Raw genomic sequence first — 69,036 nt, forward strand, 5'->3', positions numbered from 1 at the left:
TGCTCACAGAACATTTGTGCAGTGCCAGTCTCACATACATTGCTAATTACTACTAATAATCATTGTACATTGCATCAGAAACTCAGCAGAAGTGCACTTGGCAGTACCTCAGCCTTCTCTTTCCTTGTATGTTTTTCCTGGCAAAACTCATCTGAGCATTTGTTTTCATTCAACTGAACATTGGTGACACAGAAGGACCAAGAGACATCATGACACCCTATGTGCAGCAGAACACATTCCATGGGTCAAATCCTCCTCTAGTGTCAATCAGCATTAAGTATCAATGGAGATGCAATGTTTTCACAGGTACAGGAGCCAGGTAAATCATCTTTGTCCCACACTTCTCACTTAGGGGACATGACCAAAGCACGTGGCCTAGTGCTGCCTCTCCTGCTTCTTCTTTGGCACCAGCATTGTATGCTTGGTTACCATGCCATTCTGTACCTTCAACTCCTTTCTGTCATGTTCCCATCACCTCTGTGAGGACACTCTCCCTGCATGCCAGGTTAAATAAGCATGTTCAGCCAAACCCTGGTGCAGCCAGGGAGAAGTGACAAATGCTTTCGTGGTGGCAGAACTGACCCCATTGTCAGAAATCAGAAGAATCATCTCCTGGTTACAGTAGCATTCAGATACATTGATCCAACTTCAAGCCCCAAATAAAGACACTGGGAGTGATATATTGGCTATTCTGCTTCGGTGACTGAGCACTCGAGAGCAAGAATGCAGCTCCCAGAGGCACGACACAAGGGCTTGAAGAGGTTGGCTGTATTTTCTTCCACTTAAAACTGGGAGAGGTGAATAGCTGGTGAAAGTGGGGAGGAGATTGATGGCTTTGGAAACTGCAAGACCTTCTCCCCATGTGGGACAGCTTTGGTACAGACAGTCAGCTTCAAGCCTGACCTTGCCCCCCCTGACCTGTCACTAACCTCAACCCTGACCTTGGAAGGACCACCCTTCTCCTGGCAGAAGAACAGTTCAGGGAATAGGGTAAAAATTTGAGTGGTGATTGGGTCAAGATTATTTTATTTTACAGAAAACAGGCTGCAAGATCTGTAGAAGGTTGATGTCCTTCTCATACTTTGGCATTCATGGTGCAGCGAGCACATGGTGCTCACGTAGCACTAGCTCTAAACATGGTCTGAGACTGATTACCTCATTACACCTCTGCCTAGAACACCTTCTTGCCTCCTCTGCTAATCCCCCATCTTCATTGCACTTTGGATGCCACGATTGCATCCCTGTATTGAGTCTCTCCTTCAAAAGTAATCCAGACACAAAACAGGCTCTTTCCAGACCCCACTATTTCAGCAGCACAAGCCCCCAAATCATCTTGCAGCTCTCTGCTTCTCCCCTGTAAGGAAATCAGCCCCTTCCCTCAGAGGTGCCTCCCCTCTGCTTTCCCTTTCCTAGACCCAGCCCTCCTTCACCCTCCTGTTTCTGTAAAACACTCAGCACATGCTGCAGCTGAGGGGGAGGGACCAAGGGACTGGTGGAAGCCACTCAGATTTCACATTTATTTAATAGCCGTGGCTGTGCTTGTTTGATTTATCTTCACACATACGTTTGACAGATATGGGCTCATAAAAACTCCACAGAGTAAAAACACCAAAAGGGCCTGCAGCCATACTGTGTTAGCACACAGCCTGGCTCCAGCTCCAGAGCTAAGCAGAGCTCAACCTCGCTGCAGCTGGCAATGCCTCTCAGATGGGAAGCCATTGAGTTTGCAAAGCCCAAAACGAGGGGTTCCCAAGTGCAGCTGGATCTGAGTCCCCCAGGTGCTGGTGGTGTCTGGGTGAACAATAAAAACCCTCCCCCTTTCCTCTTATCTTGAAACATTCTGCTGCACTTCATTTAAACAAATTTGCATTTAGATGGCTAATCTCATCCTTCCCCTGAAGCCTGTGGGATACCAACCTCTCCCACATTGCACCAAAGAGTAAGCTGGCTTCACCCTTACCTTGCAAGGTCCTTATGTGCTTGGACATGGCACTTGGGGATGTGGTTTCATGGCCATGGTGGTGTCAGGGTGATGGTAGGATTCCATGATCTTAGAGGCCTTTTCCAACCAAAACAATTCTATGATTCTATTATTCCCTTTAAAACTGAGGTCTTATTTGAAGAGTTGGAGTCATACTGTCATGGATCTGATACATACATTTTAAATGGAGTAGACCTGTGCTTTTGTACACTTTTGCACAAAGCAGTTACTGTGTAAGTTTGGGACACAGGTTCCACAAAAGCACAACCAGCTTTTATATACAGGGGTTTACAGTAGTTTTGTGTGTTTTTTTAAGGGGAGCACACCTGAAAAACCTCATTCCTAGCATCAAGAGAGGCAAAGTGAAAGAGCTGTAAATGAAGTCACAAGCATGCTAATGTTGTTCAAAGGTAGAAGCCCAGCTGCATTCAGGTGGTGTTTTATTATGCATATAAATAACAACCTCCTCACCTCTCAGAGCTGGCAGCATGGTCTGGAAGAAGGAGCTCAGTGCCAAGAGCAAAAGACCCTGCATTCCAACCTGCTGCTGCAGTGGCTGCTTCATTTCTTTATACGTCACTTGCACATATAAAATAACATTCTTAATGCTTGCTATCGCACAGGACCTTGCTCTCACACAAAAGTGAAAGTGCAGGCTTGTGTATCTGGCCCACAATTAGCTTGGCTGGTTAAAACCACTGGGGAAGATTAGTGGGAGAAACTGCAACTGCTTCTCTGTGGGCAGATAAGATACTTGTGGTTCCCCCTTTCATTAGGGACGACTACCCTCAGCTACAGAAATGCCATCTTCTCTGATCCAGTAAATAACTAAGGAGGATGCAATGGAGGTCTGGAAGCCTCACATTTTCCTGACTTTGGATAACCTAGTTTTGTTTATGGCTATCTCTATTGCTGATCTCCCAGATGTGACACAGGGCCAGTGATCCTCTTGGTGCTATGCTTGCCCAGTTTTCAGTCACATTGAGCAGCATCACCCCCCTCACAATCCATAGACAGTGCTCAGCACCTGGCAGGGAGTTATTTTCCAAGGTGTCCTTGCCCATGGCAGGGGAATTGTAACTAGATGATCTTTAAGGTCCTTTCCAACCCAAACCCTTCTATGATTCTATGACTTGCAGGGAGTGGCTCCCTCTCTCATTACAGACAGTTTTTCCTAGCTATGAAATGTCATCTTTTCTGTTGTAAGGAAATCACTAATAAGCTTGCAGGCACCTTGCCTTCAGGACACACTCACCAGCTCTCCTGTTTCCTGAGGATACTGGACAAGGATCGCAGATATTGCTTGTTGTGGCCTAACTTCTTCTCTGGTGCTGGCAGATGAAAAACTTCAATTCACTTTCAAGTAGCTCCAAGGAGTGAGAAGACACACTTCCAGACTGAGAGCCAACTTAACCCCACTCTTTCTTTCTGGAGTCTGCTCCACCTGAACCTGTTGTACACATTAGCATGCACAAGTCCACACAGTGTCTGAGCTTGGATACTCAGGCCTTGAGCTGTGATGAATTGACAGTGAAGGCCCATGGTCTGACATGACTCCTTTCAGAAACAGACCAGCATTTGCCAGGGGCAGGGCATGACAAGCTCCCTTAGAGAGCTGCAGGCAGCATGGAAAGGCAAGTCTCTGAAGCACACAAAATGAAATAACCACAAGATGAGATCTGGGTATCATAATAAGAGGGACTAGGCCTCCTGTGTATAAACACAGAAAAGGCCACCCTCACACTGGCACCAATATACAGCATTTCTATCCCTCCTTTTTCACTGTGGACAGCTAGAGCCACAAGGAAGGTACTGACAAGCAGTCAAGGAATTCAGCTGCTGGTTGGCTGTGCAGGACTTGGGAGCTGGAGGGTGAAAGTGATGCATGGAAATTAAGTTAATTTTAAACCGCAGGCAAGAGAAGAGACTTGCTAGCAGTTACTTAAGAGAAGCTGCTGACTGTTTAAATACCATTAAGAAGATTAATGTCGGCCCGCAGAACCACTGAAAAATTAGGGCTGAAAGGGACCTTGAAAGGTCAGACCAGTCCATCCTGGTAACTCAAGGCAGGATCACCTAAACCTTGGACATCTCTGACAGATGTTGCTTAACTTGATCTTACAGCTTTCCACTCCCCAGGCAGTCTATTCTTTATTATCCCTGTCATTAGAAAGTTCTTCCTAACATCTAAATTGAGTCTTTCCTGCTGTGACTTAAGCCTTCTTTTTTCTTTCTTTCCCCCCCCCCCTTCACCACATACAAGGAGCAAAGATTATGGCCTTTTATGTGCTTAAAGACTTTGGTTCTCTCCTCCTTCGGGTTAGAGATTTTCAGTTCTTTCAGGCTTGCCCTGTAGGTAATGGTTTCTTAACTTCCGCTAGTTCTCTCTGCTGGGCTGGATCCAATTACCCCACATCTCCTCTCAACTTCTTTTCCATCACCTCAACGCCATGACATAGCTGACTCACATTCAGCTTTTGATCCTTTTTCTGAAGAATTGCTACTTAAGCTGTCACTCCCTCCTCTGTACTCATGGAGTTCATATTGCTGCTCAAGTGTACAGCCTTCCATTTATCTTTATTCAGCTGCCTCCTGTTTCTTCCTGACCATTTCCCCAATTTGTCCACATTTTTAAATGGAATCCTTCTCAGTGGCACATCTACATTTTTATTCCGTGTATAAAGGATAAATATATGGACAGCTGAGAGACCAGGAGCTGTTTAGCCTGGAAAACACTGGGAGGGGATCTTATTGATGTGTATAAATATCTAAAGAGTGAAGGTGATGAAAATGGGGCTGAGGTCTTTTCAGTGGTGGCCAGCAACAGGACAAGGGCCAGTGGGTACAGAGTAGAACACAGGAGATTTCACTTGAGCTCAAAGAGAAACTTCTTTACTTTGATGGTGATGGAGCACTGCAATAGGCTGCCCAGAGAGGTTGTAGAGTCTCCTTTTCTGAAGGCTTTCAGGACCTGTCTGGACATGCTCCTGCATGACCTAATTGAGCCTATGCTAGCAGCAGGGCTGGACTCAATCTCCAGAGGTCCTTTCCAAGCCCTACTGTTCTATGATAAGAAAATAATGATAAGTAAAAGTTAAGCAGAACTAAATCAGCTGTAGAGTGGAACCTCACACAAACCAAATTTTCGCTTGAAGAAGAAGTTGTGGGCAGTGGTGCCCTGGGTGAGATTATTCAAGTAGGTTTGTACCTACATGCTACAGAAACATGTTCTCCCGGGCTGGCTTCAAGCATCAAACATCAATGAACTCTGCCAGCCACACAACATTTCTGCAGCTGGGCCTCTTGGGTTTCTCACATCCACCTAAAGCCTCCCTTCAGGTTTGCTGTGCCTCTGCCCTGTCTGACTCATGCACCCTCACCCCAGCCACCCCTAGCCTCTCCAGCACAGCTCTCTGGGGCTCTTGCTAGGTCCAGGACTCTAAAGAGTCACAGAATCCTGGTTGGAAAAGACCTTAAGATCATTGAGTCCAAACCTAACCTAACATCTTCCCCTGCACAACTCTTAGGCCTCATCCAAACATGTTTTAAACACCTCCATGACTCCACTGCCTCCCTGTGCAGCCTATTTCAGTGCCTGATGACACTTTCAGTGCACAAATGCTTTCTAATATCCCATATAATCCTTCTCTAGTGCAATTTGAGGCCATGCCCTCTTGTCCTATGACTCGTTACATGGGAGAAGAGGCGAAAAAAGAGGGTTGTAATGGTATCTTTTATTTCCTAGATGCGGCTAAGGAAGGGAGCAGGCACCACCAGGCAGGCCGGGGTTACCGCGCACTTCCACCTGCTCCCCGCAGCAACCACCCGCCCACCTCCGCGGGGCCCCTCAGCCGCATTCCCAGCCCCATAGCCGCTTTGGCGCCAGCCCCGGCGGCAGCGCGGCCCGTGGCTGCCCCCTGCCGGAGCGGCGCGGTGGCGCCTGGCTGCCGCGGGGCTCCGGGCCCAGAGCCCGTGGGAGCCGTTGGAAGCGGCGGGAGCCGTTAGCGCGGGCGGGCGGGACCTCCACCTCAGGCCAGCTGGGCCCTGCCGGCAGCGCTGCTCGCAGACACCGTGCGTGGCGTCGGGCGCCGAGCCGAGCCGAGCTGCGCTGCCGTGCTCAGCGGGTTTACTCCGCACAGGCCCGGTGCTGAAATACGAGGTGTCCCAGCCTAGGCCTGCCTGTCTCTTGCCTGCCTCGAAGATCAGCAGACACAGAGCTACTCAAGCTGAAAGCAAGCTCACCTAGCTGTACCATAGAATGGGAGGGACATCTGGAGAGAGCTATTCCAGATCTCTCTTCTCTGCACACAGTGCCCCAGGCCAGGTTCCTACCATTACCAGCAGTAATAGTTACACTTTCCCCATTTTCCAGTCACAATTCAGTGATAGGACCAAAGGCTGCAGTAGTGCTCAAAAGGTAGCAGGGCTGTGTGAGGGTATCCCTCCCCAGAGCCTGCAGAGGAGCACTTGCTGCAGCATGGGAGAACACCGCAAGGTCTCCGTGTACAAAAGCAAGTTTCACCCAACACACACCACTGGTAACTGGGATCACTTGACTCTGAGCAGGGAAGGCTTTCATACAATCAACCAGGTTGGAAAAGGACTTCAGGCTAAGTCCAACCACCAACTCAACTCTACCAAGTCAGTCACAAATCCATATCCCCAAGCACCATATCTGCACAGCTTTTAAACATGTGCAGGGATGATGACTCAACCACCTTCCTGGGTAGCCTGTTCCAATGCCTGACAACACTTTCGGTCAAAAACTTTCCCTGATGGCCAGCTTAAACCTCCCCTGGTGCAGCTTGAGGCCATTCCCTCTTGTTCTAGCACTAGTTTCTTGGGAGAAGATACCAATGCCCACCTCACCACAGCCTCCCTTCAGGTAGTTGTAGAGAGCTATAAGGTCTGCCCCCTCAGTATCCTTCAGATTGAACAGCCCAGTTCCTTCAGCCACTCCTCATAAGACTTGTTGTCTAGCACCTTCACCAGCTTATCTGCTCTTCTCTGGACCTGCTCCAGCACCACTTTGGTCTGTATCAGGAGAGGTATGAGCAACAGTCAAGAAAACAGATAAAATCCTGGTATGTGCTTGTAGAGGGAAGTCTTTCCTTCAAACCATCACACTTCAGGGGCTCTGAATAGAGCATGTTTTTCAGTCACCTCCACATCCCTAGCAAGTGCTGCTCTTGGTGCCTTTAAGGCTGGATCTCCCACTCTTCACCCTGGCTCCAAGCTGCCTGTACAGTGCCTGTTCTGCCCCACAGCCTGTGGCTCCCAAGACTTGCCTTCCAATCCCTCCAAAGGCTTCTCCTTGGCCAGGGGAAGGAGATGGCCAGGCATCTTTGGCTACATTTAAGCAGATACACATTTCTAGTAAGCCTGACCCACAAGCTGTCAACAGTTGAAGAAGACTAGATGTCAGTCCTGTGCAGTATCATTTCCCAATCTGCTCATGGTCACAAAGCAGGAAAAAGGGAAGCTGCTATAAGCAGCCCCCTGTGTCACCACAGCAGATCTACAAGAGACAAAACCTAGAACTGCCTTTGCTTGCCAAGTAAACTGAAGTCTAACTTGGTGCCATACAGATACCTTCTCTCCATAGCACTGCACCCAGGCTCTGGGAAGCATTTTGGGCCTGCATGTTAATCAAAACAGGCTGATCTCAGCTTATTTCTAGCTCTGTCTAAACGACCTCACTCAGCAAGTGTCCAAAAGCACCTCATGCCCCTGGCATCATGCTGCACCCATCTTGCCAGCAAGCACAGCTGTGGCTTGGCTACCATTTCCTGTAGCCTGCAAGGAGCCCACCTGCCTGATATGGACGTGCCTCCCAGCAGCGCCAGCAATCAGCACACACAGAAGACCTGGGCAGGCAGGCTGCACCCCTCCTAATTGACTGAAGGAAGAGGAACAACTTGAACTGGCTCCAAAAGGAAGCACAAGCTCCAGCTTCCCCACATTCATGTACTTGCCCAAACCTGCAAGTAGGCATGAACCTGCAGACAGGCAGTTTAGAGGAAGCAAAGTTAGGCTAGCACAAGTCAACTGGGAGGTATTGACCCTTCTGGCAGTTTGGATGCAGACCTTGGGCTCAGCTTAAACATGTCTTTCTTCCCTTCTCCTCTATCTAGCGGAGATGGCCCTTCCCAATCATTATTTTGCTCAGCATGACTCATTCCAACCAGAAGTCTGATATATCTTTCAACACCTGTCTATCCAGGCCCTACAAATCACACCAAGGAGAACTCCAGAGCACCTAGAAGGCTTCTGTACAGGAAATCTCAGGGGAAGAGCAGCCATACTATCAAATATCCCAATTTTGCATTTCACAGAGTCACAGAAAGGTAGGGGTTAGAAGGGACCTCATGAGATTATCTAGTCCAACCTTCTACCAAAGCAGGGGGACCTAGAGCAGGCCACACAGGAACACATCCGCAGGGGTTTTGAACGTCGCCAGAGAAGAAAATTCCACCACCTCTCTGGGCAGCCTGGTCCAGTGCCTTAGCACCCTCACAGCAAAGAAGTTTCTCCTTATGCTGAGGTGGAACTTCCTGTGCTCCAGTTTGTATCCATTGTCCCATGTCCTGTGACTGGGCACCAGTGAGAAGTGACTGGCCTCTTCTTGACACCTGCTCTTAAAGTATTTGTAAACACTGATCAGATTCCCTCTCAGCCTTCTCTTCTCCAGGCTAAACAGCCCCAGGTCCCCTCAGCCTTTCTTCATACAAGAAGAATACAAGTCCCTTAATTGTCCTCACTGCCCTCCACTGGACTCTCTTCAATATTTCCAGGTCTCTCTTGAACTGGACAGAATACCAGAACATTATTTTTCTAGCATGCCATACATGAATAGTCCAGTTTAACTTAGGACAAAGATTAAGGCCAATAGAAAGAGCAAGAACCTCTCAAAACCAACCATCTGCCTCTCAGGTGGTGATGGCATTGATACACTCTAGATATTTCACTGGCATGTACCAGAGAGCTCTGGTGGCAGAGTGTGGGTGGTGTAGAGACAAAAAAAAGCCCAAACCAACTCAAGACCCAGCAGACTGAGCAGGCTGCTCCACAGCCATTCTGCACTGTTACATCCATCAGATCAGGGAGTTGTGCTTTCTAGTTGAGTTAGCAGGAAGGACTAAGTGTTTGCAAACCCCATGGCGACATGATCTCATAACTGAGAGCTCCAGTCTCCAAGCCTCTCAGGAACAGAGGTTTTAAGTTAAAAGTTTCCCTGTACATGTTACACAGGGTGAAGCCTGCTCAGCAATGAGTGCAAGCAGTGCCACATAACGATGACAACTGCAGGTGCAAAGGAGGAAATGCTAGGGCATGAATAGTGCTTCAACATTTATTTTTCCCAAAGACACTTAAGAAGAATTAAACCCATTCTAAAAACCACAAAGCTTTATAACACTTCACAATACATAAATACTAACAGTGCTTCCTGCTTAGACTAAGCAGCAGGGAGGTCTTCTGTTCAGGACTTTATGACACTAGGTACATAAAGCTGGTTTACTTACTTCAGATACAGAACAAGTGACGTGAGAAACGTATGGCAGGCATTGCAGTTTGGTTCAAGGCCAGGAAATTCTCCTGAGAGGAATGCTCTGCTGTTGACTGGAAGCTGTGTTCAGTAGATACTGCTCACACTGTGTACAGATGTCCACGGTCGGCCAGTCTGCCATGGTCCTTGTGTAAAAGCACAGAGGCTGTGCTAGGCAACGGGGTTCCAAAATGACTGGTAGACTGGAGGGGAAGAAGGGAGAAGAAAAGCAGGAAAGTTGACATAGGTTTATGTTAGAAAGCATGGTGCTCCACTCTCCCTCCCACTACTCAATCCAACACTGCTAACTGATCTAGCTAAAAGCATGAATTCCAAAGCAGTCAGCTCCTCCTAGGAAGGCTACTAAGCATCAGCATCATTGACTGACATGTCTGTTGATGGTGTCTCAAAGGGCTAAATGATGTCTGTGACTGACCCAAGATTGTGGCCACATCCTATGTTGTAGGGGATTTTTGCCATTCTGAAGCATGGCAGCAATGCAGGCACTCAAACCTCTTCTGGAGCACCTGCATTGTAAGACAGACCAAACCACTGCCACACACCATTAACTTGAGCAGCCAACACCACCCCTGATGTCTGGCAACTGAAGAACAGGCTTTTGAATCAAAAACTGCTGTGACTTCATTTTGCCTAGATTAGCAGTTTCAGAGCAAAAAGATACCTGTCTTCCCAGTAGAATATATTAACTGATTTGGAAAGAAGAGGACAGATAGCATATGGTTCCAGTCCTTGCTACTGCACATATACCCACAGGGCCTGTTTATTTCACCCAAGCTGGTTTTGAAATACTTCCTATTCTGGGCACAAAAACCCAGGTGCCTGTATGTGTGTGGAAGGACTGAGAAACTGTTTGTGGCCATTACTCTTCAGTCAGTTATACCTCAGACCATTAGCATATTTTTGTTCTAAGTATAAAGTGGCTACTTCTGGCTTGTAGCAACTGATCCCCAGCTGTTGGGGACAGAAGATAATGGAGACTGAAAATCTGCATAGAAATGAAGCTGTTGCAGGGACCCTTCTATGTCTGGGCTAATACAGACCCTTCTGAATCCATTTGGGAAACCTGATAGCTAAAAAGCAAAATGGATTTCAGAGCACCTACACTTCCCCCTTTATGGTCATCTAAAATCCAGAACACTTGCAGAAAACTGTACACTTGTTAGACCAGTGGCTTAACTGGTCATTCAGCATAACACTCAGCTGACCAGCATGAGGCAAACTGCTGTTGGCATGTTTGTAGTTCTGCATGTACAAGTAACCTTTCAAGGTAAAAACAGAACACCCATGCCCCAACTTACCCTAAGCACTCCCAGTGCTCTATTTTGTGTAGCAGCTCTGAGCTCTTCTGCTCTTGAATAGCTGGATCCTCCTCTTTGGAGAGTCTCAGAAGTTTTAGAAAGTGAAGTGGGAGATGTACACACATTCTGAAGGGCATGGACATCTAGAATCACAACACAAATCACCTGAGTTCTCAGGGAAAGACATCCTCCTCCTCAGCAGGAAAAACTGCATGGCATGCAGGTGATTTACTGGTGCACTTAGGAGATAGGCATTAATGCAGTGAACTTTTTGACCCTTGCATAAATAGTATACAGAGTACTCCCAAGCACTTTACACAGGATGAAAGTGTAACCAGAGCTAATGTCTGTGGCACCCTGGCTGGTTTTGCATCTTGTAATATTCTTCCTTCTGTTTTCCTACAAACAAGCTAGAGGGTAGATGTGAGATATCAGTGAGATGAAGGAAAGCTTCCTATGAGTAGGTGAGGTGCAGGAAAACCAGAAAAAGTAAAACACCCCTGTGTGCCGTTGTAAAAACTACACTTGCCTTTATGCAGCAATCACAGCAGACAACACTAAGAGGGAAAAAACAGTTCCTAGCATTATTATTTGAGTAAAGCTCAGCAGGTATCAATATTGCAGCTAAGTGACTTTTGCAAGTAAATCTTAATCTGTGGTTGTGACACAATCACTTAACAGTAAAATAAGCAAGTTTAAGACTCCTCTCCTCAGTTTGCCAGGCCTCCTATTTAGCCTAGTTTGAATCATCTGAAATGTGTTAGTATCCATAGCTTGAAGGCTTTAGCTGCAAATGCCCATTATCTTTCACCCAGCACTAGCACCAGACAGCTACTCAGTTCTCAGTGATTGTTTACTTGTAATCAGTCCGGTGCTTCACTAATAGTTCAAAAAGATTTAACTGAGACTTAATGAGCCTCAAGTTCCTCTTCTCCCCCACAAGCAGAAAACCTGACAAATAAAGTGGATACCAGTATGTCAACTCCTTTCCCAGTCACAGGGTCTAGAGTTCACTTAGTTCCCTTCCTCAACAGAAGACTCTAAAGAGGAAACTCTTAGACCCTTGCTCAAGCTCTTGACTGAAGCTAAATACAATGTTTAGAGCAAAATGCAGAAGTCAAATCTCACACTTGCACAGTACATATAGTTATTGCTAGCTTAATGCTAAAAGTTAAAATTGAGAGACCACTTCAGAGGCAAGTTTTTCCACATCCTCTGCAGCTGTAAACACAGCCTGGCTTCTGCAGTAAGACAAAACTGAAGGGCCCAGCAACCTGTTCCTATCCAGTACTACAACTGTTTGAACACTGAGTATTTTCAGGGCTGTTCTCTCACCCTTTTCTCCCTCCTTATTCAGTCCTTTTGTACCAGCTCACCTGCTGCAGAGGTAACAGCTGTAAGGCCACTTAAGAAACATCTGCTTATGGCAGCTGAAACAGATCTGTGGAAAGGAAAGTTACTTGTGAATGCAAGTGGGAAATATCTTTGTACCAACAGTATCCACTTCCTGCCAAAGAGCAAACACATAAACCAACCTTCTAAAGGCTTTAGATCCACATACAATAACAGAGGTCCAATAAAGGATAGCAGACACAGGAACTGAAAGCTAAAAAGGCAAAAAAAAACCCCAACCAAAAACAGTCTTGCTTGCAGGCCAGTGTTTTTATGGTGCAGAGGTTTGGGGCAGCTGCCAGACAACAGGAGTTTTTAAAAAGGCTCTTGAGCAGACAATAGCTGTATTGTGCAAGAGTGTAACAGTAGTTAGTTGAGGGAAGGAAGACGACAGACATTCTTTGAGGTAGACTGCAGCAATCCCAAAGAGATTAAGTCAGGGAAAATTTGAATCCAATCCTGAAGCAAAAAATGAGTCATAAGGAAGCTGATGAGTCGCTTGAACTTTATAAAAAAGAGGAGGCATTCATACAGAGCTGGCAGTCAGAAGTGATATTATCTTGAGAAAGCTAAAAAAACTTCAGCAACAAGAACACAAAGAGGGTAAGAGAGCCGTTTTAGAACAGGCAGGGAGCAGGCAAGTTGAAGCAAGTTTGGTAAGTAAAGTGAGAAGAAAACAAGGATTCAGTCCCAGAAGCATCAGACAGACTGTGGAAGTAGCATAGCTCTGCTAGCAGGACCCTTTGGCTCTGTCTACACTGCTAAATAAGCAAGGGCAAGCAGCTGACCCCTAAGCCAAGTAGCACAGGCTTCCTCACATGTGTTGCAGAGGGCTTGTACTCACCACATCTGCTCTAGAGGGGCTGGTTGCAACAACTCATCTAAAAGGAGACTTGGTGAATAAGCCAGCTGTGATGCAGTGGACAGCCAACTCTGCTGCAGGTCACTGTTCCCTGTCCCACACATCTTCAAGTTTGCATCCACTCAGCAAAGTGGTTTGAGTCAACACAGCTCAGGTGTCAGTGCTTGAATTAAGAGCCTTTGGTTCACTATTTAACAGTACCAAATTCCAATTAGTTGTTTTGAGATTTCAGATCCAGTGAACAGTCACAGCAGTCAGATCTAATGTGGAAATGCTGGGTGACTTTCTAGGCAACTTATACAGGTTAAGCTTCATTTAAAACCATCACCAGACAAGTATTAGAAGATGTTTACAGCTTAGGGTCAAACTTGGATCAGCTGTAAGAACAAGGTGAGCTGAGGCAGTTCAGCACTGAGGACCGTGAAGCCAGCCAGCTTTTGCAACAGCACAAGGAGAGGAAAGGAGACGTACCTTTGCTCTTGGAAAGACACCATCACTACCTCTTTGGGGGAAGCCTTGCCCTTCCAGCACTATCATTGCATATCTGGTTCCAATCAGCTCAGCAATGGTTGGAGATGGCCACTTGGTAGGAAAGGGACACTCCTATCAAAAGGCAGAAGTTAAGCATCAGATAAAGCCGAAGGAAGAAGATATTGGGGGAGGTTATCCTCAAAATTGGGCCCCAGAAGGCTCATAAACATTTGTCTCCAAGACTCAGCTTTGTCTCTGATATTCAGAGTATCACTTAGACTCTGACAATACCAGCAGAGAAAATAGTAGTTGCTACAGTTTTCAAGTAGCTTGTGGACACCTCATCAGGCAAGCAGCTTTCTCAGTCACCAGGTAGTTAATGTCATCTCCAGAGCCAGCCTCTAGGGAACTCCACCTTTCAGTACAGACTACAGCACAGATGGCATCCTGGCCCTTCATAGGTACATCAAAAAACCCCTTTCCACATCAAAGCACCCTCTTACCCTCTTTCCCAGCACCTACTGGCCTCATGCAAATGGAAACTATGGTCTGGTGGCCAGAGACAACAGTGCTTTTATCCCCAGGTAGCAAGTCCAATCCACCTGCATCCCCCCCACCCACACTGCTGAACAAAGAGGTCACAGAGTTATTGTCTGTTTAGAGACTTGCCAGGAGTGGGCAGGGAGGGATGCAGAAGGAAAGGAAGAGGCAAGGTCACAACACATTGTCAAGACAGAGGAGGGGATGGCCATGATTCAGAAGGTTGCACAGAAGCACACAAAACCCAGCATTGCTCCCACAACAGTCCGTCAGAGCCTGAGGACTTCAGTACCACATACACTCAGAATTCTGTCAGTGATGCTGTGCTGTCTACATTTTGTCAACCACTTGTTCCCTTTACTGCACCTTAAAGGTTGTTTGTAAACCCATCAGGTCTAGAAAGGACAAGGGGAGATGAAGAAAGAAGGACAGCCCCACTGCCAACTACAGTCTGCTCAAGGAAACCTTGACAGACACTTCCAAGTAATGAGTGGTATTTTTCTCTTCTTGTATGGGGAGCCATCTTATTTCATATCATTCAAACTGGGAAGCCTCTACAAGGACCCTAGAGCATACAGTCTTCACTTCAGCTGTTTCCAAGGAGAGAATAATGTCCCAACTTAAGAACAGTGTATGGCCTAAGATAAAAACCACAGACCATGCTTACAGCTTGCACAAGGATCAATGTGTAAGCACTGGTCATTACCAGCTGTATCAGATCAGGCTCACCAGTTGACATGCTGGACTTACAAGTTCCTTGCTTTGAAGGTCTCTCTCTAAAGATTTGGACCTTCCTCTGCGAGGAGGCAGCTGCTGTTGCCCAGCATTAGGTTTAATGGGAGGAGATGTGCAATTTGCAGCAAGGCCTGGATAGAAAAATAGAGTGTTAGGGTGCAGAAAACCAACTGTCACATTCTAAGTATTCACTCCAAAAGCTGCATGCCTTGAGTACCACACTCATTTCTGAAGGTAGCAAGACTTAGATCTATCTCACTCAATCCCCATCAGCTCAGATCACAAAAAGCAGAGGTTACAGTAATTATGCTTGTTAGTAAGCAGTGATGAAGCTTCATTAGCACCACTTAGTTTAATAAAAACAAGTGGTGCACTTTCCAGACACTCATTTAACTTTTACTGTCAATTCCAGGGAGGCCTTTGGGGACGTGCTATCATTGTTTTGAAGCTGCAGGATCTATAAAGGCTTCAGTCAACTGCAGAGGAATGGTTTCCTAAGGGAAACTTCCCAAACTCATCATTTATGTGTTGCAGCTTCTTCTGTAAAGTTTCTTCAGGTGGGAAAGTGTACAGTGATCCCCACACCCAAGGCTTTAAGAAACTCAGCAAGCTACTGACTGTACTTTGTCACCTGATTTAGATGTGCAGCTAGAAGTGCACTGCCTGGTGCGTTTGCAGGATGCTACTGATGACCCATCTGAGGCAAGCCAGGTGCTGGAATGCAGTTTGGGAGCAGTTTCCTGTAGGCCAAAGGACAGAATATTCTTAAGCCATATACCTGATAAACCAATCCCACTTCCTCACAAGTGCTACTGCTAAACAAAACCCAGGACTGACCATAAATGTTCAAGGCTCAGGCAGAAGTGGAGCAGAAAGAGAAATCAATGTGGTACACTTAGCAACTTTACTTTCAATTGATAATAGCAAGTCAATTCCCCTTGCAATCAGAAAGTTCGAGCTAAGCTACAGAAATTTCAAGCTGTCACTCAGGTTCAGTGTAGCTACTAGTTCCCAAGTTTCATCTGTTCAGGAGCCAAAGTCACAAATTCCTTCTAACACAGCTCTTGAGTACACTGGAATCAGAATGCATTGAGTTGGAAGGGACCCTGAAGATCATCTTGTCTAAGCCCCCTGCAGTGACATCTTTGACTAGACCAGGTTGATCAGAACCCCATCAAGTCTGACCTTGAATGTCTGCAGGGTTGGGGCCTTCACCACATCTCTGGGCAATCGCTCCAGCTCACATGTAGCAACACTGCAGTAACAGTTCAAGAGACTGTGCCACACTAACTCAACTCAGCCCCAATGCTGTTATTTCAACAGCATTGTTTCTAGCTTCTCTAGAAAAGCAGAAACCCAATTCAGTTGCATTAGTCTCCCTGTGAAGGTACCTTCTAGTTTAGTGGCAATACATCAACCACAGGGTTCTCAGATGCTGAAGAGCAGACTTGTGCAAATATTGCAAAGATTTTTTGGCTTTTATTAATTCATATCCTTTTTTCCTCAATTAGGCAACTGCATTTCAGACAGAAGTGTTTACAGAAAACAGAGTCCTGTTTGCATGCCAGTGCATCTGTGCTTGACACGTTGTGCTAAGGCTGAAGTTCTGCTGCTCAGAATTTCTGAGTATCACAGTATAACTAAGGTTGGAAGAGACCTTGAGGATCATCGAGTCCAACCTGTCAACACATACCTCATATCACAGTATCTAAACCATGGCACCAAGTGCCACGTCCAATCTCCTCTTGAATGCCTCCAGGGACAGTGACTCCACCACCTCCCTGGGCAGCACATTCCAGTGACGAACGACTCGCTCGGTGAAGAACTTCCTCCTCACCTCGAGTCTAAACCTCCCCTGGCACAGCTTGAGTCTGTGTCCCCTTGTTCTGGTGCTGGTTGCCTGGGAGAAGAGACCAACCCCTTCCTGGCTACAACCACCTTTCAGGTAGTTGTAGAGGGCAATGAGGGCACCCCTGAGCCTCCTCTTCTCCCAACCCCAGCTCCCTCAGCCTCTCCTCACAGGGCTGTGCTCAAGGCCTCTCCCCAGCCTTGTTGCCCTTCTCTGGACATGTTCAAGAGTCTTGACATCCTTCTTAAACTGAGGGGCCCAGAACTGGACACAGGACTCAAGGTGCAGCCTAACCAAAGCAGAGTCCAGGGGCACAATGACTTCCCTGCTCCTGCTGGCCACACTATTCCTAATGCAGGCCAGGATGCCATTGGCCTTCTTGGCCACCTGGGCACACTGCTGGCTCATGTTGAGGCAGCTGTCAATCAGTACCCCCAGGTCCCTCTCTGTTTGGGAGCTGTCCAGCCACTCTGACCCAATGAATATGCTCAGCCTGAATCCCAGAACTAAGCTATCAAGCTTTTAATCATCACACCAGGAGCTATAGAACTCAATTTTGTTTAGGTGGGTTGGATTGGTTGATGGGTTGGACGTGATGATCTTGAAGGTCTCTTCCAACCTGGTTTGGTTTATTCTAAATAAAGGGTTTATTCAACCCCTGTGTGTCATGGTTTATTGGAGAATGGTGCTCCCCAAAATTGCTCCACAGGCATAAAAGTGGGAATTCACCAGTCAAGTTGCTTCCTGCAAATAAATCATCATTTTCTTCCACAAGCTCCTATGCCACATGAAATGCAAGTACACCAATACATCTAGCATCAAATGCCTCACTGTGGGTTGAGTGGGAACAGTTCAGGCCCCTATTGACCAAACTCCTATGCATATTAAAACTGTCTCCCTAGTATCAGGTGATGGAACAAGAAGAAATGACCTGAAATTGTGCCTTGGGAGGTTTAGGTTGGTTATTAGGAAAAATTTCTTTACAGAAAAAGGTGGTCAGGCACTGGAACAGGCTGCCCAGGGAGATGGAGTCACCATCCCTGGAGGTGTTAAAAAACCCCAAAACGTGTGGACATGGCACTTTGGGACATGGTTTAATGGCCATGGTGGTCTTAGAATTATAGAATTGTTTTGGTTGCAAAACACCTCTAAGACTGAGTCCAACTATCAACCTAGCACCATTCAATGATCTTAAAGGTCTCCTCCAACCAAAACAATTCTATGATTCTGCAGGATCTACTCTGAAGAAACCAGAGCAGATCTCGGTTCTACAGGCTGCAGTCATGCCACAAAGGGTGTCTAAATCTTGGACCAGATAATCCTTGAGGTCCTTTCCAACCTGGTACTCTATAATTCAACAATTCTATGAATATGCTCTGAGCTTCTGTAGAGGAAAGGAACTTCATTGAACCTAACAGCACCACATTTGTTCACTTCTGGGACACAAGACTGCCCACATTAGGATTGGAACCTGCCATTCCAGGATGTGCATGTGCAGATCAAATGCCTGAAGTACTTGTGCCTCTCCAGAGTCCTTTCATTTTAAAGGCCTCACCTGAACACCTGGTCCCAGCTGCAGTGCTGTAGCATCAACAGTTTTAAACACAGTGTTGGCATCGTGGAGAGTTAAACTATTGCTTGGAGATGTCGAGGCAGTATTTGGCATCACAAGTGTTTCTGCAGGGAACAAACACCCTCCTCCCCCATACAAACAAGATAAGATATTATGCTATGTAAAGGACAAATTTGATAACCACACACCAGTATTTGCTATTGTAACTGCCAGGACAAAATCTAGACATCATTCAGTTTGAGATGGCGATTAAAATCCTGTTCACTCACTTAGTGGGCAGCCAAGTGCAGACATCCACAACAATAAAAAAGGGCAAGTTGAACATCTTTTGAGCCTTAATAGGCAACAGACAGACATCCTACCTCTATCCCACAAAATCTGCATTCCCACCTCCCTTGCATTATGCATGCTATGGGAAAGATAAGTGGGCACTTGTTTCAAAGGCCATGTTAGTCAACACTGACTTCGCTTGCATACCTGGTAGGCCACTGGGCCTGCTCCCATCTTCTCTTCCTGCTGATGACCAAAGTTTTTGTGGTTGTTTTATTTCTGCTATGAGCTGTTCATGCCAACTGGACTTCCATGGTGTCTTCCCCAGCACCTGCAGGCAAAGAATAGCACCAGAAAGAGCCAGTGGGTAGAGACAGTCAACCAGCAGTGAGAGAACTACTCCTTCAGCAATGCCACTGTTTTACAAGTGCCTCTCACTCAAGAGGCCACTGGGCCCTGCATATGAGAGAACCTTTAGCTAATCTACAGTAGAATTACTTTAGCAGCAATCAAATTTGAAACCAAAAACTCCAGGAATACTTTCAGGACCAGAAAATTTTCCAAATGGAAGAAGCAGCAGCAGAAGCAGGAAGATTGGTCACCTCCATGTCTTGACAGGAGGGCCTGCCCAAAAGTTAAGCATTGTTAAAATATCCCCCTCCCAAATTCAAACCAGTAGATAAGACATCAGCTCTCTTCTTAGAAACTGTCCTGTTAATGCCAGAATAATCATGTTCTGCAGTTATTACACGCAGCACCAGGTCACCTACAGGCTTTAGAGGAGGCTTGGGAGGAGTTAGATCAGCATTGAGGATCCTGTGGTTTGGCTTGATAATGACCTGAAAGAAGAAATGACACTTAAGCAACAGTTCTTTCTCTATTCTGGTACACCCTCCCATTCTGTGAATGATTCAAGACAGGATCTGGGAATGGGGAGGTGGAGAAGGCATAACAAAACTGAGCTGAGAAGCGTAGAATGATGAGGTATACTTACAGGGGTAGATGTGTGGCAACCTAGAGGCAGTCTGAAGTGCTGCACAGCCCTTTGAGGCTTGCACAAGCATACATCCTTCTAGCCTCAGCAGCTCATGCACTGCACCAAGATACCACTGGAAAACGCTGTGCTCAAGCTTTAATGTCAGGAGGGATTCTGACAAGTGCCATGGTTATATCACTTTCATCAGTGAGGACAGTAATTGAATGGGATATCAAGACTGTAACAAGAACTGTAGCAGCAGGCAACTGTATGCACAAGCTAGAGTCCCAGAAACTGCCTTAGAGCCCTACAACAGCAAGCTAGAATTACAGGGCAGGTGGTCATGTCAGGCAGAGTGTCTCCCTCATCAAGCCCTAGGCTTGCTGCATAGGGGAGAGCTGACAATGCAGGTCTTCAGCTGCCTTGTCCACTCACTCTCACTTTAAGGCTGTGTCATTTCCTTTTTCTGTGTGTACACCTTCAGAACAGGTGAGAATGTAGGTAGAACAGCACTGCAGTTTCCCACACTAGCTGTGCTTTCATTCATTTGCAAATTAGACCACTGTTTGCTAGAGAAGCTATGAAGTAGCTTTTGCAGATGGGGAAATCCTCCTTTAGGAGTCCTCTCAGAGACCTAAGCATAGCACTCTATGCTTTCTTGCAACTGCTTGAACTACTACTCTTCAAACCTCTTTGTGCTTCTCCTTGGCCACTGGCAAAAAATACTAAGGAAAAAATTAAAATCAAGACCCAGTTCATCCTGCCACCTTGAGTTACAATTCTGTACTGCACAGTGCATTGAGATGGTACCCTGCAAGGAGCACAAGTAGTTATAATGGATTAGCTCCTTTTCACTAGTATTTGTTTACATATCAATCAAGATCTCATCTCCAGAGAGACGGCATAGCCTTATCTGAAGGCTGGAGCCACACTGAAAACAAGCAGGAGCTGGCATGTGATTTAGTTGAGGCTTTTAAATCCCCTGCACTCTAGCAGCACCAACAAGGAGAAGAGAACCTGATGTCTAGTGTGGTATGCAAAGTTTTTACTTTTTAAAATACCACTCTTCATTACAAGTAGAGCTGTGTCTCATCTTCTGCCAAGACGTCTGTTTGCAAAGCATGCCAATGCCACAAAGCCTTATGCCAATGTTTTAGATTTGCTCCTCGTTCCCAGCTCAAGCTGCAGCAAGTGAACAACATCAGATACAAAAATATCTGAGGTTGTCTCTAAAGGTATCTGGTCATTTTCACCCACCATCCACACTGTTGGAAACCCCTAACACCTGAGCCCTGGAAGAGGCTCAGCTATTTTCCACCCTGACTAAACTCCTGCAGTAGCTCCCATACACTGCCTAGAGGCCTCTGCCTGAGCCTGCACAAGGGACTCAGTCAAAATTGCTCTTGCACTTGCACACATCCCAAAATACCAGGGAAAGTAAGTAACCCAGTAAGAGATGGTGGGCACAGCTCAGCTCACAGAGCCTAGGAGGACACAAGCACCCAAGGCAGAAAGCATAAACAGGCAAGGGGCTGTTTCATGAAACCACTGTGTGCAAGACAGCATAACTGCTCCAAGTACGTATGAGAATCCAAGCCCTGGTAGGACAAAAAGTTTACCATCCAGTTTCATGAAAGCATGACTAACCCAACTTAAAAAGTTATTGAAAATGAAGTGTTTGTGTGGACAAATAGGGGTGATCTAATGCTCAGCCACAGCTGAGCGGGAGACACAAACACCCCTGGACTTGGAAGGACTTTTGGAAAAGGTTTTTGGAGAAGAGGTCTCAAGTGCTTCACAATGAGTTAGAGCAAGGGGCTTCAAAGTTGTCCACTGACTCTAGTCACTGACCTTCCGAAGGGTGTACCTCCTGTGCTGAATGTCATCCATCAGCAGCTCGTAGGGAGAGCGGATGCATTCTCTCAGAGGTGCACAGCGCCGCGGTCGCTCGGTGCTCTTGCGCAGCTTCACACCGCTCTGCAGCTCACGGATGATGCTGGCCTGGGGGGTGGCCTAGAGGAAAACAGCGAGGGCCAAGTTAACAGCTGGCTACAAGGCACAGAGCAGCACCCCTCCCTCCATGTTATAGGGCACACAGAGCAACTGAAGTAATTCAGGAACACAGAACCATGTCCTTAACAACCCTTTCAGCTCATTTCTAGATCAGGGTGTGGTACCAAAGCAGAAAATTGCTTCTCTTTCCAGAAGTTAATTTACAATGAGGGATCTCAGAGCAGGCCTGTCAGGCTCATTCCCAAATTGTGTCATTAACTTGATGAAGGTACTTCAGCCAACCACAGCTTCTGCTGCCAGGCAGCTAGACCCATTTTCTAGAATGCCTACTTGCTGCAAGTGCTCCAGGTGCCAGAGTTTTCTCACGTCATGGCATCCTAAGAAACACAGGGAATGAAATCCCAACTGTTACCATTAAAATCTTCTGAACTCTCAGAAACCAAGGGTTGAAGGGCCCACAGACAAGAGGAAGACAAGGGGAAAGGGATCTCCTACTTTAACCTTCATATCAGTATATATTAGCAGCTTCAGCCTCGAGGCACAAGCTGATAATTCTGACATCTGCTCATCCTGTTCCTACATTAATATCCTAAGATGCTCAGGCATGCAGTATAACCCAGCAACAGTTAAAGATAGGAGTAAAAATAATCAGCTCAATAGCATGTTTAGGAAACACTGTGATGGAAGTGTTAAGTCAACAGCTTATCTAGATCCCAACGGTGATGGCTGCATTATAAACACTGAAAGGGAAGCAAAACAGTTTAGAAAACTGCCTCAGAACAAAGTTTCTGACTGAGAGTTCTTTCCTTTTCCCACTTACAGTATGAAGCATCTTCTCTCAACTCCTTCAGATATCTTGCTGTAATATCAGAAGAGTATTATGAAATCTTTGATTGATGGTTGCCTTCAAGAAGGCGGCTTTTGTGTTGGATTGATCCTGGCTTTGGTGCAGTCATACTTCATCTCCAGAGAACTAGAACTGTCAAGGAGTGACCATGTACTAGCTGTATCTCCTAGGCTACATTGATTATTGTGTGGGAGAACACACAAAAGTCCCTGAGCAAACTCATCAGTATCAGAGACCTCAGAAATAGTTTATCTTGAACCATTTGCACTTTCTAGAGTTGTATTTCACATGACAACAGAACCTGACTGAAAGAGATGAAGAGAGATTTCTGTACTGTAATATTGCCACATTACTTTTGGGAAAAGAATTGCCTTCAGATGGCCATTTCAGAGCTACTTGTACATCCATTTGTCAGATGGAAGTTTCTCACACCTGTGCAAGACAACACAAATGGCTACACCACTCCAAACCAGTTCAACAAATGAATGGCAAGAAGACATCTGTGTTTCTAAAAAGGTCTCACTGCTTAGATTTCAAGGTGGAGATTATCATAGTACCAGGGTTGGAAGGGACCACAAGGATCATCTAGTTCCAACCCCCCTGCCATGGGCAGGGACACCCCACACTAGATCAGGCTGCCCAGAGCCTCATCCAGCCTGGGCTTAAACACCTCCAGGGACAGGGCCCCAACCACCTCCCTGGACAACCCATTCCAGGGTTTCACCACTCTCATGGGGAAGAACCTCCTCCTCACATCCAGCCTGAATCTCCCCACCTCCAGCTTCATTCCATTCCCCCTAATCCTATCACTACCTGAGATCTTGTGACATGTACATATCAGGTCTGTTGAAACTTCACAACCCTGCTTGCTATCAGGCTGTGGTTTACATTTTGGAAGGCCTGTTTTGTGGCAGTCAACATGAAAAAGTGTGGTCCACAGAGAGCCTTAGCTGCTTGGCACCATTCAAGGTATCAGCTCTAATCTGTGGGATCCCACTGAAGCTGGTATACTGGTTCAGTTCAAGTTTGTCAGAGCAACGCAGTCAACTGGTGCTTAGGGACTTGGAAAGGCAGAGGATTTGCAACAGACATCCTGCCTTTGGAATTCATGTCTCCTGAAGGAGCAGAGGCCAAATACACCGGCCTTCAGGCCACACAGCAAAGCTCATGTATTTATTCATGTATTCCCTGCAGAAAAGAGCTACAGCAGTTGATGAGTTTGTGGTTTGAGATAGCTTGCCAGTTTATTTTAATAGATCACAAAACTGAGAATATGCCCAAACACACATTTCACAAACATTTTCATACGAATAGTTTGAGCACGCTTCAAAGTTAAGAGCTATTTAGACAAAGGCAGCGAGGCCACAAGTCTCTCGGGGCTTGCCGTTTGTCTCCACAGACTCCAGACTGCAGCGCATTTGTTTATGCTGGGCAGAGCTCCAGCCCAAAGAGCTATTCGTTTCTGACAGAGCCCTGGCTGTATAAGGCCTTGAAAAGAACTAAGTTGCTTTCTCTGCCCCAAACACACAGGCCAAGATCTATGGAAGGACAGAATGGAAAGACAAGAAAGGCAGGGAGCAGAAGGTAGGAAATACTTCTTCAAGCCCAGCCTCTTTCATCCCTCTGTTTGAACTTGTCGCTGCACAACCACAAAGACAGAGGTACTGACCTTCAGTCCCTTCCATCCCTGAACCAGTACAGACCCACATTGTAACAGTAAACTAGTCCACTCCAGTACTACCACCAACACAACAGATTTCTGGGAGTTTTCAGTCCAGCTACAAGCAAGGAACTTGTACAATTTGTACTGGAACAAGGCGACTCATGCCAGTTCCTGCCAAGCGCTGGAGTTTGGGGCTGATCTGCAGGGAGAAACAGCCAGACTAACTGTAGCCTCAAACTGCCACAGTAACTACTTGGACTCTAACTCCAAAGACTGCCTCCAACGTCAGCTTTAAGTGGTTTAAGCTGAACCACAAAGACAATCTTTGTATATAATAAATATCCACATGAGGTTAGCACAAAATAGCTTCAAGCTTACTCCCCTGCTTATTTGATGGCAAGTCTTTAACTCTTTGAGCTCTTAATCTAGAACTCTTCATTTGTTTTCGAGCTCTACTTTTAATAGTAAGGCCAATGGAAAGCCTCAGAGAGCTAAGGTAGATTAAAAAAGCCCCAAACCAAATGAACCAACTGAAAAACAACCAAACACCCCACCCCCCCCCAAACCCAACCAACCACACAACCCACACCCAACAAAACCACACAACCCCTCACAAACCCAACCAAAACCACCCCAACCACCATCATGAAAGAATTAAATCCCTTACAACGTATTTTGTCCTCTTCTGAAGGGGATTTTTCACCCAATCTTCCATATCCATTCTTCTCAGAAGCTGAGAAGCAAGCACATGAGGTCATTACCTTGCACTGTACAGTGATTTGCTATCTATCCAGCATAACTTAGTAATAATCTGAAAAGCCTAGCAGCCCCCAAAGCCTGAACTTTCCAAGCTACAGTGAATTACTAAAATGGTGCAGAGACAGGAGCCTTTTGCACTGTGAAAACAGACCTCCAGCTGGGTACTCTATTTCTAGGGCAGTGGGAAAGTTACTCTAGAACTAGGTGAGTGTGTGAAGGCAGATGGAAGAGCAGCTAAGGGGTGATCCCAGATGTACCTCTTTGGATGTCTGGATAATGGTCACAAGCTTCCGAAGTTCCCTGTATTCGGTAAACAGGCTCCTACAGGTCATTTCATAATGGCTGCTAGCCTCAGAAGGCCTGGACAAGTGCTCCTCACAGGCCTGGGGGAAAAAAAAGTGAGATATTGAAATGCAAAAAACCCAACAAAGGTAGGCTGGAATAGAGCAAGATTCAGTTCTCAATCCAGGGTTAAAAAAATTAATAGAGAAAAATGTCTTCCTCACAGCCCCTTCGTGGCATTTTCCTATTGCAGATGTAAAGGAACAAAGCAGCAAGATATCCAAACATGTATGTGCAATGATGTCAGCAGCTATGTAATTTATGTATCTTGCACTCTGTAAGGTGTGCTTTGAAGTAAGGACCAGCAGGGGGTAGCCTCCAGTGCAAAGCACAAACCCCACAGCAGATGGAGTCACTTGCCTTGTTATCTTCTGCCCTGGTCAGACTGAGGGATGTGAGGTGTGTCATATTTGGAAATGATGGTTGAGAGGTGTAGTGGTTTGAGCTAGTCCCATAACAAGTGGAAAATATTTGGGTGCAGACATTCTAATCCTAGCTCTTGCAGAACCCCAATACTATGGACAACTGACCTTTTCAGCATCCACAGTCTTCTAGGTTATCAAATTTGGAGACTGTTTAAATTTTTAGAATGCTCTGTGCCTCTTCCTTGATCTTTTCCCTCTAGTGAAAAAAAAGTTCTGGCTACAGGACTCCATAGACACAGCAGTGTGAGAGCCATGCTCAGTCTTCCTTCTTAACTCTTTTCCAGAGGCACTTGCACACAAAGATGGCTTTGCCTTTTCCCTCTGATGGGGAAGCCACGTTCTCCCTCCAAGTCCCTCAGTGAGCTACCCATCTTTTTCCCAGAAATGGCCTTACCCCTCAATTAAAAGCATTGTTCCATCAATTCCCCTAAAGCTGTTACATTTACTAAGTGGGAAGAAAGAAACCTGGATAACATCCTGCAGGGTGGCTGCTGGTTTCATTGCTTTCTCATCCAGATTCAACATGAGGCACAGCAGTTTCTCCAAAGGATCACTAAGTTCTCGCTCTGAGTTGTTGTCAATTCCCCAGTCCAGGGCTTCATAGATCACCACTCCCAGGCGCTCCAACAGCTGAAGGCAGAGACCAAGGAAGCAGTGCACTGCAGAGTATTGTGGGGCTCCCACTTCCCAGCCACAACACATACCCTCTACCACCCCTTGGCACTGAGCACATCTCTCAGAATGAGAAAAGCCTAAAGACAGCAGGATGCCCATCAGGTAGCATCCCTAAATAAGCTGGTTTAAGATTTTAAAGTGAACTAATTTATCTAAGTTATCTGTTAGTAATAAAAAAAACATTGTGAGCTACTCCACAGTAGGCAGCAGCTGGGCACATTGTTTCTCAGTCCTCGAGTTCAGGCCTAGCATTTTGTTCCATTTTCCAAGTTTCAGGGGACAGAGTCACCCTCACAGAGCAAAGCAAATTTAAGCACCTCCACAGTTTCCAAAGACACCTGCATCTCCTGAGCTGATGTTATACTACAGCAGGATTATACCTGCACACATAACAAAGGTGGATATGCAGGCTCACCTTGTCCTCTGACTGCTGAATGCTGTTGCCTACATCTGAAAGTAAAAGAAAGGAGGGGGAGAAAGATAAATGCATATACATTGATAAATGTTTTTTAGAATCCCTGTCAAGGGAGAGTAACAGGAAAAATTCTTGGTAATAAGGAAGAAAACCTCTCTTACTAAGTTCTCTCCCTTGGGGTGAAATAGGCCTATATTTGGGGACTCCTTGAAAACAACATGGGATACTCCTCTAATTGGGAGCATTGCTTGCTAACAGATATCTAACCCCAAGGAAAGCACTAGATCTTTGTCTTCATTCTTTAGGACCCACTTCTGCCCCTGAAGAGTTAGCCCAGCATTAGCCCCTTCAGCAGTTCAACCAAGGGATACCCATGACAAGCTTGCTGCCACTTGCTGGCTACACAAAGTGATAAAAAAGGGAAACTATCATTCATAGATCTGTCATGAGAGTTGCTGTAACAAAGGAACCATACATTGGAAGATGAACAGAGCAGAACATATAATAAAGCCTCAGACTCTTTACTTCAAAGAACATTAAGTGGCAGCAAACTTTCATCACAGCTGTTCCCTAGAACTAAATGACTTATGAGAACACAATCAGGAAAATGAATAGGGCTGTATATCTGTATCATCACTCATCTACAGACCTTAGAAATGAAGACCAGGCAGCAGAATAGCTTCATGACAATACACAGAGAAAAAAACAAGGCATAGGGAAAAAAACATACAACCCCCCCCAATCCATCTACAAAACCAAACCAAACCCACACACAAAAACCCCAAGCGCCCCACTTTGTCCTCACATTTCAGCTTGCTATAGGAGCAGCCTTTGGCATCCACAGCTACCTATGCTCTTACCAGACTTGCGGTACACCTTGAATGAAGCAGTACCATCAGCATGGAGAAAGATGCTTCCAGAACCTTTTATGAATACAGCATGGAGTGATGGGCTCAGCCCCTGAGCCATCTGCTCCATTTTACAGCAACACTGAAAGCAGATAGCCCAGGCTTGCTCCTCACTTATAGGCTGCTCAAAACACTTCAGAATCTCAGCTAGAGAGACCTTTGTCATCCTCTGCTCACACTGTGGAGTTTCCATTTTGACTTTCTCAGCTCCACTCTTAGCCTAGGAAGCTATCCCCTCCAGGTGAGGAAAGTGCTCACAGAAGCCTTTTATCTGCTTTGACTCCTGGGCTGCCTTCACCTCATCTTTTTAAAGAGACATCACTTTAATCTGTATTTGTATGAGACTCCTTGAATGAAAACAGGAAGTATACAACAAAATGGATTCTAAAGAGAAGCCCATACAAAAATCACACCCAGTTTAACTCCATTTTTTCCTAACAAACCTATTAATTGTAATGCTAATGTTGGCAGGCAAGGGAAAAAGTCCAAGTAAAAAAGGGTGGGGACAGGAAATGATGTCTTATACTCATGGAAGGATTCACAGGAGACCACAAAAATGCAATCATTTTGATGGGAAATTCTTATGAAAGCACAAATATTTTACAGTAATCAGCTCCACAGGGCACCTGCATCCACCACAGGCCCCACTCCTGCCTGGCCTTGACCCTTTGGCCCTGCCACAGCAAATTTCAACAGCTGTGGCTGAGATCAATGAGTGTAGGCATGAGGCCAGGCCAGGTGGGCAAGCAGAGTAAAAGCAGCCTGTTAGAAAGGGTGGCTACCAAGAAGATGGAAACTCCCTTTTTACAAGGAGTGAGGTGGAGCAGACAAGGGGTGACATGGAGCAGACAAGGGGTAATGGGTACAAGCTATTCCTGGAGAGATTCTGGTTGGACTCCAGCAGAAAATTTTTCACCATCAGAACAGTCAGACAAAGGAATAATCTCCCAAGCAGTGGACTTCCTCATGCTGGACAGTTTTAAGACTCAGCTTGACAGGGTGCTGGGCCATCTCATTTAAACTCTACTTAGAGCTGGAAGAGTTGGACCAAATGATCCTTGAGATCCCTTCTGACCTGGCATGCTGTGATTCTATGATTCCTTGTTCAAAGTGCTGACATAAATTGCTACTGGTGTGCAGTAAGTTACTCAGTGTTTTCACATTATGTCTGTGTGTGTGATGGGCAGGTGCAGTTGCAGGACTTGTGATGGGTGTCATCCCCTAATAAAAAAGAGTTGCTTCCAGACTGCCTGTAGCATATCACAGGAGACTTCAGCTGCTGCTGTGCTGGCTCCGAACAGCCCAAACTCCCCAGGCAGATACTGAAGAATTGCAAGGTTTAGAATGTGTGAATAGCACTCATGTTATTTTGCCTTCTCACTTATGACATTTCAGGAATGTGGTGTGTCAGTCAGGCCTTGGAGAGGTGTCGAGGCCAGTGTGCCTTGGTGTGGTCACTAAAATCAGGGATCAAACTCTTTAGCACTGGGATTTGCATTACCAAGCAGGCATTTCTGTATTACAAAGTTGAACAGATTCTGTGGGAATGCCCCTAGCACTTTGTTGAGTACACCAGCTGAAATTTATAGAGTGAAATATAGAAGTTACAGCTTGTGTGAACACCTACTAACCATCCATTAGAATCACAGAATCAACAAGGTTGGAAAAGACATCAGAGATCAAGGCCAACCTATCATCCAACACCTCATGACTAAACCATGGCTCCAAGTGCCACGTCCAATCCCCTCTTGAACACCTTCAGGGATGGTGACTCCACCACCTCCCTGGGCAGCACATTCCAATGGCTAACAACTCTCTCTGGGAATAACTTTCTCCTCACCTCCAGCCTAAACCTCCCCTGGTGCAGCTTGAGACTGTGTCCTCTTGTTCTGGCGCTGGGTGCCTGGGAGTTGCCTGGTCAGTTTCTTACTTGCTTCACGTTAAAGGACCAGCGTTTCCTAAAGTCACTGTGAATGCCTCGTCTGCCAGCTCCTGGCCCACGTTCATTGGTTTTCATTGGTTTCAAAGAACACTTCATTCGTTAAGGCAAAATACATGCTGGATGCTTCCGTAACAAGACTCTTTGTTAGTTACAGTCAATAAGACTGAGATGGCACAAGCTGCCCAAGCTAATTGAAATGTGTGAGCACTTTCCAACACCCCAGGGGTGGGCCTGGCCACGGTCGCTAGCTGGGCCCCCAACAGGGTCTTTCGCCCTCCCGCCTGCAGCGCAGGCAGCTACCAGGCCGCGGAGCTGTGCTCCCCGGCTGGGCCCTGCCAGGCGGGAGGCTCGCAGCTAAGCCGGGAGCTTCCCTTCACGACGCTGCGCGGGGATGAGGTAAAGGCGTAACAGGCGCAGAGCCTAGCAGGGCGAGCAAAGCCCGCACCGCCCGCTTCCTGCCGGCCGCAGTCCCTACCCTGTCCCCCCGCCAGGGTGACTTGGTCCGGTCCAGCCCCCGATCCGCCAGCATGGTCCCGCCCACATTCGGCCTCCCTCCTGCCCTGCGCAGTGCCGCCCCCAGGCCGGGCAAGATGGCGGCGCCCGAGGCGGCGTGGAACCGGCTGGACGTGCCGTGGCCAGCGAGCAGTGCGACGGTGGCTTTGCCGACCCAACACCCTGCAGGTCCCCGCCGCCGATCCGGGCTGGGCATGGGCCCGAGGAGGGCTGGGGGGCGGGCGCTTTGCAGGACGCCCGCGGGAGGCGGGACGGCTGGGGAACGCGTGTCCCGGCAGGGGCTCTCAGGGGGCTGTCGAGGTGGCGGCGGCGGGCGCTGAGGCGATGCCTGGCTCCCGCCCGCAGTGAGGTCGTTGCTGGCGTTGAGGCGGCGGTGCTACCTGGCCCGCAAGCGACTGTCGGGGACACAGCTGACCGCCGAGGGACGCGTTCTGCGGGCCGTGCTCTACGTCTACCGCAGCAAACTGTGCCGGCACCGGTCCTACCTGGCCATGCAGCAGGTGAGGAGCAGCCCCAGCTGCGCGGGAGGCAGCATCGCACAATAAGTATTTTGGAGCACGTGCATTTTTGCCCTCCTTAATCCTCCTCACAGTCTAGAGCAGCGGCTCTCTGTAGCCAGTCTGCTTTCCATCCGTGTGCAACCAGTACTAGGTCTCTTATTCTCACAAGTGGGTGCAATTACATACCTTTAAATACATGGGCAATACAAGGACTTCATTGTCAATAATTCATTTCCAGTTAATAATGGCAGGAGGGAAAAATCCCTCTAGGCTACTCTGTTTAGGCACTTTCTGTTTTAGGATGAGAAGTGAACTCTGTATCCGTTTTGCATTAAAGGGATTGTCAGTATCTTCACATACCAGTTTTGAAACAGGACAGGATTCATTCTGTCTTCTTGGATTTGTTTATACATTTTCACAGGCCATCACATACAGCAGAGGTGATCATGCAGCAGCAATTCACAGTGGCCTACTCCAGCCCTTCACTGAAATTCCATATTCAGGGAAGTGTGATAAAGGAGGCTTTTTTCATCATTGTGCAGCTACAGGATCAGAACATTCTATCAAGCAAATCTGCAACTTATGCTCTTAATCTGATGAGGGGAAGGTGTCACTTAACAGCATGACAGTTCTTAGACCAAGGCACTCCTGTCTCTCCAAATATCAGTCAAAAGTTTTGTTTTCCTCTAGGTAGAACAATGCTTGAAGCGCCTATGGAAAATGAACTTGGTGGGTTGCCTTGAAACTCTGTCAGAACTGGTTCCCAAGTAAGTGTCATGATCCTGTAAGGTATACTATCCATTAACTCAGTCTGCAGAGCTGGGATCCTAACCATTTCTTCACCCTTGTGTCAACACAGGAAAAGTACAACCCAAGCCCATGCAGAGTGCTTGATTCCGAGCCAGCCCATGCTGGAAACAGTGGCTCTGAAGGTACTGGGAGGTTGTAAGCTCATACTGCGTCTACTGGACTGTTGCTGTAAAGCTTTTCTGTATCCTTTTTTCACCATGAAAGCATTCTTACATCGTGAGATCAAAACCAGGTCTGCTGTAGGCCCTGTATTGCTGATGAATGCAGCTGTGCAGTTCATATGTACAACCTGAAGTTTCTTTGAGAGCCAAACATCCTATTTTCAAGTTATTATGTAGGAACCTCAGGCTGTTGGCTGGCTACTATTCCAGCCTTAGGAAAACGAGAGATTGGATACTCATCTTCCAAATCACCCAGGAGATTGCCTTGTGAAATGCCCCTAGTTGGTGTGTTCAGCAAGTCTCATTACATCCTGTTTATTTTTTATCCTTAACTGGTGTAATCTTCAGCTTGTCTGTTAATCATCTTTGCTCAGAAGAATACATACTTCTGAACACTCTGGCTTCAGGGCTGTTGAGCCGGCTATGGTTTGTGTATTCAACAGTCTGTCTTGTTTGTTGTGTGTTTGATGTGCCTGTCAGGGAGAAGGACGTGTAATTAGGCCTTGCTGCTGAGTGTGCTTTATTCAGTTGAGGGGAGGAGGGGGTGTGAGGGCTGGCCTTCCATCCTTTTGGATTTGATTCTAGCACCTGAAGAGTTGTGTAAGTGGAGAGTTCTTACATTCCATTATGGAAGGCTCTGTTCTTGGTTCATTGCAGGCTTTCTGTGGCACTAATAAAATCACAGTTTTAATGCCAGCCTGTTACTATCACTAACACCTGGTACTCTTTAGCACAAGCACTAAGTCCTGCCTCATGCCAAAATGGAAAGGTTGGGATAAAGTTGTTCTATAATACTACTGAGTTTTCCAGGAAAAGAGGTGGTCTGGTCTCACTCAGTATGAGAAAGTAACTGCTGTCTGTAGCCAAAGGAGTAACAACATTGTGTGAAACAACTCAGTCAAGTGTTCTTTGGCACAAGGAATGGGGACTCCCCAGCAAACAGAGCAGGCAAGTTGTCCAGCATCAGTGCTTGCACCATTGTCTGGAGTTGGTACGGTTGCTTTTGGGGGAAGACCTCATGCCAAATGATTTGGATGTGACCTGAGAACCTCCTGAGTCCCAGCTGTAGCACTCAGAAAAGCTCTAGGGAAGCAGAGGGTTCTTGATTGGGGATTTTCTAGTCAAGTCAGCCCTACATTCTGACCTTATGCAGTTCCTTACAGCTCAGACCAATATTAAGGGAAGCATGGTGATGGAGTGCAAAAAGATAAGCTTGTTTTGAGGTGGAACAGGGAAAAGGCATCTTGGGAATCTCTTCCATCAGCTCTTCTGCCTGAGCTGAAGGTACTTGTTGAGTGAGCACAAGGTTTTGCTAGAGGAGACTCCACACCTTTCTGTCTTTTCTCTTCAGGATTCAGTACAGGTGTGCATTGCAGAACCTTATGTCCTTGTATGGCTTGTTGTCAACATCGCTTCAGCTGGTTTCTGAGACCCAACAGATGCCTTATATCAAAGGGTTTACCTTCCCTTCTGATATCAGTAACTTCCTCGGAGTTCACGTTTCTACTGAGATGAAGAAGCAAGAGGCTAGAATGCTTACAACAAGAAAATCTACCAGCTGGCTGAAGAAGCTCTTCCCAGCAGTGCCAGCAGCACCAGAAACTGAGAAAAAGAGAAAATTTGCAACCTGCATGAGTGCTGTAAAAAAACGTGGCATCCTGTGCCCTGTGGACATTGGAGAGCCAGTGCTGGTGACCAGAGCTAACAGAGGTGAGGCCATGTGCCACGGTGCTCCTGGCTTTTGACATCTCAGCAGCTGACTGCAACTTCTGTGCAACAGAGCCAAGCAGTTCTGCTGCCCACAGAGTGTAGTTCTAGCACAAGCTCCCCTCTCTTGTCTTTGGAAGAGGAGGAGAATGCTGCATGTACCCTTACCTTTCTAAAGCTGTGGATAATGTCAGTATTGTAAGGGTTTGGGGTTGGGTTTTTTTTAAAGCATGATGGAGCCTGGAGAGAAGCAGGTGATGAACAGAGTCTTGTAAATCTGTTACTTGTATTTTCCTATTTCTGCATAGATGGGACCCAAGGATAGTGAGGAAAGCCTGGAGTGTTGTGTGCAGCCCATACAAGAGTAGAAAAGGTTCCAAGTACAGGATGCAAGTATCTTGTGCTTGTTGGTTGTGGGCTGTGCTAAGTCTTCCCCTATAGTTAGGGCTATGGTGAGTGACTGCAGGCATCCAGGTGTTTGTGTAAGGCTAAGTTCTCCTTTCTAGCCATCTGTAAATCTGTGTATCTTCTTCATTCCTTGCCAGAGGCCTTGTGAGATGTGTGTAGTCCCCCTGAGTTTGCCTAGAAATGTTCAGTGCAGGTGTGAACCTGCTGAGAGAGCCAGCAGGAGCTCTGAGAGTTCAGCAGGGCAAAAGCATTGTGCTGTCTCTGTCTTTCCTTTGCAATGGGAACTCTCCTCTCTTTTCATAGGGAAGCACCAAGGCTTTGATGTGAAGAGCTTACTTAGACCATCCAGACAGCCAGCACGAGAGGTTTGTATGGTATCATTTTATCTGGTTATTTTGTTAATCAACTCATGGTAGCCCTGATTGAGAACATCCCCTTCCCTTGCCTTATTTTTGCTTGTCTAACAACCCAAGTTGGCATGGATGCTTTGCACTGAAAATCACTAGCCTCTGCTTAACAGTTTGAACTTTTGTTGGCAAATCAAGTGTAATTAGGGGAGAGCAAGTCACTAGGAGACAGGAATGCAAATTCTAGTTACCTGCCTCTTCCTTCTGTATTCCACAAAACAAAATCACTCTTCCACTTTCTCCTCAGTGCTCTGCTCCTCTCCATCAAGGAGGATCAGGCATGTCCTGTTTTTAAGACTGTTTCTGTTACTCTTTGTTTCAGGGCATCAGCATTGCATCAACATCACTTAAAGCAAAGTCAGCATCACTTTCTTCCCTTACAGCAAAATCTCAGCATGCTGGGTCTCTTGTACAAATGGTCCAAACAGCTACATCCTTTGGGGAGCTGTCAGAGGCACTCAGAAAAGCAATTCTGTGGTGCAAAGGCAACAAATTCAAAGCAGAAGCTTATTTTCTGCGTAGCAAGTTGTTGAAAAGCAACCGGCTGCACCATGTGGAGGCTCAAGGATGCAGGTAATTTGTGCATGGGTGTGGGGCTGCTGCAGCTGACACTTGATACTTTGGTATTACCTATTTTGCTACACTGGAGAGGAACACTGTGGTGTACCATTCAGGTTTTAATGGGATCACTAGTTCAGGTTACTGGATGCTCTGACATGAACCTTCTCGTTAGCTGCAATCACTCTTGAAAGGTTTTAAAAGGCTAACAAATGCACAGATACTTAAGCAGGAGGATGAAAGCAGGAGCATGTTTTTTAATGGTTATATGATGCAAGGGGTGTTCTTCAGAATGCCCTGGTACAAGGTGCTGTTGTAGCGCCCTACTAAGACAAGGGAAATGGTGGAAGGCTAAAAACCAAATCTCTCCAAATCCCAAACTTTATCATCTGCTAAAGTATATTTTATGCACCTTCTTCTCTTTAAGCTTGAAGAAGAAACTGTGCTGTGTCAAAACTTCTGTCTGTAAATGCCTCCTCTCTGGGTCACGAAATGCACGCTGGCCAAAGCAGTACCTCTGGGCACAGTCCTGTCAAAGGAGGAGGAAATCATCCATGTGCTTCAGGAGAAGGCGGAAGACTGCTTGGCAAAAACCTTCTGAGCTTCTTGGGGTCTGTGAGAACAGTCCAGCACTCATCCTGCCAGCCTACCACAATGGGCCTGCAGGTCAGGAAGGATGTTCCAATGCTGACACAGGCTCTGTCGGGCTCAGTACAGCAGGGACCCTAAAGCAGCTGATGCTGGAAGGAACTCCTGGCCCTGTGTGGAAAGAAGCTACTGAGAACATGGATATTGATTCTATTTTTGCAGCTATGGGGGTCTGACTGGACTTGTGAGGAAGAAAAGGGTCAAGCTATTCCAAAGTGTTTGGGGTTATTTGGTTGGGCTTCTTTACATAAAACCTTCAGAGCCCTAATGGGGTCTTGGTAACTTGCATCCTGAATTCTGCTAAGAAACTAGCAACTATTTTAATATGTTTTTGTAAACTGGCACTTTTTTCCAATGGAAAGGTGCTCCAAACAGCCAAATAAAGTCTTCAGGCTTGTGCAGGAAGAGTAATGACTTTGAGTTACCTTCACTGTGTTCCCTTCTCAAGTCTTAACCACATGTGAAGTCCTGCTGTCAAATCCACAGTGCCAATAGTTACCACCCATGGCAGAAAGCTGCAGCTGGTCACTTGCTCCTGCTTTGGAGAGAAGACTTGCTGCCACTTTTCCAAAGAAGCAGTCTTAGACTCTTCCTTCTTTACTGCTTGTAGAGGGGAGAGCCTTGACTTGCAGTGTTAGCACTGTTCAGCATTTGTTCTCCTTGCCCTGAAATGAGGAGTTAACTGAACCTACTGCCTCTGAGCAGCTCCAGAAATAGGGGAGAGCACAGCTGTGGACTACAGCAGTAAACTGACAACTGGTGAACACACTTCTTCCTGTCCTGAAATCTTTTTACTACAATTGCAACTTCTGCCTGCTTGGCACTGTAAAGAACAGCTACTCCAGCCTACATTAATGAACTAATGTTATAAACATTTGAGTTAATGCTTTCTGATAAGCTGTTGCTTGTAACTAAGTCACATGATCAGGTTCTTCAGGAAATGCTAGGAAAAACATGGTTCAGGGTAAGGAACAGGAATCTGCTGTATTGTAGAATTGCTGTAAGTTCAGGTGAAGCTGAAACAGATCAGCTTCACTTTCTTAGGCTTCATAATGGTAGAAAACAAAAGAGCTGTGCCCTTGGGGACACAAGAAAATTAACATTCCTAGCCATCAAGTACCAAAACTCCTGTATTAAGCACCTTGTGTGAATTGATCAGTATGTTTAATTACAAGGAATGGGCTCAAACTTAAAATAGAGAGCAAAGAACAGAACTTCTGGAGTAGTTTGGGCTTGAAGATTTTTCTCCAGTTAACCAAGATCCATTTTCTAGGTTTCCTGTCACAGAAATACTTGATGGTAATTATTAGCTCTCTAGCTAGCTCATTCAACACAGTCCTGCTGAAACAGAATTCCTGCAATTACATGGATCTTTAGAGCTTATTTCACAAAGTAGTATAAAACCCACTTCAGTATACCCACATGCAGTTGGATAATACTCAGCTGCTGGAATACCTCTCAGAACAGGCTGGGAGTAAAGGCAAACATCCCAGCAGTGACCTCTGTCTTGAATAACCCCTCCAAACAAAACATATGATGTTCCATAGGGGCAGCAGGTGCCTGAATAATGCCCCAGGGCAGCTTGTGCAGAGAGTCAAGAACCATAGTTTGCTTCATCAAATGCCTTCCTGGCTCGTTTCAGTTCTTCATTCATAGTTAGGAGGTCTTTAACTCTGGCAAACTTCCGGGGGTCCTTGCGTATTAGAAAGACGATGTCCTCAACCTGAACACGACCCTGCCGACCAATTGACATGGCCTTGTGTGTCTGTTAGAGGGAGAAAGGCAGATGGGTTCATTTGCCCCCCCCTTCTGAAAAACAATACATCTTCATTCCACTTTATTTCCTGTCATTTCATAATTGAAAAGCAAACAACTGCAGGGTCTGGGCACCATCATCCTCAACACAACAGAACTTCCCAGTAAACCATGGACTTAACAGTCACTGCTGTCCCCAGCTGCCTGGTCACTCCCAGCGCACACCACTATATACACTTAATGGCATCAAAACTAAAGCCATAGTGCATGTGAGGCACCCAGCCTGCAGAGTGCTTGAAGATGAACAGCATCAGGCAGAACTTGAAGCCAACATGAGGCAACTGTATTGTATCACAGGACAGTATAAGGCATTTTGATGAGGGACAATGCAGTATTTCAATGAGAGGAGACCTCATGAGGAGACTTACAGTTTTAGTGAGGGTGTTTTGACTGTGCTGGCCAGAACTGACTTACCATTTCTGTGATAAACTCTATTACCAGGTCCTCAAGAATGTCCACTGATTCTGTGTAAGGGTTCTGGTCATCCCCAAATCCATACATCATGCATCTTACTGCAGAAAGAAACACTTGGTGTGAGGCCTACTTCATCCATTCAGTGCTACCTGCATCACACACCTCTTAGAGCTCACCAGCCTATACGTTCACCCACCAGGATGGCTCTCTTAAAATCACAGAATGGTAGGGGTTGGAAGGGACCTCTGCAGATCAAGTCTAACTTCCCCTGCTAAATCAGATCATCAAAATCAGGTTGCACAGGTGGGTTTTGAAAGTGGACAGAGACTCCACATCATCTCTGGGCAGTGTGGTTCAGTACTCTAACGCTCTCACAGCAAAGAAGTTTTTCTTCATATTGAGGTGGAACTTCCTGTGTTCTAGTTTGTGTCTGTTGCCCCTCATCCTATCACTGGGCACCAGTGTGAACATTAATAAGATTCCTTCTCAGTCTTCTCCAGGCTAAACAGTCCCAGGTCTCAGCCTTTCCTCATAAGAGACATGTTCCAGTCCCTTAACCATCCTTACAGGCCTCTGTTGAACTCTCCAGTATTTTGCTGTCTCTCTTGAACTGGGGAGCTCAGAACTGGACACAAAACTCCAGATGTGGTCTTACCAGGGCAGAGTAGATTCCTTGTCTGTTGTCAAGGACAATTTTTGAGCAGGAAATAAGCAGCAGATAGGAGCCTGCAGAAGCCTAGGGCTGTACACACAGCAAAGCCTGTCTAATGAGAGACACTGAGTACTTGACTATGTGACTGACTTTAAGCAGTTAGGTTAAGAAGATACATTAGCAGTGATTTTGGAGTCTTGGAGGCAGCTTTCTGCTCTTTCAGCCAGTGATGAAAGCTGCTGTTTTACTGAGGAAAACTGAGTTTTAGGAATTCCACAGCTGCCTCCTCAGAGTTTTGGTTGTGTTTAGGGGAAGGACTTCACCCTTAGAAGCTAAGAGGAGCCCTGCAGCGAGCGCCCCATCGGCGCTGGCCAGGAGCTTCCAGCCCCACTCGACTCACATTCCTTGGAGAACAGCCTCTTCCTCCTGCCTTGCCCGCCATCCAGGCCGCCGCCGGCTTCCTCCGCGTCTTCTTCAAACTAGACAGAGCGGAGGAGAGACAGCCATCAGCGGCCGTGGCGAAGGGGGACCCTTCCCGGGACCCTTCCCCGCCGCGGCTCGGGGCGAGGCCTGCGCCACCGGCAGCTGCTCCGCGGCAAGCAAGGGCTGCCGGCCGCAGCTGGGCTCCGGGCCGTAGGACCCTGACACCTCTACCCCCGCCACTCACCGGCACGTCCTCCTCTTCATCAGCCATGGCCACCCGAGCTCGCCGGCCGCTTCCGGGCGCTGCGGAAGACCCTCCTCTTCCTCTGTACCGCGGAGGCCGCCGGGCTCTGGTACGCTGGGAGGCGGGGCTTGGGGGCGGGGGATGCGGCCCGGTGCGGTGCCTCTGCCGTTGGGCTGCCCTGTGTCTGCTTCCGCTGTCCCGCTTGGAGCGGCGGTTGGGGCCGTGCCGTGCCGCGCTCCGGACGCTCTGCGGAGCGCAGCCAGGAGGGCGCGGGTGTCTGAGGAACCGGCTGCTCGGCCAGGCGGGGAGTGGCCGGCGGTGCGGGTGATTGCGGCCGCTAAAGTTCAGGGCTGACTGCAGTTGCTGCTGGTGTCGGGAGGATTTTATTAAAGCGCGTTTCCGTCAGGAGAAAAGTGTGGAGTCTGATTCAGACCCCGGCTTTTGTTTCAGTTCCCCGCCGACAGTAACCATTGTCAGCTGTGTAGCCGCCTCCCGGTGTGCTCTCTTTGCTTTAGAAATGGTTCTGTGCGTTGAAAGAAACGAGAATAAGGCTGGGTAGTTCCCTGCCTTCTGCTCCGGCTGCTTCCTCTGCTCTCCCAGCCCGCACTGGTATAGGGGCTCTGGTGGGGAACCTGACCGTGTCCATACAGCTTGGGGTTGGGCTGTACAGGAACTTGCCTGGGCCCAGAATGGGGTGGCTCAAGGATTTCAAGAAGAGTATGAAACGATCCAGAGCATGGATTGTTTACCCCTGAATCAGTCAGTAGTCACCGAGTAACTGTAAAGCAAAGAGCTTTTCCCGTGATCCAAAGATGAGCATGCTTGAGTCTCTACACTACTGTTCCTGTGGAAGCAGGGATGCTAGGAGCATCCTTTTCTTCTTGCAATTTTATAAACCCGAAAGTTATTCTTCCATAGTGAAGCCATGGCACAAAGGACACTCCAGATAGATTTGGTAACCCTTCCCAAACCTGTGTATGATTAGACAGATGATGATAATGTGGTTTGAAAGGAATCTTGAGGTGTCTGGTCTGTTCCCCTGCTTAAAACAGGGTCAGTCATTAGGTCAGAAAGGTAGTCTCCTCCCAGCCAGCCTCTGGCTCCTGTGGTTGCCCGGGGCTCTTCCTTTCTTTGAGCAAGACTTGCACTTGCCCTGGTTAAATCCTGTAACGCTGTTGTCAGTGCTTTCCTTCAGCTCTCACATCTCACTCTAAATGGCAGCTCTGCCCTTGAGCATGTCAACTGTTCCCTCCAACATGGTGCCATACGTACGACTGACAGCAATGCATCTCCTTCTCCAGACCATTCACAAACTGGACGCATCCTGGCATAGACTCTTACAGTATTCCACTTGTATCCATCATGCCAGTGGAGTATGACCCACTACTACCCTCTGAGCCTAATTACCCAACCCATTTTCACTGATATAGTTGTGCACCTGTTCAGACCTCTCATGTCCTCATTTGGATACAAGAACAAGGCAGGAGAGCATGTAAAAAGTTTCTAAATTTAAGGTATGTGATGTCTGCTATACTTCTGTCATATGCAAATCCATTTTTTTTCTTATTATAGTAAGAAGTAGTGACCACTGACCACTGTCTAGTGTTTAATCATGATTTAATAATAAACAAAATAAAGTCTTTTAGTTTATCCCACAACAGTGACTTCTACTAATTCACCTGTGAGAGCCTCTCTCTTAAGTTATCCTTACTTTGGATTTCATACAAGATCCATTTGCCTTTTCTTAGTTCTGTTCATCTTGTGTCCTGCAGCACGGAACAAAACCACAGGTAATGCTGCATGTCTGCAGTGTGCCTTACTTGCTCCAAACAATGCAGCAAAAGCATTTAAAACAGAAATCATCTCTGTTACATCAGAATGTGGCCAGGCCCAGCACTGAGCAGTGAGTGAAGAAAAAGAAAGGGAGAGGTTTTGGGTCCCTGGCCTGAGAAAGTACAGTTCCTCACTCAGCACCACAGCATGTTCCTTAAGAGCTTGGCAAGAAAGTGCTAGTGGGTCAGATGCTCATTTACCTAAAGCATGCTCCCATGAAGGCACTTCCCCGTTCTAATGTTTGGGTGAAGGAGAGGACTCGATTTTGGTTACTACCTTACTTATGGCAGGGGCACTGACTCTGCAACTGACTGAGGTGTTCCCTCCTGCAGATGGCTGAACAAAATGCAAGAGTTATTCCAGTATTTGAAACAAATTAAGATCTTTTGACCAACACAGCAGAAACTGAGATGTATCCAGAGGTAGAACTCCTTCTTCTGTACCTGCTGTTTCTAGTACAGCTGTAAGAAACTGTATGACCTAGCTCCACATGGCTTCAACTAAGGGTGCCTCGAGGCAACTGCACACACACAGCTTGTGGGATCCAATTCACAATCTGCTGCCATTTCAAAGCACTTTTATACAAAAGGGTTTACCAGACATACTTAAGATATTTAATGGTTAATAAAAGACGAGAGAGCAGTGTAAAAGGTTTTGTTCTGAAGAGAGACTGAAAACAGAAATGCAGTTTTTCACATATACAGGCTTATTTTCAGAAGCTCTTCAGTCAAGGCTGAGGCCTTGACAATGACAGGCTTGGTAAAACTGATACTTTCAGAAGATCCTGGTTTCAAGATACAAAGTAAAGCTTATTTCTGAAGTGTTCACCTGCACTTGTTCCATCTGTCCAGAGACTATTGTACTTCCACCTAAAATCATGCATTCTATGGGCTGGTTTGCTCTGAAGCACTCAAGGATTCTTAGAGGTAAAAGGTTAGAGAATTACATCTGCTAAGAGGAGGAAAATCTACAGCTCCACATCTTTCTACAGCATTCCCCACACCCCTGCTTCTTACGTGTATGCTGAGAACAGACCTCACCTCTGGTCTGAGAGTATAAGAAATTCCATAATGAAACAAACCACTAGAAATAACTCAGAGTGGTTCATGAAAGGCCTGCCCTTTATAGAGGTTTCAACTCTTCATGAGAGTAACTGACAACTGTATATGCACGTCTGTCAACACTAAGACATGACAAGACTGAGTGCAAGTTTGACACAGCCATTTAATAGCTTTGGTCTAAATTCTCCTGTACCAACTCCTCCTATTAATGGCAGTAATTTTTTTTTCTCCCCTCCCCAATTCTGTGCCTTGTAATGAGCCACTTTCATGTGCTCTTTGTTGCTCTAGGACACAGTTCTGTCTGCTTCAGTGCCCCTGAAGAGTGTAGGATATTGGCATTGTGCTTCAGCTGCCACAGCAAGAACGGATGGAGATAACGGACAATGTGTTGTCTCAGAGAGTTCATCCAAAGGCAGCTGCAAACTTCACACTGGATTTTAAACAGAAGGTAGATGCAGCAGTACTGATGATAAAGTGCAGGACAGTTCCCCTAGGTGTCAGTAATTCATTGCACTCTGTTTCAAGCCAACAGAGATCAACAAGCAGATCCCATTAAATATTTGTCCTTTCTTCATCCACCTGGAAGAAGGACAGCTCGATGTATGCAAGCCAGGCCTTCTGTCCCACTGCAGCTACTGAAGGCAGGGGATTTACAAAAGTACAATAAACACAAAGTCCTCAGCACACTTTCACAGACAACATCTTGTGTATTTCCACTCTAGACCACCTTAGAGCAGGCAGGTTGGTTGTGTGCTGGTTTTTGGCCCTCTCCACGTAAGCTGTGAAAACTAAACCTGTGTGTGCTGATTCAACTGGGCAAGTCCAGTCTGCTTAACATTAGGGATAGAGTTTTATAAACTAAATGGCTTTTTATTAACCAGAGGACTTTCTCTAGTGTCCCAAATATAGCAGATCTTATGCATGCAGTGGTAGCTTTTGGAATATTTAGCAGGAGGGAGAGCAAAATGCTCCATTAAAACAGCTTCTCTTAGAAGTTTCTCTTTGCTTCATTCTCCTCGCCACAACCATTTATGTTTTATAGAAGTTTTATAACAACCTGGATTCATTCATAATGCAAACTTCCTGATATGATGAACTTATAAAACTAAAAGCTTAGCCTTACAAATATTAATTTATTCAAGTTTATCAAAAAATAAATTATAATACCTTGAGTTATTTCCCACAAATACTCAGATCTCTGGTTTTGGTACCTTTTGTTCTGGATGAGCTGAGCAGATCAAGGAGCAAGGTTTTTTCAGCTGGCTTCCATAGTAGGCAGGTTTCCAGTAATATGGGCTACAAAACACCTCAGCAAGTGAACCCCTGAAAACTCCAGAGAACTGTGTAAAGAAAGGTGTGGCTGTTCAGTGCCAGATGCTGCTATGTCTTGTGGCAATACAAGCAAACTCAGCCACAGGGTGAAGTACATCTCCTGCAGTGTGGTACCACCTTGGCAAATCAAACGATTCCAGCTTGCTACTGGTAACACGACTCTGACCAGAATGGCAGAGCCCACCAGCATGCAGCATAGAGGGGACCTGCTGCCTCCTTTAGAGAAAAGCCAAAGGAAAAGCAGCCTTCAAAACTGAACTCACTTGCAGGAAAGGGGGAAGAGCAAAAAGGGCATTTCCCCACTGGCAGCCACCCTCCATCCCTGGAGCACAGAGAAGTGCCACCTCTAGAGCAGTCAGGCCTCTTTTGGGTAGTTTGCCCTGCCTTCACAGAGAGAGTTGTTAGCCATTGGAATGGGCTGCCCAGGGAAGTGGTTGAGTCGCTGTCCCTGGAGGTGTTCAAGAGGGGACTGGACGTGGCACTTGGTGCCATGGTTAAGTAGTCATGAGGTCTTGGGTGACAGGTTGGACTTGATGATCTTTGAGGTCTTTTCCAACCTTATTGATTCTATGATTCTATGAAATCAACACCTGAAAGGAAACAGCAGCAATGGAGAACAGTTTTACCTGACCAGGAATAACTGAGGAAAACATCCATGAGCTTTCTCCTTGACATAGTCCTGGATCTCCAACACATTCTTTAACAACACTCCCCTGGAAGCTCGGTCAATTTTTGTTATCACCATCTGCATGGATCCAGAAAGGGAACATTAAAGGAGGAAAAGATTATATTAGCCTGGGACAACTTTAAGAGTCCTGGACTTTCTTACAGGGCAGGCTGGAAGCTCTGTGTCATATCTAGGGGGGAAAAAATAGTATAATGCACTTCCCCAACCACTCCTATAACCTGCATAAAGAGTGGACCTTTGCAGGCCACTCAAGATGAGCACTGAAAAAGCAGTGTTCATTTAATAAATCAAGAAAAACCCCTTAAATCCCATCTCCCCCCACCCCCCAACATATTTTAGGCCTGTTTTATTAACAAAAAGATGTGTATTACAACTTAGGTAGGGTATCAGTAGCTTATAACCAAAACATGAATGAAACATTACATACCACATAAGGAATCCCAAACTCTTCCAGCATCTCTACTCCAATATGATCTGCTTTCTGGAGTCCTACTACACCATCAACTAAGAGAAAAGTCCTCTTCAAGCTGCCAAAAATACAAGCAACAATAATCATTATCATTGTTTCATGCCTGCTCTGCTACTTTCAAATTTGCAGCCAAGAACAAGCAATGTGGGATCTGGGGATAGGAAGAGCCAGGAAAAGCCATGCATGGAACTGAGGAGCAGCATGGAGCAGCACCTCCAGCTTTTCTGCTGTTGTGATATATCCAAACATGAATGAGTGACACCAGAGGTTCCCAGGGAAATTACCACAGGAGTTATCAATACCACCACTGGAAGTAGCTACCTCTCCTACATTTTTCACCTATTTACATGACACTGTATATAGAGGTTTGGCTTTTATTGCTTTGAGGAGGTACAGTTGAACCCCTTACGTGTTTCGTTCCTGCAGATAGGCTTCCACCATCTCCACAAAGTCCTTTGGGGCACGGTAACCATATCCTGGCATATCCACCAGAGTAAAGTACTTCCCTACTCTGAAGAAATTCATCTTCTTGGTGTGGCCCTGAAGTAAGACAAAAGAAGAGAGGCAGTTAAAAAGTCACTTTAAGCAGTGGACTAGAACATGCCATCTCTGTACCGTACCTTGCCTCACTCCAGCCTCCAGATGACTCCAAAAATGCTACTCTTGCTTTAAGTTGTCTAGCCTCCTCCTCTTGTGGCAATGCTATGTAGCTCTATGCTTAATAGTCTAAAATTGCCTTTCATGGTTCTCCCTTGGTTCTTCCCAAGGGACTTTACATCATGTCTGCTCAGCTCCTACAACTCTCCTGTCTGACACGTACACCAGGCTTAGCTGAATAGCTAAGATGGACTCTACTTTTGCCTTTGCTAGAACAAGGCCTGTGCCAGCCTTCTACTGGTGGCCACTGTGGCTGGCATGGTCTGCTGCTGCCTCAAGTTACCAATGAGCTTGTTTTCTCCTGCATCTCTCAGCCCTTTCCTCTGGGTTGGCACCAGCTTCTGAGCAAGAAGGGATGTTAAAATCATCACTTACGGGAGTTTTTGACACTCTGACCTCCACTTCTGGGGACAGCGAAAACAAAGCCCGGATCAATGACGATTTCCCCACATTGCTTCGGCCGATAAAGCACACCTGTGAGAAGAGAGGCAGAGGGAGCATGGCTATGTTTGTCCACCTTCCCCTCCTCAACGTGTCAGGGCACCGGGCGTGACCGTGACCCTGACCTCAGGCAGGTCTGCCGGCGGGGCATGGTCCATGCGGACGGCGGAGCTCACGTAGTCGATGGTGTGACCGCGGTCGGACCTGAAGAGCCCCTCGGCGCGCTGCAGGGCGGCCAGGCCGGGCTGGAAGAGGCGGAACGGCGCCGTGTCCACGTCGGGAGCCAGGAAGCGCGCCAGCTTCTGCAGCGGGAACAGCACGCCGGTGCGCCGCTTCTGCTCCAGCCGCAGCACCTCGGACAGGGCGGACAGCGACGGCACCGATCGCACCGCGCTGCCGCCGCGGCCCCAGCCCCGCGGCAGCAACATCCGCGGCAGCAGCAGCGTCCCAGCGCGGCGCAGCGCAGCCCGGCCCCGGAAGGAAGGCGACGGGAGCGGGGCGGGGCCCGGCGCTGCGCCGCCGACTGCTCTCGGGCGGCCGGGGGCTGTGTCCGTATGCTAGGTCCTTCCTTTGACCCTCTGAGGGAAGTAGCTTCTCCCTGGGCTCAGGTGTTTGGGTTTTGTTCCTGTTCATCTTGTGTGCCAGCTCACCAGCATCGCTGAGCTGCTGGGGGCTCCGCACGGTGAAGCCCACTTTGGCCATGAAATGGCGCCAAAGCACCGGTGTTCTTAACACGCTCCAGCTCTGCTCCCTCCATCAGTTTTCCGACAGATAATCTGAGGTTAGACCTTACAGCCAGACAAGCCTGAGAGCCCTGGAGAACGCTGCCGAGGCTTTGAGACACAAACCCGTTTTTCCTCTGCAGTTACAGACCTCAAAGCTTTGTAAGACTGGATGGTGATTACAGAATGGTTTGAAGTGGTAGAGACGTTAAAGATCATCGTGTTCCACCCCCTTGCTATGGACAGCGATACCTCTCACTAGACCAGGTTGCTCAAAGCCTCATCCAGCCTGGACTTAATTCCAGTGATGAAGGTTCACAACTTCTCTGGGCAACCTGCTTCAATATCTCACCAACCTCATAGTAAAGAACTTCCTCCTATTGCTCATTTAAATCTGCCCTGATGAAGTTAAAAACCATTGCCCATTGCCCAGTCACCACATGGCCTTATAAATAGTCCTTTAGGTATTGGAAGGCTGATACACAGTGAATCGATTTAGAGCCTGAAAAGACTATTAGAAGTTAACAGATTGTACTGAGCCTAATTATGAAGCTGCAGGGAGGGAATTTCACCTACAAAAAGGCCAGCCAGAAACCCACATATTTCTCAGAAATACTTTCAAATCCTTTGCAACAGGACAAGTGTGATCTGAAGTATGATTCGATAATCATGAAGTATGATTCAATAATCATAGAATGGTAGGAGTTGAAAAGGACTTCTGGACATAAAGTCCAACTGCCCTGCCAATGCAGGATAACCTAGGACAGGCCACACAGGAACAAGTCCAGATGTGTCTTGAAAGTCTCTAGAGAAGAAGACTCCACAACCTCTCTAGGCAGCCTGGTTCAGTGTTCTGGCGCCCTCCTATTGAGGTGGAACTTCCTGTGTTCTAGTTTGTGCCCATTGCCCCTCATCATATTACAGGGCACCACTGAAAAGAGACTGTCTCGTTCTTGACATCCACCCTTCAGCTATTTATAAAGATTTTAATGAGAGTCCCTCTCAGTCTTCTCCAGACTACACAGCACCATAAGCTGCTTCTCCAATTTATGACCAGTGAAAGCAGGTACTGGGAAGAGTTAGGCTAAAGATATCAACCTGGGGAAAACAACCTCTATTCTACTATAGTCCTGTCAATTAAATCCTCTTAAAATCTACTTTGTTTCATAGGAAGACAGAGCTCAGATCTACATACCTCAAGGCAGACCACAACCACTGGCTGCTAGGTGCATATTTTGAAGAGGACTTCCAAATCAGTCTACAAATGGCATTTATTTGTTTCCAGGTTGAAACCTATGGAGCAGGCTTCTCTCCTGCAGTGGTGCAAACTTACAGTTTGGTTTGGTTTGGTTTTGTGGTGGTAATGTAGCAACCTGATGTAGTTGAAATGTGTGGTGAATCCAGTAACAGAACACTGACACTGCCCAGAGGTGATCCTCATGATCACTCCAGCAGGCAGATTTCCTGGTTTCTATGCCAAAGTGTGATGGGCAAAACAGAGAAAGTGGGCTTGAGTATTCCTGTCTCAGTGTCCCCAGCAGCATATTTAGCCTGCTTGGAGTTACCCAACAGAAGTTACCCTTACAAGTTTTCCAGCACATTACCCTAGGATAACTGGTCAGAGACAGGAGGAAAAGTGACAGAGAAACCACCTGTCCCATTATACAGTACATCTGTAGGTATGATGATGTGGAGAGAAGTGCCCAGCTCACAGGCTAATGCCCTAGCCACTAATTAAGTCTCCCTCATAAATGTGACAGTATCTATATAAGCAACATCACCTCTAGTCATGAGGTCTGTGGTGGCAGGTTGGACTCGATGATCCTCAAGGTCTCTTCCAACCTTTGTGATACTGTGATACTGTGAATTCTAATGGTACAGGACCTTCTGAATACTTGTAGCGAAGGGATGGGTGAACAAGAGCACCCAGTAGACCCACATCTAAAACCTGAAGATCTGAACTGTACATTTCAGTGGAAGGTGTTTCGTTGTTTGGAGTTTGTGCATTTGGTGATTTTTCGTTTTGCTTTGGTTTTGCCTTGGACTAAACTGCAGTGTGGGAGTTGGACTCAATGATCTCTTGAGGTCCCTTCAAAGCCCTTCCATTCCATGATTCTATGATTCTCTGTGGACAGGCCATACAGGAGCTGAAGGAGGCTGGTTGCTGTGGGCAGGGCTGTTAAAATACCAGCACTTAAAGCTGCTTTGTATCTCTCCTGAAAGACAATTTTCTATTCCCTGTTTTACTGCCAAACATTAGGCATTTGGACTACAATTGCCTATGGCTCATGTCTGTGGCAGCAGATGTCTCTTTTCAGTTGCAGGTTATGTAGTTTGGATCTTAGGCAACAACGACAGAGATAATTTAGTCCACATTAAAAACTCTGACAATCATTCCTTTAGTGTATGAAGGAGTGATCTATAATAACTGACACTGACCTAAATCCCAGAGAATGGTCAAGAGCGTGGAGCTGGAAGGAGCTAGTGACACCAGTTGTCTTGTCTGGTCTTATCTTGTCTATTGCAGCATCGTGTGACAGGTCGATCATCATTCATTTCAGATACCTCCCAGAGGAGCTGGGAGAGGAGTGAGGGATTCTTGTGCATTTGGGGCAGTCGGTTTGCGCCTGGTGAGCCAAAGCCTGCTGGGCTTTTAAGCTTCGTTTCTGAGTAGAGGAAATGAGACCAAATACTGTCAGCAGGAAACAAGCCAGAGAGGACAGAGCACATGTACCTGACTTTCTTCTTTCTTTTTTTTTGTGACAGTAAGAGCCTTACTGTATCTGAATTTGTGCTTTCCCCTAAAATACAACCTAGAATTCTCCCATTTATATGTTAATGCTCTCAAGGTCTCATAGATGTTTCAGGTTTCTACCCCACACACACCCGAAGGGAAGGAGAAAGCCGGAGCCACATTTCACTAACAAAACTGAAAACTTCTCAGGGTTAAAAGTGCCTGCATCCACTGCAAAACTGTACCCCCTCTCCAGCGTGTTTCACACAGTGAGATGATTACAACTTTCATACATCTGTTCTCTTTGTCGCGTGGTAGGAGTTTGCAAGCCGCTACCCAGTCCCTGCCTGCAGCAGGAGGCAGCTGCCTGCTCTCACCACTTCCTTCCCCCTCCGTCTCTCTGCGCCAGCAGGAGCAATGCAAGAGATCAGAGCTCACACCGTTCCCTCTCTGCTTGGGAGAGGAGAAGGGAAAAAATAATCCAAACCCCACTCACACCAAAGCCTTTGAACTCAGTCACACAAACCGCGGTGCCAGACGCCGATAACCCTTGACAGACGGTTTTACACTGCCTAAAATCCAAGGCTCACGCTGCTCTTCACAGGAGACATCGAGATTATACCCACTGGGGTTCCCCCTTCCCCTGCCCTAGCAAGGGGAGCAACTCCCCCCCGGTCCAGGTGGGTGCACAGTCCTGGAAACTCGTCCTGCTTCCACCAGCGCACAGCGCCCTCCGACGGCTTAGGATTCCCCCCGTGTTCCAGATAACCAGCCTGCCAGATACCAAACCGTTTTTTTAAAGGATGTCTGGTCCGTAGGTGATTCTTGTCTAGCCCTGCTGACATCCAAGTAGACGAGGAAACCCCTCTGGGAAAATCTCTGGCAGTGCCAGGGGTAGGTCCCACCTGGTCCAAGAGCTCAGCAGAGCCAGAGGAGACCTCACCTCAGTGGGTCTTACTCCCAGGCTCTCGGGTCCAGGGGAATCAGAGTGCATCTGGGTGCTGACTGATGGTCTGCTCCCCAGGATTAGTTGAGGCTCAAGAGCTGTGTCTTGGCTGGCTCACCAAGCTGACACAGTGCATTAACTTAATGACCCCCACACCAATACGACCACTAAGCAGTATCCTTAATTACATCACACACGGCTTGCATTGGAGCTTTGCAAAAGGCTGGGAGCCCCAACCAAAGCAACCACAAGTCTTATAGAAGGCTCAACAAGACAGATGGATTACAAGGCTATAAACTTCTTTAAAGAGAGAAAGTCCTTTCACTTCCTGGTCTTGGATTCTTTCCAAACACCTTGCAGTCCTGATCCTCTTTTTCTAGTTGATTCTTCTCATTGGTTTGTGGCAAATGTCACAGATTCCAAGTGAGAGACTTCTTACCTGTGTCTCTTTGCAGCTGCAATGCTATCTAAGCACAAGGCATTACCATTACCTATGTTAATTCTGTGTGTTGAAGGGTGCCTAATCAGTTTGAAATCCCTCGAATCTGGGCCGAAAAAGCAGAAGTAGTGCCCATAACACTAACTGGTGAAGACACTGACTCAGCTCAAGTGTGATGGAGAACCATCATCTCCATTAAGAGATGACTTGAGATCAATTTTTATTTTCTTAATGCTGGTTTCTGTGGCCATGACCAGGACCATAGTAGCAGCAGATAAATCTTGAAATAAAGGAATTGCTGAAGAAAGAGGACAAGGTCATGTATTTCCTCCTCAGTCTTGCTGTGCCTCACATCAAGTGATTTTGTTACAGAGACATTCAGAACAGCAGAAAAAGCTGTGCAAGGAAGGACACCACTGTACTCAACAGCTTTACCCAGGTTTATCAGTAGAGCTCCTGCCTCCATACAGTTCACATCTGTGGCACAACTGCAAATGGCAGAGGGGAAAAAACCAAAACCAAACAATAAAATACCCCAAACAAAAAGAATATAATCCCTGCTGCAATCTTCCAAGCAAGGTACCAGCTTATGCAAGAACCTAGTGTTGCATGGCTAAGATTTCACAACATACCTTTGCTTTATTTATAATAATAATAACCTAAAAATGCAGTCTCATTGCCTCATCAGTTTGAGATTGCCTTTCTTAGCATGCTGAAGTTTTTGTGGGCATAGCATCCAAAGGCTGTGACCATTCAGAGATTCTGACAGCTCATATAGCCCACAGATCCGAGTTTTAGATTGGAAGAGCTAGTGGGGATGGTCTGTCCCTTGTAGATCTACAACATGCTTGCTCAGATTACAATATTCTCTAATGATCTGGCCCCAAAAGCATTTCTGATGCAGGCAGAGTATTTCTTTAGTCCTTTACAGCCACAATAGCTTCAGCAAACGCCATTGTGTGGCCAGCAGGAGCAGGGAGGTCATTCTGCCCCTGTACACTGCACTGGTTAGGCCACATCTCGAGTACTGTGTCCAGTTCTGGGCCCCTCAGTTTAGGAAGGAGGTTGACTTGCTGGAACGAGTCCAGAGAAGGGCAACAAAGTTGGTGAGGGGCTTGGAACACAAGCCCTATGAGGAGAGGCTGAGGGAGCTGGGGCTGCTTAGCCTGGAGAAGAGGAGACTCAGGGGTGACCTTATTGCTCTCTACAACTACCTGAAGGGGGGTTGTAGACAGGCAGAGGTTGGTCTCTTCTCCCAGGCAGCCAGCACCAGAACAAGAGGACACAGTCTCAGGCTGCGCCAGGGGAAGTTCAGGCTGGAGGTCAGGAGGAAGTTTTACACAGAGAGAGTGATTGCCCACTGGAATGGGCTGCCCGGGGAGGTGGTGGAGTTGCCGTCACTGGAGGTGTTCAGGAGGAGACTTGACAGGGTGCTTGGTGCCATGGGTTAGTTGATTAGGTGGTGTTGGATGATAGGTTGGACGCGATGATCTTGAAGGTCTCTTCCAACCTGGTTTATTCTATTCTATTCTACCTAGTACTGATTTGGTAAGTTTGGGTTAGCTTTTAAACAGAGCATTTGTCATTCCTGAGCTGGAAAGCAACAACGAGCATCCCTGAAAGTAAAATCTTTTCTTTTGAACGTGATATAGCCCATTATTAAAACACCAAACAAAAAAACCCCAAACCACTAACAAAACCCCCAAAAGAACATTTTCAAGGTGAGCGCTGTTGCTTGCTTTGACCAGGAGATGGAGAGGAAGGAGCAGACAGAGCCTAGGCCCTGACAAAAGCCCTCAAAAAGGGGCAGCACAGCAGCAGCAGCATGAAACCAGCATTTCCAAAACACTGTTGAGCTGAGCTATAAATAACAATCGAGCAGCTATGATTCTGTAATTCTGTGAACTACTCAGCAGCATGCTCTGAAACAGCTGGGAGGGAGACAAAGACGTCATTTGGTATATCAGTAACTGGGTGAGAAGAGAGGCTAAGCTGTTCTGCAAGAGGTATGACATACACATAGAGCCCTTTGCCAGGGCTCTTGCAGAATGGCTGCAAAAAGTAAGGTAGCAAGCAATCAAGCAGATTATCAGGGAGTTCTTCATGGTACTCTACAGCTTCAAGTAAAACAGGGTCATCTGAGCTGAGGAGATGTCTCCATCCTGAAGTTGGGAAGGAGACATGGTTCAATAGAATGTTCCCTTGAGTGAAATTAATATACAAATGAGGTCATATATCAAGATGAAACTGTTTATTAAAAAGAGAGAGAATGGAGGAAACCACAGAGCAGACTGCAAGGAAAGAGAAACAGTCTGGGCATCCCAGCTCAAGGATAAAGAATGGGTGGAAAGAGTGACTGGAATGCCTGTCATATGAGGAAAGGCTGAGAGAGCTGGGGCTGTTTAGCTTGGGGAGGAGGAGGCTGAGGGGGGATCTTATTACTGCTTACAAAAATCATAGATGTGGGCATCAGGAAGATGGGGACAGACTCTTCTCAGTGGTTCCCAGTGACAGGACAAGAGGCAAAACTTGAACACAAGAAGTTCCATCTAAACATGGGAAAGACTTCTTTACTTTGAAGGTAGCAGAGCACTGGAATGGGCTGCCCAGAGTGGTGGTAGAGTGTCCTTCTCCGGAGACTTTCAAGGCCCACCTGGACATGTTCCTATGTGATCTGCTTTAGGTAATCCTGTTCTGGAGCTCGACTTGATCTTCAGAGGTCCTTTCCAAGCCCTGACATTCTGTGATAATTAATTTTAAAGGCTCCTTCTGTATCTAAAGATGACCAAACAGACATCTCTACCTAACTGCTATTGTTTCCTTTACAGCAGGTTTAGAGCTCCTGTTGCTGCTTCTCTGTCCTGGGATGTGTTCAGACAGGACCTAGTTTATTAGCTTTTTTTTTGGGGGAAAGCTGGGGTCATGCCTGGACACTGGTAACACCCAGTCAGTACTGGAGGCAGAACATGTTTCATCCAGTTCCTAGCATCTAATGTACAAGTTAGCTGTGTAAGAAGTGAAAAACGGAAGGCACAGTCACTATCTCTCTTTCCACATGCTTTCCTGGGCTTGACAGCACAGGAAGCTTGGTGCAGTGGGGAAGGATCTCCAGCTCCTAAAAGCTAATGATTCAGGAGCAGACATGCCACTTGAGCAATAAAAACAGCTGTTGATGGCAAGAATTTTGCTGGAAGGAGTGCATGAGCCTTCATGCTGCTTAGTCTTGGAGTAACAGCGAAGGCAGATTACAGTTTAGGAGCAAGTAGTTGTCAAAGCTGGAGGTCAGGGCTTCATGCAACTTCATTACACCCACGGCTTGCATCAGGAGCAGGGTGCTTAGTCAGCAGATGGAAGGAAGAATTAGGAAAAAAGTTTCACTTGCAGGAGCTACAAGATAATTGCATTGACTTGTGTTCCCCAAGAGCTGGAAGCCTTCCAGAAAAACAGGGCAGTGTGGGTTTCATTTAGCTTCGAGTCCAAGCAGCATGCTGCAGGCAGCTGCTACCGCTGTGCCACATCAGAATTTCACAAGTGCCACAGAAAAGTTGCACTGCTCATTCCCCACTGGTGTCTGCCAGCCTTAGATTGAAGCTGTAGCCTTATGCATACTTGGGAGTATCTAGCAGGAGCATGAGAGAAAAGAGCGTGGACATCTATTTTAAAAGCTCCTTTCTACACCCCCACAGGTTTCACTTCTCTCAGGGACAAGGCTCAGCATCACACTCTGCACACCGCAGACAAACTGGAGCTTCTCCACAATTTGCAGATAATCTATTCTTGAACTCCTCTGGGGGAGAGAAGAGAGCAGAGCCCAGACCAGCAAAATACAGTACTCTAACTTCCAGCAGGGTGTCTGTGTCAAGCAGGTGAAAACCAACCTTATTGAGCTATTACCAATACTTCTAACAAAGCTGTTTCCCCTGTAGTTGTTGCTCTCCTACAGACCCAGCTTGCCTCAGCTGCAGGCCATTCCAGCAAACACCCAGCCACATTTGGGCAAAATAAGGAAGTCCTCCTTTAACTCTTTCTGAACAGTCTTTCCCCATGGTATTACAGACTGTAAAATAATGCAGGTATGCTGTACCATATTCAGTCCTTTCCTTACCTCTATCCTACTGCTTCATTTTCCACACTTCCACGACATGCATTAAACAAACGATTTTCTGTGCCTGTTTTTCTTTTCCATCATCATCTTCATGTTTTGATTTACTTTTAATAATGATACAAAGTGAACAAGAAGTAGGTGGAGCATCTTGTGACAGACCCAGCCATTACTCCTAACTTTCCATTACTAAAACAAAATGAGATCAGTAAGTTTCAAGTCTTGTAATGCCACAGGTTTTACTTGCAAGACAGCAAATCTGTGACCACAGGTTCTTTGTTTTGTTTTTTTCACTCAATGTATCTGTCCATCAGAGAATTATGAAAAAAAACCCAACCCACCCACATCTTCTTAGCATGGCCTTTGTTCTACCTATCTCAAGCTAGTAGTGCCTTGCTATGTAAGCACTTCTTAAGCTCCACTATGTTGACTCACACACTCACAGCACTTTCAATATGCATGTGATTATGATTAGAAGACTACATGCAATTAAGCTACTCAACAGCAAACAGGAAGTCTGAAATCTGGAAGAAGATTGATCTTTGGTTTTGTTACAGTGAGGTGACAAAGACCTCAGTCTGCAGACCTTTTTCTTTCATGTAGCATGACTAATGGGAGTCATAGGAGTGACTTCAGCACCTTCTGTTAAGTGGAACTTGTCACTTTGGAAAGCAATTAGATGAAAAAGAGAGAGAGGGAAAAAACCAACTTTAATCTTGAAAGGAACCCCCTAAAATATGAGTAGGAGGAAAAGCTTTTTACTCTGACCAAACTGTACTGTGGTTTTTTTCCACAAGTAGCCTTCATGCGAGTACTGCACGGAAGCCTGAGTGGGTTGCTTGTAGGTAGCACAGATACAGTCAGCTCTTAAGAGCGTGAGACAGCTCCCATTACAAGAGTCTGTTTTCTACAGTTCAGAATATTGCCAAATATTATGAGCTTGGGCTGGAATTGTCTGTTGTAGATGTCTGCCTCGGCTTGATACCGGCTTTTTGTTTTCTTTGCATTTTAGTTTAGATCAATAACTCAACAACATTTTACTCATAATGGAAAGTGTGGATGATCTTTCATTTGGAAACCTGCAGCAGTGACCTATTTCAGATCAGGTGGTTGATATTTGGCCATTTGTCTGTCTGTTAGTGATGTGCTATGGCCAGAATTAGTCAAAGTGCATGACTTTGTAAATGTACAATTCATATGTACGCTGCATTATTCTCTGAATCTTTCTTCCCAGAAGGAACATGCATGAGTTCCAGAGAATGAAAGCACAGGTGTAGCCTAGTGTTGCTCTAAGATTTTATGTGCAGAAGCTGAGTGAGGACACAGACCCTAAGGGTCTTTGCAAGAGCAATTATCATAGAATCATAGAATCAACCAGGTTGGAAAAGACCTGAGAGACAACTAGCCTCATGACAACTAAACCATGGCTCCAAGTGCCACGTCCAATCCCCTCTTGAACACCTCCAGGGACGGTGACTCCACCACCTCCCTGGGCAGCACATTCCAATGGCAAATTACTCTCTCTGTGAAGAACTTTCTCCTCACCTCCAGCCTAAACCTCCCCTGGTGCAGCTTGAAACTATGTCCTCTTGTTCTGGTGCTGGGTGCCTGGGAGAAGAGACCAACCCCCACCTAGCTACAACCTCCCTTCAGGTAGTCGTAGAGAGCAATGAGGTCTCCCCTGAGCCTCCTCTTCTCCAGGCTAAACAATCCCAGCTCCCTCAGCCTCTCCTCATAGGGCTTGTGCTTGAGGCCTCTCCCCAGCCTCATTGCCCTTCTTTGGACACATTCAGGTGTCTCAATGTCCTTCTTAAATTGAGGAGCCCAGAACTGGACACAGTACTCAAGGTGTGGCCTAACCAGTGCAGAGTACAGGGGCAGAATGACTTCCCTGCTCCTGTTGGCCACACTATTTCAGATGCAGGCCAGGATGCCATTGGTCTTCTTGGCCACCTGGGCACACTGCTGGCTCATGTTCAGCTGGCTGTCAACCAGTACCTCCAGGTCCCTTTCTGGCTGGCTGCTCTCATATAATTTTGAAACAGAAGGCTGTCTAAAGACAGGAAAATATCTGTATAAACTCAAGTTCAAATCAATTCTAAGCCTTCAAGTAGGAATAAAATAAAACACAGGACTAGATCTGCCATTTCAACACAGAGAAATGGAGTGAGAGCAACACAGCCCTTTGTCCAGCTGGGCAGAGTACACCACTTGGGACATTTCCTAAATCAGGGGGAATTAGCATTGCTCAATTTGCCATGACAGAAAAACACGATGAACCTATAGTAAAAGTCCAGAAGAGAGTGATCTGAAAGAGAAAACTATCTATGACCATCAACCCATATCCCAAATCCTCAGGAGCAGCAAGAAAATTGAGAAGAATGATGAATAAATATTCCCACTTTAGTTTCTGTGCACTATGCCATGTAGTAGAAAGTTTGCTTTAGAAACTTGCCTGAACAGTCCATTTCCTTGTGTGTCACATTGCACTGAAAGGCGTCTTTGCTACAGAGAAATTCTACAGTTGTTCTTCCTCCTGGGACATAAACAAATTATTATTTGGGAACTTGCACATGCTATGGTTTGGTTTCTTTCCATTTCTATTCTGTCCTGCATCACCGACATGAAATTGCAGCCAGTGCTGGGAGTTTCCACAGAAGCCATAATACGGCTGGCTGGCTAAAATCCTGTTTTGTTCTTTTTGCCAGGCATGGTCACAGGCCATGACATATCAAGCTCTTCTCTTAGGAGCAGGAGAATGCCCACCCAGAAGGCCAGGTACAGCAAGAAGATGAGAGAAACCTGTGCACTACAGTCTGATTTTGGTGCTCTTAATATTCCCTGTGCCTCAAGCATTTCTCATGCTCTTCACAGCCACTCTCATCAGCTGTATTGCCAGAGAACACAGGCATGAGACAGATTTCCACCTGATACAGTCAGGACTTTGCTAGTTAAGAGTTAAGCACAGCCAGATCCATGCTTTATGAAGTATTTTGGGTAAACATTAAACCTACTAAGAGCTACCATTTAGGCTTACACATTTCTACACGTGCCCACATCGGCACTCTTAAACCATACCAAGTGCGGTGTCTAAGCCAGCAATGAGAACAAGCAGAACATTTTCATTTTGCACTGAGAAACAGCTCAATAAGCACTTCACAGCACTGAACCAGGATTGCTATTAGCTCTTTGTGGTAATGTAACTGCCTGACTGAAAGCCACAAATTCAGTAGCAGAAAGATACTCTGGCCTGAATATACATTTTAAAGCAATGTGGCAATAAACTTCACACAGTGAAAGTGGTCCTGCTGCAGCTGAAAGGTGCTTGGTAGAATAGAATAGAACTAGCCAGGTTGGAAGAGACCTTTGAGATCATCGAGTCCAACCTATCATCCAGCACCATCTCATCAACTAAACCATGGCACCAAGCACCCCATCCAGTCTCTTTCTAAACACCTCCAGTGATGGTGACTCCACAACCTCCCTGGGCAGCCCATTCCAGTGGCCAATCACTCCTTCTATGAAGAAATTCTTCCTAATATCCAGCCTAAACCTCCCCTGGCACAGCTTGAGACTGTGTCCTCTTGTGCTGGTGCTGGTTGCCTGGTAAATCTTTTTGCTTTTTTTTACAGCAGCTGCAGCAGCACAACCTCTGAGTTCATGTGCAATCACATGGAGGAGGCATGCTTGGCATTGCCCAGGCATGAGAGGGGCCATTGGTCACAAGAGAAGTTTGTATTTTAAGATATACTTAATGTATACTTAATGTGTCCAGAGAAGGGCCACGAGGATGATCAGAGGGCTGGAGCACCTCTCCTGTGAGGACAGACTGAAGGAGTTGGGGCTGTTCAGTCTGCAGAAGAGAAGGCTCCCAGGTGACCTAATTGTGGCCTTCCAGTATCTGAAGGGGGCCTACAGGAAGGCTGGGGAAGGACTTCTCAGGATCTCAGGTAGTGATAGGACTAGGGGGCATGGAATGAAGCTGAAGGTGGGGAGATTCAGGCTGGATGTGAGGAGGAGGTTCTTCACCATGAGAGTGGTGAAGCCCTGGAATGGGTTGTCCAGAGAGGTGGTTGGGGCCCCGTCCCTGGAGGTGTTTAAGCCCAGGCTGGACGAGGCTCTGGCCAGCCTGATCTAGTGTGGGGTGTCCCTGCCCATGGCAGGGGGGTTGGAACTAGATGATCCTTGTGGTCCCTTCCAACCCTGACTGATACTATGATACTACTATGATACTTAGAGTTAGGCCCCTCCAAGATGCTGCTGGGCCACACTACTCTAGCCAAGGGTATAGTGTAGCTTTTGTGGACATTACTCCTCAGTGTCCTGACTCATGAGTCTGTGGGCCTTGTCACGATTTCTGCTACTGTCAGAAAAAATACTTTAAGTCAGCAACATCCTTTCAGTATCTCACTTCCTCCAGTAGTCTTGTTTCATCTTTTGTATTCATTGTGTTCATGTGTTGGGTTCAGCTGAGCTGGAATTAATTCTCCTCAAAGCATCCTTCTAGTGCTGTGTTTTGCAGCAGTAGTTGATAACACAGCAGTGTTTTGGGTACTGTTGGGTAAGTATCCAGGCTGTGTCTTTTCAATGTTCCCCTGCCCCAAGAGTACACTGAGGGGTGGGCAAGGTCTTGGGAGAGGACATGGCTGAGCCAGCTGACCCAGACTGGCCAAAGGGGTATTCCATGCCACATGATGTCAGCTCAGATATATGAATGAAGTGAAAGAAGGAAGTGTGGGATTTGTCCGTGGCATCTATCCTCCTATGTAACCACCAAGCTTGGAGAGCCCTGCTTCCTGAGACCGACCATCATCCTCCTGATGGGAAATAGAGACTAACCTCTCTCTCTGCTTTCACTGCTGTGTGGTCTATTGCTTTAGCTTATAATTGTTATTAAATTGCTTCTATCTTACTACTGCCTTATGTTATATTTTTCCCCTCTCCCCTGTCCATTTAAGAAAGGGAATGACAGAGTGGCCTTGGTGGGCATTTGGTCTCTAGGCCAGGGCCAGACCACCACAGTTCACTATTTAGTTTTCTCCAACTGGTTAGATGCTGTCTAGAGAAACTGAAGGAAATTAATACCAGGCTTTTCCTCAGAGGTTCAAAAAATTGCCTTCAATTTTCCCCTACCAAAAATCTCCAGTCAACAGGCTTCAAGACTGAAGTGAAAACAAAGAGATTTACTAGGAAACAGCACAGATTTCACTACAAACTCCAGTGCCTCATTACTACTCAAATTCATTATTGCTTGCCAGTTTGTCCCAGAGGCTTACAAAGATGCCCACCCACATGATCTTAAGGTGCAGAGTGTTCACTCTCAGAGTCAAGCTTGCAATTGATCAAGGCCTTTATCAGCAAGAAGTTATTTAATCTGGTATCTAAGCAAGTCACCCTCTGCCACTGAGGTAAGCAGGGGATTTCACTCATATTTTGAGGTGGAGACAAAGGTCAGAAGTACAAGATAACCTATGAGGCCTGGAAATAATTACTAGGTCACAGAAGTGGCAGCATCAACTTAAAAAATCCAGGATTCTTTCCAGCATGATGTCTCACTTTAGGCTAGGATCCAATGGACAACTAAGCCAGCTACGTGCTCAAAATTCCCCCAGGCTATGTGGTTTTGGTTTTGATCATGCTATGTTTTCCAGAGATAGACAGCATGCACTAGAACAGGTGTATGAGACAGGGTTGGTACCAGTTCCCAAGCCTGAGGAGAATGTGCCAGGTGTTCATCATCTCTGCCCCTTTCTTCATGTTCTCTTCAAGTACCTATGAAGCCTCTTCAGACGCAGCCTTAGAACTTCACTCCTGCCAATGTCTGAGCAGCTCTTCACTGGAAAAGGCATCAAACTAAGACTGTAAAAGGACATATATTGTTTTCATTTTGTGGAGGGGTTGGGGAGTGACTGTACAATTTTAGCACTTTCAGTGCAAAGGGAAAAAGTGTTTCTTCCACTAGCTCAGAATAAGAAAATCCTCTCTGATATGAAACAGAGACAAGAGACTCCTACCCCTATTGAGCTCCGCCGTGGGCTTTATCAGCCACAAATCAGCCCCGTGACTAGAAGCAAAGCAAAGAAGGCACAGGAAGCTCAATTCTGCAAAAAGGTAGGGGGGTGGAAGCTTCAAGGACCCAGTCAGCCAGAATAATGTGGAGTCACAGCAGAGCAGTGACAAGAATGCAAGAGGTATGTCTTCATCAGGTTGGTGAAGATGTGTTAGCACAACAGGAATCTGAGGTACAAGCCAGACTTCATGGAAGACCCGTCTGAGACAGATACAAAAAAGGAGGCTTGAATATTGAGTGCAAAACCTGCTTGTGCCTTGTGTGAGGAGGCTGCAAGTACAACAGATGGGTCAGGTTGTTCTTTGGCACATGACACTGTTATACACCAGCTTCAGGGCTCTTTGGCCAGTCTGTTTCTTTCTAACTTTGTCATTATCTTAGCCAGACACTGAGATCACATCAGAGATGAGGCCAGAAGCCCTGGTGGTATGGGAAACAGAAGTTGTGCACGCCATATGAAGAAGGGTCACATTGCTTCCTGCAATGGCATATAGGCCAAATGTCTGTCCCAAGTGACGAGGGGAGAAGTGCTGCACTAACCCAATGTATCAGTAGCAGTCAAAATGCAGAACCACTCTGTCAAAGAAACACACCCCAGGGTAACTGGATGATGCAATAGTGCTGAGCAGAGACCCAGGTCCTCTGAAACTTAACCATTGTGCTGTACAGACTTTAGGGAGGAAAACTAAGTATCAAACTTACCAAATGTACAACCTATCTTAGGAACCAAACCTTATGAAAACCAAATACCAAATAAATATAATTGAGGACCCAGAGCATAAAGACAGTTTTTCTGTAAGTGTGTAAAAAGCAGGTCTAGGGACTGCATCTCTTGGTAATGACTTTTCCACTCAGCACTAAAAATCACAAGGTTTTCTAAACATGATACTTAAAGGCAAATGTGTCACCTCTTATTGATGATTTGTGCTCACAGCACTGTATAGGAGCTTTAACATCTCCCTCAGGCATGCATTTCAGAGCTGAAACTTTCCTCCTGTATTCAGTGACTTAAGAGACTGTCTTCCTTTAGAATTAAAAGGATATGCTAAAGGAGTCATGATATATTGGAGTTGAAATCACTAACTCTTAGCCCATTGTCAGTGAAGACTTTAGCACCATTAAAAAAATGATTTGTATAGTTCCCCAGCTTTGCAGGATAGACCTAACAAGATAGGAGATATGTATGAGATACCTATCAGGATTTACAGATGTACCTTCATCCAGATTTCTATCAGTGATGAGACTGCAAACCTAACAGCACTAGTACTAGAGTCAGTTAGTTCCTACTTACAACACAAGTAAAAGGGCAGAATTCCCACTACAGGAATATGTGCAGTTATTTCTTGCCAGCATCATTCAGGATGACATTTACATACTTAGTCTAAGAAGTAAAACCAAACCAAACCAGAGGAATGGAGAGAGGTTTCTAGTGTTCAAAAGTATGGTGCTGAAAGTAATAATTTTAAGTGGCCCACTTGAGGTTGTGCTAATTCTCATTAGTAGATTGGTAGTGCAGAGGTGTGGGGTTTAAATGCAGAACTTCCTCCTTCATACCCTTAGTTTGCCTACTTGACTGGGAGATTGCTAGAAGTGTCTCCCTTGGGAATAAAAGTAGCCTCAGGCCTTGCTGTCAAGTGAAGATATCCTGTTCATTTCTCAAGCCAAGGATTTCATCATTTTAAGGAATCAGAGAAGTGAAACATCCTCCTGTTGCTCAAGCAGAGCCTCAACAATTACTTGTTTCTGTGCAACATTTTGACCAAAGAAAAGGAGATTTGACTCCAATGCTTTGCACCTCCAGCATGGAGGGAGGCTAGGATTCATCAGGAGGCTTCTGCTCCTTTCTTCTCCTCAAACATCTGTCTCTGTTCATCCAGTCCTCTGAGTCACTTCCTTCCCACTTTTCAGTTATCTGCTCTCAATCTGTACAGTAATCTGCACTTCTCCAAGTAAACCCAGTCTTCTCTGCCCAATTTGGAACAGGGTTCAAGGGAAGCCTCTCTGGTAGGCAGGCTAGAACAAAATGACAACATAATCACAAGGTGAAGACCCTAGGCACTGTGGCCTGTGCAGGAGTTTTGGTCAGGTGTACATCATGCTTTTTAGTGATCTTAATGCTGGTTTCAAGAGAGCCACAACATTTTCTACCAGCACAAACTATGCACCTTCTGTGCATGTCAGTGACCCCTGGGCTAGCTTGAAGCAAGCTGATAGGACATTGTGTTGCACTAGGTGAAATCATTCATCCCCATCAGGCAGCAGTTAGTTGCATGAAGATGTTGCTGTGCTCTGTCTGGGCGCAGTGCTGTCCTGACTCAAAAGTACCACTTGTTATTTCTAAAGATAGCTCAAAGCCAACTCAGAAAGCTCTGCACCATCAGCAACTGCTCAGGATGGACATGGCTTGCAGAAGCTATTGAGACAGGAATTGAGTCATGGGAAGCAGAATTTCAGAGTAGGCTGCAGGGAAGTGTTTAGTATGTTTAGCCCCTACGTTCAGCACACCCAGAAGTACTTTGAAACATGAATAATATTTTATTTACCTACATGTGTGTATGAAAGGTCCCCAGTAGATCTGAATTCGAAGTTAGGTCCTCCACTTTCAGTCTTTCCTTTAGATGCAAGCTTCCCTGAAGGGAGAGGGAATCTGGGAGTGTGGGTTTCACCTCAGTCTTACCTGTCCTCCCAGTAAGAGTTTGGTAAAAGAAACCATTTTTTTCATCAGGACTTTGGGGTGTGTGGGTGTTTCCAGGAATAAGAAGAAGCCAACCACAGAACAATCAGGAAGCAGCTTTATGAGCATACTATGTCACTTCACTACCACAGAGGTCACAAATCTAATTTCCATAGCCAGTCCACCTCGTTATGCCATTCTACTAGGCATGTGGTCGGACCAGCGGGCTAGGAGATGACCAATGGATGCTGGCTTTCATGGTGTGCTGAAAGCAAGAGCTGGGATTCCAGTGTCTGCAATTGCAACCGTTCAGTCACATTTTGGGCAGACCTGTTCCTCATACTTCAGGCAGACTGGATGAACTCTGTTAGAGTTAAGAACTGGAATAGCTGGAGGAACAGCCAGTCAGAGCAGTGTGTTAGTAAGGTTGACAGAGGAAAGGTTTTGTATCCGCCCATGCAAGAGGTGATGCTATTCAGTACTTTTGATTTCTCTTTCACATACCTCCGTATGCAAAATTCAGGTATTTTGTTACAGAGTATGCAAATAAACCTTAGGAAATTACTTTTTCTTCATTATGAGTGTAACAAGCTGTAGGCTTGTGTGACAGGTCACCAAAAGGCAGGGAATTGGATGATAAGTGGGACTCACACTGCTCCCTCTGAAAGAATTCAAGAGGTTTTAATGGCCTATACATCGGATAAGGCCACTGCATAACCTAATTCAGCCTTAATTTCACTTACTTGCCAAACCACCAGACAAAACCATTGCACTTCACTGCTGGGATGGGCACTTACTCAGAGGGTTAACAATCTGTCAGTACACAGAGAATCCTGATGCTTTTCCAGAACCATTTCCAGCTGCAGAAGTAACTGGGTTCACACATTTCTATACAGCATATTGAGCTCTCTGTATGGTCCTAAGATTTAGGATCCTCAGGTGACACAGAAAGAAGGGGCTGGGGAGAATTCTCACTTGGAGAACATTATGGTAGCTGCATGAGTAGTCAACAGAACTGAGCTGTCTTCAAAGTGCTGACCTTCCAGCACTCTGATATTCATGTCCTATTTGGAAATGAATTTCTTGGAAATAATTTAATTTCTGTCTGCACCTTGATGATTCAAATCCAGCTTTACAGCTTCTGCACTTCTTGAGTTATTAGCATGGAATCTGCTGTCAGCAAGGCCTTTAAGGATGAGTAAAGCCACTTCAAACAGAGCAGATCACAGACTCTGCCTTTGTCGAATAAAAATCTGATGGCATTATGATAATTAACATAAAATGGGTCTGCAGTAACCCACACTGAAAACCACAGGCAGAGCCCAGATCTGTGCTCTCAGAACACAAAAGACAGGGAAAGTTCAGTCTCCAGGAAGGCTGTGATGTCTTTATGAAACAGCTTAAACAAATATTGTTTGAGTTTTCTCTTCTTCCACCTGGTTGGCAGATTTTTCATTCTCAACTACCTCTCAGGCTTTAGCTCTCACAGTTTGCCTCACTCCTTCTCCTCCTTTCCATTTCTGACTGATGCAGCCAGCAAAGCCAGACATCTTTCCCTCCTGTGCAAACATTTAGGTCATCCTGTTCCGCTCTGTCCTTTCTTGTTGTTACTTCCTCTGTCATGGAGTCCTGGCTCTCAGTGTGTAACTGTGAGGACAGGCTCCAGTGAATAAGAAGTACTCCTCACTTCTTGTGGTAAATTCATGGTTTCAGTCATGTCTTTCCACAGACTTCTCATCTATTTGCCTACCCAAAGAATCCAGCTGTTTACAAATGAATGAGACCTTTCATTATGACAACTTGAAGTTGGCCTTTTGTTATGTGGAAGATTTGCTCGCTGCCAACAGTGCAAAGGAGTGTCCGAATCTTAAACTGCATTAAAAATATCAAGTGGGGAAAAATAAGCTCTGGGGAGACCCCACCTGGAGTACTGCCTCCAGTTCTGGAGCCCCTATTGCAAGAGGGATCTGGAGGTGCTGGAAGGTGTCCAGAGAAGGGCCAGGAGGATGAGCAGAGGGTTGGAGCTGCTCTGCTGTGAGGACAGACTGAGGGAGTTGGGGCTGTTCAGTCTGGAGAAGAGAAGGCTCCGAGGTGACCTAATTGTGGCCTTCCAGTATCTGAAGGGGGCTCCAAGAAGGCTGGGGAGGGACTGCTCAGGATCTCAGGCAGTGATAGGACTAGGGGGAATGGAATGAAGGTGGAGGTGGGGAGATTCAGGCTGGAGGTGAGGAGGAAGTTCTTCCCCATGAGGGTGGTGAAGCCCTGGAATGGGTTGTCCAGGGAGGTGGTTGAGGCCCCGTCCCTGGAGGTATTTAAGAGCAGGCTGGATGAGGCTCTGGCCAGGCTGATCTAGTGTGGGGTATCCCTGCCCATGGCAGGGGGGTTGGAACTAGATGATCCTTGTGGTCCTTTCCAACCCTGACTGATACTATGATACTAAGTTTTCTGTAGTTATTAGGATGATCCTGGGAATAAAAGGACCAAGTGGAATGTCTGTGTTACCTGATTTTCTTTATAAGGTCACTATCATTCTTTTTTTCACTTGTTTACATAGGCCCTCAATTCACACTCGTCTCTTCCAGTGCCCATCAATGAAGACCATTTTTAAACACCTTTTGGAATGGCTTTTGTCTGCTCAAACAAAACTACCAGAACATCAGACTACAGTCATCAGCACGTTGCTGCTGTTCAGACATGGTGTGCAGTCCCATCTGCTGAGCAGTTCAATTTCCTGCTAACCTTGATCTGTTTTCTGTCTTTACATCTAATGTCTCTGTCCTCAGTGGTGATTGCTCTGAATGGTAGCTTCCGACAGCTGAAGCCATTTCTCTACTGCTGGCCCACAGAAAAGTCCTGTGGCTTAAGAAAGGAAAGGAAACTCTGAATCTGAAATTACTGGAACAGTGAGGAAGTGGGGAAACAGGTACAGTGGTGGTTTTGTTTTTGTTGGTTTTGTTGTTTTGTTTTGGTTTAAATCCACAGAACAATATCCTGAAAACCCCCTGAGGTCCTCAGTGAAAGATGTGGGCCAGCTTCAATGTTTGAATTATTTCTATTGAAAAGTATGTAAACCAGAATTTTCTTGGCCCTTGAAACTCCGTTTCTCTGCTAGGGTCTAGAAAGCCTTGGTGTTCGAAATGAGAACTGTGCTCCAGTAGCTCAGGAGGTACTGAAGGGAGAAATAATTAAAAATGTCACTTACAGAGAAGACTTTTCTGAGGGAGACACGAGGAGGAAATTTCTTGGAGGCAGTGACAAGTGACAAAGAAGTATCATCATCGTCACCACTAGTTACAGCAGTAGTGGTGAATATATGACGAAGAGTAAGTTTCTTTCTAGTTTCCCAAGGCTAAGAGTTTCTTTTTGCTATTAAACTCAACCTTGCATAATCTCCTCTACTTTTTACCCTCTCTGAGCTCTGCTGCAGGGTTTATCTTCATTCATCAGGCTGCAGAGAGGAGCCAATGAACAGAAGGCAGGGCTGTTCAGCCTGTTTCCTTAGCGTTCGCCTAGGCTCTCAGCACAGGAAGCCTACTGCTCTGAAAAGTCAGAAGGAGGAACTCCTCCAGCTTTGAGGAGCCAGTCAGTCAAGAGCATGCACCGCTAAAGGAGAGGAGTGGGAAAGGAGGGGAGAAAACACTGGGACTGCTTGAGGATGCACTGGCAGGCAAGAAATACCCCCCATGACCACAGCTAAGGTTAGCAGTGGGATGAATGGAGTGACAGAGCTGCCGGAGCCACGAGAGCAGGAGCCAACATGAAGATTGCTGGGAAGACTCTGTGTGTTTTTGTGCTGCTCACCATCACCAAGGCTGCAAGAACAGCAGGTGAGTCTAACAGGGCAGCAAAGTCGAACTTGGGGCAACGAGGCTGGTAAAGAGTCTAGAGAACAAATCTTGTGAGGAGCTGCTGAGGGAACTGGGGTTGTTTAGTTGGGAAAAGAAGAAGCTGAGGGGAGACATCGTTGCTCTCTACAGCTACTGGAAAGGAGGCTGGAATGAGCGGAGTGTTGGTCTCTTCTCCCTAGTATCAGGTGATTCAATGAGAGGAAATGGCCTGAAACTGTGCCAGCGGAGGTTGATATTGGATAATGTGGAAATGTTCTTTACTGACAGAGTGGGCAGGCATTGGAACAGGCTGCTCAGGAAGATGGTTTCCCTGGAGATGTGCTAGAAATGTGTGGGCATGGCACTCTGGGACATGGCTTAATGGCCATGGTGATGTGGTGGACTCGATGATTTCAGGGGTCTTTTCCAACCAAAACAATGCTATGATTCTATGGGACCAGTCAGGGTTTGGGATGGAAGAATGTGAAATATGCACAGATATTTTCTTTCCATAAAACCCATCCATCATGCTGTGACATTCTTTAATTGCTAAAAATCACGGAGCACAATTAAAACAATGCTTCCCCAATATCCACTCCTGCTCTTTTCTTAGTGGTCACAAGGCTGCCATGCATTATCCCTGTGGCTTACACACACACACAAAATTATTTGGTGAGCCTTAGCTGGGAATGTATCATTTGTCACAGATAACCTTTTTACTCAGACCTCTATATCCATCTCATCTGAGAAAGCATTCCATTTGACACATTAAAAGGAAAGTGTTTGTGAACCTGAAGCCTTTGACCACGTAGTTTCTACTGAGGAGAGGCTGCAGATTTTCTGAAAGGCATAAGAGGTTTCTGCAACCTCTTGTGCCTTTCTAAGGAATGGTGGAAAACCACTGATGTGCTGACAGGAGGGAGCAGTTTCTGGAATTTCTTTCTGAGAGAATGGGGATGGTCAGTCACAAGAGTGGGAAAGCCTTGTGTGCCAAAACTAGAGGCACTCCTAAGCTTGCCTCACTCTGTGTTTTAGTGGTTGACTTCATTTTTAATATACTTAGCTACAGCAGTTAATGTCTCCCACATACTGTTCCTTTGCATTCCTAGAGCTTGTGCTCTGCCAGACATCATGCAGCACTCCAGGGACCTGGTAATGAAACTAGGATTTGAGCAGCAGTTCCAGAAAACTAAACTGCCTGTGTACAGAGGGAAAAAGCATACAGGTCTGAGAGACCCAAGCTAGGGACATCTCTGAATGGTATGTCATGTGCATTTGTCCATTCCTAATATGGACAGCTAGAACTCAACAGCACAGTGATGAGTTACTCCATTCCACTTGTCCAGATTCCTCCTTGGTGATATTTTAAAGCAAAATGGATGCAGTCAGGGACCAGCCATCTATATTGTCTTTGGCTGATGCAGAGAGGGATCCAAAATGGATACCTCAGTGGGGAAAAAAGCAAATACTTCCCAAAGAGTATAAAACTTTGCATTGGTAACCTCACAACAGGCACACTGGATATAAAAAAACATGTGAAGAACTATCTCAGAAGAATACTGAGGGACCTGCTCAGGGTCATACAGACATTATGATAGCATCAGGGCCATCTACAGTTTTGAATACAGCTACTCAAAAAGTAAATGAATATAGACACACATCAGAAAGCACTGAAGAAAATGGGAGACACAAAGAGGGGTGCTGTTGGCAAAAAGTCCTTTTAAAACTGACTGCTGGAGATACTAAAATACCAATCTAATGCCAGAAAGTTATTTTGTTGCCCAAAAGGTAACGAGATTTTAACTTCTTAGTGAATTCTGAATCAGTAATATTCCCCTTCAAAGAGCACACACACAAAAAAAAGGAAGGCTCAGTTAAAATCTAATTCATGCTTGAACCCTCTCTGGCTCCACCTCAAGTTAAAATCTAATTCATGCTTGAACCCTCTCTTGCTCCACCTCAAGTTAAAATCTAATTCATGCTTGAACCCTCTCTTGCTCCACCTCAAATAAGAAGTAGCCCCCATCATTTGGTGAGAAGTTTTTATACCTAACACTGCTTTTCTTCCCTTTAATATTAGGGTGGTGGTTCTGAGCAATGTGTAGTGACAAGGTATTTTTCTTCAGAGATTACAGGCTAAGTGTGTCAAGCTATCCAGAGGATTTTACTGTTGTATGAAGCTCAGAAGGAGCTGTGTCCCCTTTTCTGAAGACTAGAGTGAGCTACTCTGAATGAAATAAGGTCATGCAACAACTGTCATGGGTAGCCAGGCTTTATC

General features: G+C 46.2%; 5 protein-coding genes across 12 annotated transcripts in view; 2 read left to right on the plus strand and 3 right to left on the minus strand.

Moving 5' to 3' along the window:
- Positions 1-9,369: 9,369 nt before the first annotated feature.
- On the minus strand, positions 9,370-27,768 carry LOC137452276 (protein spire homolog 1-like). Of its 2 annotated transcripts, none has more exons than XM_068160575.1 (16): positions 27,514-27,768; positions 26,654-26,688; positions 26,029-26,193; positions 25,054-25,179; positions 24,705-24,770; positions 21,366-21,527; positions 19,309-19,377; positions 18,746-18,869; positions 18,251-18,390; positions 15,478-15,586; positions 14,862-14,977; positions 13,572-13,703; positions 12,223-12,287; positions 11,376-11,403; positions 10,847-10,989; positions 9,370-9,730 (listed from the first exon to the last, which is right to left on the minus strand). In XM_068160575.1, exons 1-16 carry the CDS (start codon positions 27,752-27,754, stop codon positions 9,559-9,561), a joined length of 1,893 nt encoding a protein of 630 aa, XP_068016676.1. In that variant the 5' UTR covers positions 27,755-27,768; the 3' UTR covers positions 9,370-9,558. The 2 variants fall into 2 exon arrangements, with proteins under 2 accessions (XP_068016676.1, XP_068016675.1); XM_068160574.1 differs by having other exon boundaries at positions 18,251-18,393.
- A 2,251-nt stretch (positions 27,769-30,019) lies between these two features.
- NEPRO (nucleolus and neural progenitor protein) lies at positions 30,020-35,626 on the plus strand. Its single transcript, XM_068160610.1, has 9 exons — positions 30,020-30,184; positions 30,362-30,516; positions 31,207-31,283; positions 31,376-31,507; positions 31,836-31,913; positions 32,839-33,197; positions 33,906-33,967; positions 34,332-34,582; positions 34,995-35,626. Exons 1-9 carry the CDS (start codon positions 30,031-30,033, stop codon positions 35,389-35,391), a joined length of 1,665 nt encoding a protein of 554 aa, XP_068016711.1. The 5' UTR covers positions 30,020-30,030; the 3' UTR covers positions 35,392-35,626.
- TAF13 (TATA-box binding protein associated factor 13) lies at positions 34,800-38,867 on the minus strand. The gene is made up of 4 exons (XM_068160618.1): positions 38,764-38,867; positions 38,497-38,575; positions 37,445-37,542; positions 34,800-36,980 (listed from the first exon to the last, which is right to left on the minus strand). Exons 1-4 carry the CDS (start codon positions 38,788-38,790, stop codon positions 36,810-36,812), a joined length of 375 nt encoding a protein of 124 aa, XP_068016719.1. The 5' UTR covers positions 38,791-38,867; the 3' UTR covers positions 34,800-36,809.
- Positions 38,868-40,346: 1,479 nt separating this feature from the next.
- Positions 40,347-45,672, minus strand: GTPBP8 (GTP binding protein 8). 5 transcript variants are annotated; one of them, XM_068160612.1, is made up of 7 exons: positions 45,370-45,672; positions 45,179-45,277; positions 44,556-44,686; positions 44,105-44,204; positions 43,616-43,734; positions 42,869-42,997; positions 40,347-42,292 (listed from the first exon to the last, which is right to left on the minus strand). In XM_068160612.1, the coding sequence occupies exons 1-6, from the start codon at positions 45,670-45,672 to the stop codon at positions 42,913-42,915; spliced, it is 837 nt and encodes a 278-aa protein (XP_068016713.1). In that variant the 3' UTR covers positions 40,347-42,292; positions 42,869-42,912. The 5 variants fall into 5 exon arrangements, with proteins under 5 accessions (XP_068016713.1, XP_068016717.1, XP_068016712.1 ...); XM_068160616.1 differs by having other exon boundaries at positions 40,348-42,087; XM_068160611.1 differs by having other exon boundaries at positions 40,349-42,236.
- A 20,727-nt stretch (positions 45,673-66,399) lies between these two features.
- CD200R1 (CD200 receptor 1) overlaps positions 66,400-69,036 on the plus strand; it is a 14,773-nt gene continuing 12,136 nt past the window's right edge. For all 3 annotated transcript variants that reach the window (XR_010990035.1, XM_068160619.1, XM_068160620.1), the window contains exon 1: positions 66,400-66,758. Coding sequence is in view for 2 of the 3 variants with exons in the window: in XM_068160619.1 (XP_068016720.1) it covers positions 66,689-66,758 (70 nt within the window). In the remaining variant the exon portion in view is untranslated. The remainder of the gene's footprint in view (positions 66,759-69,036) is intronic.

Source organism: Melanerpes formicivorus, unplaced genomic scaffold (genome assembly GCF_026170545.1).
Source record: "Melanerpes formicivorus ecotype bairdi unplaced genomic scaffold, bMelFor1.0.p_v2 SCAF_51, whole genome shotgun sequence".
Taxonomy (NCBI): domain Eukaryota; kingdom Metazoa; phylum Chordata; class Aves; order Piciformes; family Picidae; genus Melanerpes; species Melanerpes formicivorus.

Coding starts and splice junctions, on each gene's coding strand:
- LOC137452276 (XM_068160574.1), bottom strand. CDS start 27,754: ATGGAAACTCCACAGTGTGAGCAGAGGATGACAAAGGTCTCTCTAGCT. Junction 13,704..14,861: donor ACCTTCAAAGCAAGGAACTT/GTAAGTCCAGCA, acceptor GCCTTTTGATAG/GAGTGTCCCTTTCCTACCAA. Junction 10,990..11,375: donor GCTGTGATTGCTGCATAAAG/GCAAGTGTAGTT, acceptor TTGTGATTCTAG/ATGTCCATGCCCTTCAGAAT.
- GTPBP8 (XM_068160612.1), bottom strand. CDS start 45,672: ATGTTGCTGCCGCGGGGCTGGGGCCGCGGCGGCAGCGCGGTGCGATCG. Junction 44,687..45,178: donor TCAGAGTGTCAAAAACTCCC/GTAAGTGATGAT, acceptor GTCTTACTTCAG/GGCCACACCAAGAAGATGAA. Junction 42,998..43,615: donor CCTCAGTTATTCCTGGTCAG/GTAAAACTGTTC, acceptor TTCTTTACACAG/TTCTCTGGAGTTTTCAGGGG.
- NEPRO (XM_068160610.1), top strand. CDS start 30,031: ATGGTCCCGCCCACATTCGGCCTCCCTCCTGCCCTGCGCAGTGCCGCC. Junction 33,968..34,331: donor CCAGACAGCCAGCACGAGAG/GTTTGTATGGTA, acceptor TCTTTGTTTCAG/GGCATCAGCATTGCATCAAC. Junction 34,583..34,994: donor GTGGAGGCTCAAGGATGCAG/GTAATTTGTGCA, acceptor CTTCTCTTTAAG/CTTGAAGAAGAAACTGTGCT.
- TAF13 (XM_068160618.1), bottom strand. CDS start 38,790: ATGGCTGATGAAGAGGAGGACGTGCCG. Junction 37,543..38,496: donor GAGGCTGTTCTCCAAGGAAT/GTGAGTCGAGTG, acceptor TTCTTTCTGCAG/TAAGATGCATGATGTATGGA. Junction 36,981..37,444: donor TAGAGTTTATCACAGAAATG/GTAAGTCAGTTC, acceptor TCCCTCTAACAG/ACACACAAGGCCATGTCAAT.